Source organism: Myodes glareolus, chromosome 4, assembly GCF_982192425.1.
Source record: "Myodes glareolus chromosome 4, mMyoGla1.1, whole genome shotgun sequence".
In the NCBI taxonomy this organism is placed as follows: domain Eukaryota; kingdom Metazoa; phylum Chordata; class Mammalia; order Rodentia; family Cricetidae; genus Myodes; species Myodes glareolus.
In genome coordinates this window covers 1,600,984-1,672,890 of record NC_142029.1, presented here as the reverse complement: position 1 = coordinate 1,672,890, position 71,907 = coordinate 1,600,984, and the positions used below count along the sequence as shown (strand labels likewise).

Here is a 71,907-nt window from a genome sequence, read left to right as displayed (position 1 = left end):
TGTCTATTTATTCTACCCCCAAAAGATTTCCATTAAAGTAAACGTTAAGGGGCTGGTATAGCTGGCCCTACCAAAGTTGTTGTAACCTATTCTGGCCACTCAGTAAGTGTTCATTTTAAAGTTATTGTTTGTGGGCTAGAGAGGTGGCCAAGGGATTAACATCTTGCTGATCTTCCAAAGAACCAGTGTCTGGTTCCCAACATCCATGTGGGGCCCCCCATGACTATCAGTAACTCCAGCTCCAGGGGATCCAGCTCCCCCTTCTGGCCTCCACAGGCACTGCATGCACGTGCCTGCAAGCCCCCCACGCCACCCCCAGCATCATCCTGGCCTGTGACAGAAGCACATGGCGGATAGAGGCAAGAGGATCAGGAGTTCAAGGTTATACTTGTCACGTTGAGTCTAAGGTCATCCTGAGCTACACAAGACCGGGTCTCAGAAAAGAAATGAAAAGGACGAAAATGTCTGGGGACCTCGAAGAGTCAGGAAAATCAAGCAAAATGACATAGACCTTTGACGGAGGTGGCCCGCAGCCCGCAGCATGTTTTCTTTTCTCTTCACACTGGCACTTCAGTCTCACTTTTGACCCCTGAGTTGTTTTTATTCTGAAATGGCTGAGTTGTTTGTGGACGTCCGTGTTCCGTGAACCCGAACCTTGAGGGTGGAACCCTTGCATCCTTTCCGTTACTTCTGTCCTTTCTTCAAAGACAACCTAGTGCCGGGTTGGTGGGTTACACCAATATTCTAGTGCTTACGATGCGGAGGCAGGAGTTCCTGGTCAGTCTGGGAAAGAAAGACTCTGACAGCCCTCCCCCCCCCCCCCCCACACACAGAGATGGGGGAAGGGAAGCCTACACGACATTTGCCCAGTGGCGCTAACCTCACAGCTTCTGCTCTGTCAAAGAGAGGAGGGAAGCCAGAGTCAGCCAGGGACCCAGCCAGCTCCAGGGAGAGCACACTGGGTACACGTCTGGCATTTTTCTCCTTTGTAAGTGTGGTCTGTCCTGAGAGGTTGCTAAGTCCACTCAGTGTGGTAGCCAAGAGCCTCCAACAGAGGGCTGTGCTCTCTGGAGTATTAATGGGACGTGGGGCAGGCAGTCAGGTTTCAGGAACCCCCACGGCATTTTGTTGCTGTTGTTGGGGTTTTTTGAGACACAGTCTCACTGTGTAGTCCTGTGACGGTGGCTTGTAACCCACGGCCGTCTTCCTACCTCAGCTCCCCCAGGGGTCCTGGATCACACCCAGCGTGGGTGTATGGTCCCGAAATGGGAACAGACATTGAAGGCTGATTTCTGTAGCATTTCCCCCCCCCCCTTTTTTTGGCCAGGAATTCAGTACTATTAAAGCATTATTATATTACTCTAAACATAAAAGCCTGTAAAGTGTTGGGTACTCCCTCAAGACACACCCTATTTCCTTAATTCTCCTGGATCTCGAGAAATTAGAGCAACCCAGTAGCTGTTTCTCATCCTGCTTGAAGACTCTGGGGCCAGCCTTCCTGTCAGTGTTTGTAAGAGTCCAGGGCCTCTTGAGACAGGCTGTCAGGAGGCCTCATGTCCCTCTTGCCTTAAAAATGTCTCCTGTGTGTCCCTGTTCCCGTCTTACCCCATGCATGTCCGTGGTCAAGCTCTCATGGTCTTGTGGTTTTAGGCCAGCAGTGTTCAGTGCTGCTCTGTTGTAGGTTGCTGGCCTCTGGCAGCAAAAGTTGACCCCCATCTTCATGCTGACATGTAAAGGCCAGGGAAGAAGCTGGCTTCCCTGCTGCCCAGAAGCCCTGAGATGGTGGCAGTCCGCGCCAGTTGCCCGGTTCTGTTCGATTGCTCTCAGTCTGCGCCTCTGCTCCACCATGGAGGATCTTCCATCCTAGTCACCAGCACTGCCCTGGCTTCTCACCTGCAGACCCATTTCTTTAAACTGCCTTCCTGACTCCCTACCTCATCCTGTGACATCTGCTTCCCTCCCAGGTCTCTCCCAACACTGCCTGCTCCTTTTCATACTCTTCCTTCCCTCCGGCCCCTGTCTCTTCACCAACAGCCTACCAGGCAATTTCTCAAGCGACTGAGAAAGAGAGGAAGGGTTTATCTTGCTCACAGTTTGTGGGTACCTGATGACGGGGAAAGTGCCAGCGTTCAGCTGACTCCCCCTTTTATTCAGGCCAGGAGCCTGGCCTATAAGATGGTACCCCCCCCCACACACACACACATTTAAGATGGACCTTCCCTCTTCAGTTAAACCTCTCTGGAAATACCCTCACATCACAGAAACATCCAGAGGTGTGTTTCCATGGTGATTCCAAATCCAGTCAAGTTGACAGTTAAGATTAATCATTGTGATTACCGTATTTTTCTTTTTCCCCTGCATGTCTTCCTCACTCTGGACATTCTCAGCTTCTTAGAATAATGCTGTTCCATAAATTCCTCTGGAGTGGGACTGGGTCTTCTCCATCAGGTTAGAGCCCCACCTCCATCCAGGGTAGCTTTAGACTTCTTAGATCTTTTTTTTTTAACATGACTAGAAAATTCAGGAAATAATCTTATGTTGTCTATTTCCCTGCAAAATTTCTAGTTATCAGACCCATTGTAGGTTATTAAATAAGGAATAAAGGGAAACTAATTTTTTTAAAATCACATTTTTCTTTCACTAACACTCTTTGGCTCCCTTGCTAGTGGCTCTGATAACCCCACACTGGGTTATCAGACATTGGGTTCCAGAACCCAAAGCCCAGGGCAGCAGGTGGGCTGACATCAGCAGTGTTTGTGCTCAAGTCAACAGACCTAACCTATCTTCATGTCTGCCCCCTCCTTGCCTCCATCCTGCCCACCACACTTCTAAGGTGCCCCGTTCTTTCTTGCTTCCATGCTGGGGATGACACTCGGGGCATCTCTGCCACCGACTGTGCTTCCAGCCCTCTGCTGTCTTGGTGGGGAGGAAGTGGGAGCTCAGGTGTCACCAAAAGGCTGAGCACTCTGAGGCAAGCAGGTGTGCTGTGTTTTATTGTTTTCCGAGTGAGACAGTTGGGCTGTTCAAAGGATCTGTGTGTGCACGCTCACACCCCTGAACTTGCACATGTGTGCATGCTCACACTCCTGAACTTGCACATGTGTGCACACTCACACCCCAACCTTGCACATCTCACACCTCCCAGCTGCCTGACAAGATCATGTGTGAGGATAAAAGGCATTAAACAGTCCCTCAGAGCAAAGCCCGAGGAGTCACAGACAGAACGCGCCTGCCAGAGTGACTGTCCTCCTTAGCGTGCCAGGCAGGGGCTCGCAGGTGGGTGTGAGCAGCGTTCTTCCTTGGGCTTCCTGCCTCCTGCACACCTGGCACAGGCAAGCTGCCTGGCCCACTGCCTAATCGGCTGGGCTCACCAGGCTCCTGGGAGTGAGTTTGCTAGCCCCAGAGGAGGAGAGTGCAGTGAGGTGTTGGGTGACACCTAGTAGTATTCACCCAGTCCGCAGACCCCACTTGAGAGATCAGGTGAGTGCCTGCAAGGGCTTTCTGAGAGCAGCTCCCATGCTCACTATTTTCTCCATGCAGATCTTCTGGTCGCTGGCCCCAGACAGATGCAATGGATTAAGCATTGAGTGTCTGCACCCAGGAAAAGGAGACTGGAGGGCTGCCATGTGGAGATCTGCAGAGCCTGCTCCTGAGGTCTTTTTGGTGCTAAAAGCTGGTTTTAGAAAGCACAGCTGGGAAGTTAGAGGAAGAGGAGATTGTCCTGTTGGGGAAGTCATGGGAATGGGTGACCTTGGATTTCATTTGTGTTGCTTCTCTGCCTTTCCGCTGAGAGTAAGCGGGGAAGGCAGTTCTATGTCCAGACTTGCCTTTCTCTAGTGTCTGTTGAGAACCCATGGACCACAGCTTTGTAGACATCCATGTGGCCACCAGGACAGAAACTTCATAGCCCTCAGGGTCAACTGTGTGTCATTCTTGTGACTGAAATCATAGCTACACAGGAAGGTGACAGGACCTACCAGGGTCTTAGTTAGATACCACTTGGGGTGGGTCCTGCAAGAATGCCCTTGGGTGGGCCAGGACCAGCTTTACTCTGTGCTCTCTCTAATATTCTCAGATCGAAGTCCTTTAGGTGTCTTTTCTCTTTCTCTTTTTAAAAATTGTTATCAATTACATTTGGTTTTACTACATTTATTTTTCTCAAATTCCTTCTTTGCTAGACTAATCAAGTTTATAATTACATTTTTCCCTCTCTGGTAATTTAAAATTTTTATTCTGTGTATATTTGGTCCATAGTTAGCTTACTTTTAAAAATTATCATTTGATAACTTCATGCATGCGTAGATTGTGGTTTTATCAAGCTCACCCCCAGTTACCCACTTCTCCCACTCCCGTAACTGCTGAACCCTTTCTTCTCAAAGGTTTATCTCCGGGTGGGGGTCGTGACCCACTCAGTTTAACTAGGATTGCTTTGATTAACATGGGTGAGAGATTATTTACTGGAATATGAGCAATTGACCAGGGGCTACACCATTAAGGAAAATAACTTCCTTATCCCTGGTAGCCATTAGTAGCCAACAGAGCCTGTCAGGAGCCCCCCTATTCACAGTTTAGGCCCCGTCGTGTACAAGTAGTCACAGCTGCGACTCCGTGAGCTTACCAGCTGCGCTGTGTGCCGGAGACAGCATTTTGGGGCGCTCTTCCATCTCACGTAGGCCAGGCTGGCTTGGAATTTGTCACTGAGGGTGACCTTGAGCTTCTGACCCTCCCAAGTACTGGGATTACAGGCATGGCCACCATACCTCGCTCATTTGTGCCAATGAACCAACCCAGGGCTTTGAGTATGGTAAGCATGTACCAACTGATTTACATCTCCAGCCCAGATCAGATTCACGTGAATATGGAAATCTGGGATGTTGAGCTTGGCCCTACACACACCTCGAGATAGGTTTTGTTATTTGTGTTAAGTCAAGGTCTCCCAGAGTGCCCCAGGCTAACCCCAAGTGCACAACCCTCTTGCATCAACCTCCCAAGTACTGGGATGGCAGTTGTCCATCCCCATGCCTAGCTCAAGCATTAAAATGCATTAGATGTGGTCGGCGGGTACCTTAAGCCCTCCGAGCTACCATGCTGACTATTGGAGAGAAACATGCCAATCAAAATGCATTTTCCCTTTAGCAGAGACACTGGGAGAAGGCAAATTTCAAACCTCAAATTAATGAAAGCTAGGGGGAAAGGTGAGGATGTGACCAACTAGTTGGAATCCTGCCTCCCTCCTTTTGTTCCTAGACAAATCTGTTTTTACTAATTACTGGGCTCTGTGACAGAAGGCAGTGTGTGCAGTCAGTATGCATCATTTGTTAGACCGCGGCGGCCCCCTGGAAACTCAGAAATGAAACTTGTGATGTCAGGGAAGATGAAAGAAGGAGGTGTCAGAAAAAGGAAGAAAAGAAAGAAAAGCAAAGGAATCAGCCACAGACGTGCCTCACCAAACAGCCGGGCAGCGTGTGCCCTGCAGGCAGGGTGTGAACAGCCTTTCCTGCAGCCAGCTGGGGAGGCCTCTACCTGGCTGCTCATGTGACAGGAACCCAAGGAAAGGAATCACAGAGAGGTCACCTCAGGAACGGCTTTTACTTGTTAAGCACTTTCTCAGGTGTGTTCTCTTTTACCACCAACTTGTGGTTTATCCAAGAAGTTAACTGCTTTGATTCTTTCCCGTTGACCTTGGGAGAGATTTTTTTTTTATATCGAGAGAAGTGACATTTTAGTTTTCTAATTTAGAAGCACAAAGGGAGTTGAGAGAGCTGGTGAATGGGCCCGGCTCGCACTTTATGGAAAAGTGCTCGGGTTAAATTACATACTCTTAGACCGGGAGCAAAGATAACATTGCTAGACCTGTGCAATAAATATGACGGATAGAACAGCAGGGGTGATGTTGACGCCCCTTTGTGTGCACAGCTCTGGCTTGTATATCCTGAAAATGTGGGGAAGTAAGTCTCTGGCAGTGAGGCTGGAGTCACTTCACCTCCCTATTGCTGGGCTTTCAGGCCCATGCCACCATGGCCCAGACTATGACACGGTTGCTGGAGACTTAAACTCGGGTCCTCAGACTTGAGTAGCACACGCTTTGTCAACTGCACCATCTTTCCAGCCCCTGTGTGGGTATGATCTCTCCAGCCTCTGGACTGGCATCATCTCTCCGGTCCCTGTGCTGGCATTTTTAAAGGAGAGCTGGTTTGGTCTCAAGTGAGCAGATCGATTCTTCCCCGGTCCCCAGCTGATCTCAAGAAGCCAGCATCAGCCTCTGAGGTATATTTCAGAGATACCTGATCTCTCAGTGGGAAGAATCATAGTCCTGGTCCAGTGGACGAAGAAAGCCACATTTCAAACGCAGCTGTTTAGGGGTGATGACGTCACAGGTGATTCTCCTTCACTAGGAAGTGTGTAATGCCTTGGTTCTCTCATGAAGAATACAATAAAAGATCGGCGGTACATTTTTCGAGGGTTAGGTGTCCCTGTGTACACTACAGATGATTTAGGGGGCTCATGTACCAATCTAAAAGACAGAACACCCTTGGGTATAGTTTGTCTTCACATCAATATCAAAGTAACTTGTTTGCTTGAAATAAAAATGAGAATAGTCATTAGTCCTGCTGGAACTTCTTAATGTATCTATTTTTAAAATGCTTTTTAAAAAGACACTTGTGAAAAGCACCATAAGTTCCTATAGGTGATCTCCTAGATTTTAACTTACCTTGTGGTTATTAGAAAAGTATATCCAATATTCATTTGACTACTAACAATCAAATCCATCAGTTTAATCTCCCTAATTATTATAAGTGCTCCTCTGTCTTTGCCAGTGCCTGGTGTTCATTCACTGTGGTGGGAAGAACAAGGTTGATGGGAATTAGGTTTTCCTCTGTCTGCTGACCCTAGCAGCAGAAGCACTTGGGTCCTTCGTGTCGGTATTTGCTTTAATCCCTTCAAACCTATGCTGTCTTCACTGTAGTTCCAAGATGGCTCTTGAGGGTGTGTCCATTAGAATACACTGGCTGTATCTTAGGAAACTCAGCCAAGTATTAGAAACTGACAGAGAACTCAGCCTATGCTGGCATCAGGTCATCACTGTCCCCGTCCCCACAGGCAACATCCAGGGACACCAACGCCAGGATGAGGGTCTGTGGTAGGGGATGGTGCGTGGAAGGCAGACACCAGGGGAATCAAAAGTCCTGGAAAGGTGGCTCAGTGGATAAGAGCACCCGCTGCTCTTGTGAAGGACCCAGGTTTGGTTCCCAGCACCCACACTGGGTGACACACAGTTTCCTATAACTCCAGTTTTGGGTGATCTGATGCTGTGTTCTGGCCTCCCAGGGCACCTAGACACATGTGGTGCATATCTAGACACACGCATGCATGCACACACATGCACACGCACATGCACTCATGCACAAAGTAAGCTGTGGGGACAGTCTCTAGTGCAGAGCTGACACTTCTGGGAAACAAGAAGCCACAGCCAGATGAATGGCTGGCAGGACAGTGCTGCTTTGCAGAAATGCCCAGACTAGATGTGGGGGACAGTCTCTAGTGCAGAGCTGACACTTCTGGGAAACAAGAAGCCACAGCCAGATGAATGGCTGGCAGGACAGTGCTGCTTTGCAGAAATGCCCAGACTAGATGTGGTGTAAACAGAAGTGGGGTGCTATACACATGCTATGGCAGAGACCTGGCAGGGCTGGCAGATGCACCCACGCTGGAAAGAGAGGGACAGTTATGTGGGCTTTAGAGAGCTCCATGAGGAGAGGCTGGCAGGGTATAATGTCAGAATGAGACAGCAGCTATGCCCCTAACTGGCCATCCACGTGGTCAAACTTGCTTCTTGAGTTGACCAGTAAAAGGCCTGGCAACCAGTTCCAAGCAAGGGCCTGCTTCTCTGTAGCCCCTTTGTGACTAGGTCGCCCTACTGATTTTTCTCATCTAAGCGGATGTCCAGCAAACCCCAGTGACCCTCCTGTCTTCACAGCCACCACCCAAGGATTAAGGGCCTGTTTGGCCATGCCCTGGTGTGGTATGTGCATGCATGTGTGCGTGCATACATGTGTGTGTGTGTGTGTGTGTGTGTGTGTGTGTGTGTGTGTGTGTGTGTGTGTGTATCAGGTACTCTTACTCAATGAGCTAGCTCCCAGGCCTCTTTTAATTCAACAAGATTTGTTGAACATCTGCTCCATCCTTCCTATTCATTCTTGCTCTTAAGGATCTGTCCGCTGAAACAGGGAGGTGACTAAGCTGTATGGTGGCATGCACCTGTGACCCTAGGACTCAAGAGACAGAGCGAGGCAGGATCCAGAGCTCAGGGCATCCGAGGTTAGCCTGGGCTCCATGAGATCCTGTTTCAAAATTCAAATTTCATAATTCCCACAACTGCTTAGCAGTGCAACAGAAGAGGCAAGGGTGGGGCACAGGGGACCCGACCGGAAGTTGTCAGAGCAGGGCATAGCCCTTAAAGGACACAAACACTGCAGTCTCTGGGGGTGCCTGGCCTCCTTTGCTGGGGTCAATAGGTGAGCTATTCAGCTTGTGTTCAGTGTCTTGGAGAAGTGGAGGGGCATATTGCAGAGATGAAGTTGAGGACATAAGTGAGGGCCTCATTATAGACACTACCAAATACCCATCACATGGTGTGGCCAGACCACACATTGGATACCCCTGCCATACTTAGTGTAGGTAATGTAAGTAATGGTGTGTGTCAGTTTCTGTTTATACACACACACACATATGAGATATATATACTATATATATATATATACTATGAGATATACACATATGAGATATATATACTATAACTTGCATATATATAGTGTATATATATAAGTTATAGTAAAATACTTTGCCCTTACATGTGAAATAGAGGCTACACTACGCAAAACAACCCTTTATGTTTGTGTTTTCCGGGGTCTGGGAGGGCCCATACAAGCTTGCTCACAAAAATTACCTTTGGGGCAGAAAAAAAGAAAAGAAATAGGGTGTGGGGGAGGGAGTGTCAGTGGAGGCTGTGATCATTTTGTGGCAATCTTCTAGTTTTATTTGAACAAAAAAATGTTATCTTGACATTAAAATTAATTTTAAAATTCAAAGAATAGAGGGAGTCATTGGCTTACTTCCTGGCTTGCTCTAGAAAAGCTTTTCAGTTGGAGTCTGCACGTTCTGAGAATTGGGAAGATATTTTCTGAGCCCAAACAAAACTCAAAGATATACTAAAAAAAAAAAAACCCATCCACTTTTCTCCCGGCCTGAGCAGCCTCGTTCATCCACCTCACTGGTGACCCAGCGATAAAGCCCACTCCTGCCCCCTAGTGACTTTGCAAAATGGCTCAGTGTCCTTCCCGTGACCGGGTGGCACCCCGTGGAAGTGGCTGGCTCCAGGCAGTGGTGGTAAGTATGTTTTTCTCTTCCCTGGCACCAAGATCATTTTCTTGGAGAGTCTCTGTGGACGTTGGCAAGTAGTTTTGGCCTCCTTCCAACAGATTGGGTTTATACCAGCCTAAATGAGGCAGGCATTCAATCAGTCACCCAGGGAACAGGCTGGAGGCCCTCTGGTATCTTCTTTATAATTAATTTTTAACATTTGTTTTCAGTATAAAATTTGGGCCTTTATCCTCTTTGAAATAAAAACATAGCATGCATATTAGACGGTATTGGCAGTGAACTTCACGCGCTATTCTTTTATTCCTCTCCAACTATTAACTCCTATTAAACAAGACAGAGGGATAATCAGATCCCCCTGTGCTCCCCCGGCTGCCTGGCGTGTGCCGTGTCTCATCCTCCCTAATTGCCTTCGGTGGCCGAGCTCTTTCCTATCATTAGTGTGCCATCAGAGGCCACTTGGCAGGGACCAGGCCACCTCCCAAGCTGTTCCCTCGCCCAGCGTCCCCTTCCAGGCCCTGCCCCTTTCCCTGGCCCAAACACGGGGACACGGGGAGGTTTTGACTTACTAGGTGTTAACAAGACACAAAGGATACGGCTGGAACTTTAACCCTAGAATTTAAACATACATGGCTAGAGGTGATCTTCCCCTTTTCTGTGGACTATTTGGTTGACCTGTTGCTGGCTTCTGAGCATCTAAGCCTAGATTAAAGAGACCAGAAACATCACAGCATTTCTCAAGCCTGGTTGTGGGCGAACAGCTTCTAGCATGCTGTTGAGGATGGTCCAAGGTCCTGTGGAGCATTAATGGTGCATGCCTGGAATCCCAGCCCTTTGGGAAGCAGAGGCAGCAGGGACAGGGGCCAGCCTGGAATGTGTAGTGAGTTCAAGGCCAGCTTGAGTGAGATCTTGTCTCAAAAAACAACCAGACAAAGGAAAAGGCCGAGGAGGCAGGCGGAGGGTTGGAGAGATAACTGGACGGGTAAAGTGCTTGCCCGAAACTCTGAGCACCAGCCCAGAACCCACATGAAAGAACTTTAGAAAAGAATTAAAAAGCTAGGTGTGCCAGCCCTGGGGAAACAGAGTGAGGCAGATGCCTAGGGCTCGCTGTCCGGCTAGGCTGCTTGGCAAGTTCCATACCAGGTGTCTCAAAAACCAAGGTGAACAGTTTCTGAGAAACAATATTTAAGGCTGACCTCTGCACAAGTTGTGCATGCACAGGAACACACACAATCCCCCCCCCCTCTCTCTCTCTCACACACACACACGCTCTCACAGGCACACTCACAGAGTCTCAAAGAGACACAACATACACTCAAATACACAGAGACATACACACAGACACACACACTCAATCGCACACAGAGAGACACACATACAGACACTCACACTTGCTCACATACACACACACACACACACACGTGCACACACGTGTTCACACAGAGCAGAGACTAGGGATGTAGCTCAGTGGCAGAGCAGTTGCCGGCTATGACAAGGCTCCGACTCTGGGCCAGCCTCCTTGGGGCAGAGGAGAGTCTATTTTCCCCCTTTTCATTGCTCTTCTTTACAAGCCCCTGAGTGCAGGGATCATCTTCACTTTTGCCTGAAAGAATGTCTCAACTCAAACCTGTTCCCAGGCTAACTGCCCTGGGTGTGCTGCCACAAAGCCTTTGCATAAGTTATAAGTGGGTGACCTGGGCAGCTCCAGGCTTCAGGGGAGGCAAGGCCTAGCCCATGTAGCGATGGGTCTCAGCACTGTTTACCTCTGTGACCAGGAATCTTTATGTAGTCCACAACCCCCACTGCCTTGTACCCGGCTTACTTTGTGCCCCAAACCAAATGAGTAACGCCACTCAAGGGTCCCCATGTGTTAGAGAATTGTTTGCAGCACTGTTGGGGGTGGCAGAATCTTTAAGGGACTCTTAGAATCTTAGATCACTGAAGTAATGTCCTTCAAGGTGACAAAGGGCTCCCAGTCCATTTGTCTTTCTCTCTCTTCCCTGCCATGGGGTGAGCAGCTTTGTGCTACCACAGACGCTCACTTTAATGTATCCCCACAGACTCAAAATAACCAGATCCAACCAAATAGGGACTTAAAAACCTCTAAACCTGTGAGTCAAAGTTAACAGTTTCTCTTGTGTGGGGCATTTTGATGTAGTAACTGAAGGCTAATACAAGTCTTCTGTGTGAGCATAGGCTTGGACTTTTCCTAGATACATGCTATTTTAACCACAACAGCAACCTTTCAGCCCTTCTGTTGAGGAACTAGAGGCACAGAAAATTAGATTTTCCTAAGATAAGGCAGTCATAAAGAAGACCTCAGCCAGACTTGTGGTGAGCAACTGAGCTGGAGGGGAGACATTTAATTAGTGAGACCGTTAGGGACACTTTCCTGTCCCTCCCTCCCAGAAAACCGTTAACTGAAGAGCTTGGGAGAGATCCCACAGCGCATAAGGGAGCTGTAGGCCTCCAGATGATGGATGAGGAAGTGCTTAGGAGACACCAGGAGACCCGAGGAAAGACGTGTGGCCTAGCAAAGCATTAACGATTGCAAATCCATTATTAGTAAAAAGTGTCCCTCTCTCCAGCCAATGGGCAGAACGAAAAGTCTCATTTTTTTTTTTTTTGCATACTGTGTAGAAATATCAGCAGCGTGCTGGAACAAAAACAATTGGATAATTGATAATATTCCAGTTGTCAAAGCCCCTCCACTAAATAGCTCAGTAGTCTGCCCTCTGGGATCAAGGGCTGCCTGGAGCAGAACTCTGGCCTGGCAACCTGGGTGGAGTTGACGCCAGTTCCATCTGTTCCAGGGCCCCTGTACCAGGCATCAGTGGTCGAGGTAAGAACGACCTCAGAACTCAGTGGCTCTGCAGCCCACAGGTGTTACCACAGGCCCACAGGGCTGCTGTAGCTCAGCTTCTCTGGAGTTTGGCAGGTCCCCGTGCTTCCGGTGTCACAGCTGTGTGTCCGTGTTCCCTGCTCCCCGGGTCTGGGGTTGGTTGGGTACCTCCACTCATCTGGCTCCTCTTCTGTGGGCCAGCAGACAGTTAGGCGAGCTCCGCTTGCCTCAACAAGAGACAAATGAGCTAACACACACGCGTTTTCTCGACTTGGATTCTGGGGCAGCACACATGCACCTGCCTCATTCTATTGGCCAGTGTATGTTGCTTGGGAAACCAAAAGTCGGGGCAGACAAGGATGCTCCCCACCCTGTGAGTGGGAGGGCAAGTTCTCAAGACAGAGGAAGGGGATCGGATAAGGACGGGAGCTGGTCATGCCCCTGCTTCAGTTTTTCGTCCCTGGAACCTCACTGTGGATGGGGGAGACACAGCACCCGTCCTCCACGGCCTGTCCCCTTAGCTGTGCTGTCGACATGGCTCGGGATTCATCCAGGCAAGCTGCTCACACTTGCAGGGAAAGCTGTCCCCCATCAGATGTTCAGTTAATTGCAAATGCACTTGAAAGAGCATCTTCTAGAAACAACTCCCTCCGCTCTTGGAGAAGACAACTCAGTTTTGATCCCTTCTTCATTCTTGGTACATTCTGAAATATCTAGATTGCCTTTCCCATAACAGAGGTGGCTCTTCGTCTTCATCTTTAGTGATGCTGCTCCTTCTCAAAGAGAATCAGAGGATTGAAGAACCCAGCCACCCTCATTTTCTCCTTCCTCAACCCAGGCAATGGGCCCCTGGATTCACCTTCTGCTGTGACCACCAGAGGACATACAGGCAACACGTGTCCTTGATTGCACCACCCCAGGGTAAATGCCGGTGAAGAGGGAACCTGGTTGGGCATTAACATGAGCTGTGAGCTGATTCTGGGCCTGGACCAAGTGGTTCTTTATCCCAGAGCACTGGTTACTAAGCTGTCGATTAAGGGTTAGGACGGTGTGGTAATACGTCCAGGGTGTTTGCTCATTGCAGTTCTGTGATCCAGGCTCTGGGGTGGAGCTAAGGGTGAGCTCTTTTGGAAACTGCCAAGTCACTTAAGCTGCTGGATCATTCCCACTGGGAATGATACACTGCTCCAGAAGCTGATTCCTGCTCTCCTTTCCAACATGATTTGGATGTGAGCTGTCCCTCACAGGCTCAAGTGCTTTGGTCCCCAGCCAGTGGGACTGTTTGGGAAGGTTGTGGAACCTCTAGGAAATGGAGCCTAGTTGGAGGAAGTAGAAGTCAGGGAGGCGGGCCATGTGATTTATTGCTGGGTACCACTTCCTGCCATGTCCCTACTTTCCAGTCTGCCCAGATGTGAGCAGGTGCATTACACCGCCACTGCCAAAGCCGTGACTGTTTCTGATGCTGTGACTTCTCTGCCGTGATGAACTGTGCCCCTTAATCTCCAAACCAAACTCCCTTCGGTTGTTCGAATCGAGTCTTTTATCAAAGAAGTCAGACAAGTAACTAGCTTTCTGGGTCAGTAAGACTTGGCAGTGTTGAAGAGCGTTATGCAAATGTCTTGTTGAAGTGGGAGGTTCTCCTTCCCGCAGAAGCTGGGTCCTGTGCGTCCCAGGTAATAAGTCCCTCGCTTTCTATGATCCTGAGAGTTCTGTTTTAAGTGTCCCAGATGTTTTATTTGTTTGTCTGTCTTAGGTTCGTACGATTAAATCAAGTCCTCTTCAGGCTTTGAGTCCTCAAGACAGAGCAGTGTCTGCACGTGGCCTCCCAAACAGCTGATTGTGAGGGCAGAGGAAGCATTCACCTCGTAATCTGTGTCCATTTGAATACTTCTCTTGAAAGGGTCTGGGGACAGAAGTTACAGGCCCTGCTTTAGATTATTGCCATTTCTTACATGACCATTTTAGTCTTCCGCTTATAAAACCAGATGGTTGATTAAGGTCATCTGGAATCCTGGGACTCCAAGTGACGTCACTGGAGCTTGTTAGACCAGAGTTTGGGCTCTCCCCAGGATGCCGGATTGAACACACAGGTGATGTCTGAGCACACTGGATTGGAAGAGGCATTGTTCTATAAGGTGTCTTCTGAGAAACTCTGAGTCTATGCTTTCGTGGCCACCATGGCCCCATTCTTTTCTGTACTTTTGCCCTGCCTCGTTTAATCCATCTGCTAGTTCCTGGCCCCTCTCTGGGTCAAGTTGACACTAAAAACTAACCAGGACACATGGGTTCATGAGGCCACTCAATGGGACTGAGGAAGAGTTGAGTCAGTGGTGATCTTTTGGGCAGGAGGTCATAGCAGGGCAGCCTTGTAGCAACAGAGATGGTGGTGAGGAGAATGACCTCATTGACTCCTTGCTCAATCCTTGCTGTCACCGAGGCAGTGGATTTGACTGCGTGGCAGAAGGGAAAGGCAGCCTGTTAAAGTGACTGCTTTCTCCCAGGTCGGGCGCGGTGAGGCGTCTCACACCTTAGGGCAGAGGCAGTGTGGGTGTTGTACGGCAAAGTCTCACATGAGGGTCAAGACACAGAAGCACTTCGCTGTCTTTGGAAAAAAGAGAAAAAAGATGTGTACATCACAACCTATATTCAAGTAGAAATTATAGTGTGTGTAATCAGCTGTAATGAGGCCAGGTTTATATAGAAAGTAGGATCCAGTTGAAAGTTGGATGGCTGGGAGGACGGTGGTGCCTCCTCTGGTTTGCAGTGGCACCGTGAGACTCCCCTTGTGAATCTCTGTCTATCAATGTCATGTCCTAAAGTGGGGGGACTGTGCTCATCCTTGGTTTCTAGCCTGCCCTGTTGGATCCTGGATGCTGAGAGGTTTGGAGAAACGCTCAACTGGAGTAGCCACACTTCTGGAAAGCGGTGTGATTGGGGCTATCGGGCCAAGGCTGCTAAAGAGTTAACTGTGTGTCTTTTGAGGTTGTTCACGCCAGCCAGAAGTAGGACGTGATTAATTGTTTAGTGGTAAGTGGGACAGAAAGTAAGAGACTGTGGAAATGAGGGAGTCCTTTGGGGCTTTCCCAAGCAGTCTAGACTCTAAAGGGACAATCAGGAGTGGGACAGACCCTCCACTGGGCAGCAGCAGGGTAGAGAGGCTGCCAGGACTAAAGTGGAGAGAGGTTGCTGACTGTCCCCAAGCTAGGAAGATGGTGGCTCACCTAGATTGTATGCCAGGACACAGCATCCAGGGGACCCGAGGCAGGGTCTAAGTTGGGCTGACGCTCCAAACTGTCTTTGTCCCAGCGATGGATTGATTGAAGTGAGAGGTGGGAGTCTCAGGCCTTCAGGAAGGCAGTTTAAGGGATCAGGAACTTGAGATGGGACATGGGAGGTCTGTGTGCCCCACATTCTACACCAGCTAGGGAGCTCGGGCGAGTACTCCCCAGGCCTGAGTTAGACCAAAAAGTCTGAGGTCTCTCCCCTTCTGACTCCCGAGATGCTGTTTCAGGTAGGATGGGTGGTGATGGCAGATGAAAGCCTGGACGGAGCAAGTGATAACATTCTGGCTTCTAGGAGCAGCAGGACGACCTTTTACCACCTGAACATTTTGAATATGCTGTGTGTGAGGCTGTGAAGGGAACTGTCTGTTGGTTGTAACAGGAGGAGAACAAGGGGGGGGGAGAAATGGCCGGTGGGATCTTAAGGAATGTGGTGTGTGTAGAGCAGCTCGGTCAGGGGCCCCCCACAGAGGCAGCAGATACCACACTGGTGTTGTAGCCGGGTGGTGGTGCACACCTTTAATCCCAGCACTTGGGAGGCAGAGGCAGATGGATCTCTGTGAGTTCGAGGCCAGCCTGGTCTACAAGAGCGAGTTCCAGGACAGGCTCCAAAGCTACAGAGAAACCTTGTCTCAAAAAAAACAAAGAAAAAAGGTTTGATAAAGGGACTATGAACCAAACAGAAAGAACCTACAGAGATGAAGCCATGTCTAGTCTTGGAACCGCACTGATGTGCAGGAGCTGCAAAGACCTGAGCTGATGGGTTTAACATGGAAAGGGAGCCTGAACCCTGGCTTCCCTATGCTGCCCAGAGGGGAGGAAGCCATTGATGAAGTCCCTTCCTGTCAGCCCCCCAAGCCACAGCAGGGTGACAGAGGGAGAAGAAGGGATGCAGGCATCACAGGCAAACTGTAAAGTGGGGAACCCTGAGCAGCAGGTGACACGGTGGCAGGTGAGTCCTGGGCAACCACGGCCCATGAGGGATGGAGGCTGGGAGCCAGTGTGACTCTTGGAGTAAAAACATGGGCGAGGGCTCATGACCAGAGGACAGCCAAGACAGAAAGGGGTGGGTCAGAGTCCTGGGACCGAGCCGAGTGTGGTCAGCCCTCCTTCTGGAATAAGAGTAATCGTGGTAGAAGATGTGGCCTGCATAACTCATGCAGCAGAGGTAACGGGATGGAGGCCGGAGAATGAGGTCAGAGTCGTCCGTGGCTACAACATGAGTTCAAAGACAGCCTGGACTACATAAAACCCTGCTGTATGTAAAGGAGGAGAATGGGAGGAAAAAAAGAGGAGGGGAAAATAGGAGGGGGAGCTGAAAGAGAGGGGATTAACAAGAACCCACAGAGCCCAAACTCCACCCACCCCCTTATTCCCTGTCCCTGAAGATCTGACCCAGCTCAAGGTGTAGACTAATTTACCTAAATCATCTGATGGGAAACATCTCAGGTCTCCCAGCCCATGAGAACCTACATGGGGATAGGATTCCTGCGGCTCTGTGGGTACACATGGGGATCTTGTGAAAAAGTTTTTTTCCCACAACCAGGGCTTGTCTAACCAGCTCCCAGGGAAAGGATGCTGGTCTCTGGAGCCACCCTGAGAAATGAGAAACAAGGCCCTGGGAGATGGTTTTGCGTTTGTTGGTTGGTTGGTTGTTTTTTTTTTTTTCCTGATGATTAAAATTTAAAAAATAAAATAAAACAGTCCAACATGAGGCGAGGTGATCACAGGATGGACTCTAGATGGTGAACCTGAGGAAACAGCCCCGAGTGACCCTCTGCTGCCCTTCAGAACAAACGGCCCTGCAGCTCCAGGAGCCCAGCTCCACTGGGACACAGGGAAGTGGCTGCCTGAAGCCAAGGATGTGACAGCAGGCTCTCACGCTCTCTGTAAATTACCTGTGAAAAGCAGGGGCATCGTAAATAGCTTGGCCTGTGGGTTGCTGATTCCCTTCTTGAAATGGCGCTCTGCTTCACAGTCAGACATTTCCCGGCACCACCTTCTCCCACCGCCTGCTGCACACTCGGAAAGTGGTTTCCTCTGGCTCCTCGGGGTAATTTGAGTCAGGGGATGGAGGCAGATACTTCACAGCCTCCCTTAAACACCTCCTTACCACCACTAACCGTGAGGCAGGCGGGCCTCACCATCCGACCCACTGCCACCAGCAAATCTGAGTCCATTGTGCTCCTTAGCTGAAGAGGCTGTTGTGTTTTTGTTCTGGTTTTAAAAAGCCAAAGGGATTTGGAGGACGGTGATTTCTCAGGCCCTGGCTGTTAGCCTCCTTCCTGAGAGCAACCTGTGTGGAATAAAACAGAGATTTGCCATTTCACTGTTTCTTGTGACTGTCTGACAGTGGGCAGAAAGCTAGGGATATGGTCAGTGTTACGAAAACATGTGTTTTCCAAACTTAAGTCCACGAGAAAGAAAGCCTGCCCAGTCTTCTTCTGTCCACCTTTGCGTGGCAAATTAAAACAGCACCCACATCACCCCTGCCTCTCTGAGGTGAACCCTGGATGTGTAACTTCTCTTGTCCTGACACCTCAATAATCTTTGTTTTTGCCTTTCGGGGGCTCTGGGGGTGGGGTCTGTTTTGTTTTGGAGACAGGATCTCTGTCTGTAGCCCATGATTGTCTTGCATTCATGGCAATTCTCCTGCCTCAGCCTTCTGAGTGCTAAACTTCCCAAAAGCCAAGTGCTCCCTTTCGTCAGCCTTGCGGCGCTGCCACACCTGGACTCTGCTTTCGTTTTCTCTTTCCCAACTCACCAAGCGGAACCAGGTCACCCACCATCTCTGACTTACGCTAGACTATGGGGGCTTTATTTACTACATGAGGCCCCCACTTTATCCCCCATCTCAACCACCCAACAGGGTCGGTGGCTCCTGTACCCTTCCAACCTGAGTCCTGCTGAGCCAATGTAATTCTTGCACACAGCACATCCTCCTGCTGGGTCAGATACCCCTGGGGTTAGGGAACAATCAATGCTCACGTCACACAGACGTCCAGGGGTCATACCTGAATCCCCGACAGAAAATAGGTATCAGGTCTACAGACTCCAGCACCCAAGTGTCTGACCAGCAGCTACTTACATCTGACAAAGATGCAGCCCCAAAGCCATGTTTATTTGAGAGGTTCAAATTAAAATAGTCTCTTAATTAAAGCATTGCAGTCCAACAATATCAAGGTCTTGATGTAGAAACCGGGTCCATTTTCCTTCCAAGTGTGGCTCACTAGCAATTGCATCTAGGTGCAGTCCTTCGGTGAGCAGCACAGGCCAACTCATGATGCCCTGGACTTTTCCAGGGTGCGCAGACGCAATGAGAGTTTAGCATTTCCCCCTAACATTTCCGTGACAGCCTCAGTCACGGGTCCTCGTCTGGGTTCCATTCAGGGAGGTACACGCATGGGTCCCATCCTGTATCCTCTTACTCTGTGAAATAACCCAGCGTTTACAGATCTTTGACCTAGAGGCCTGGCACTTCCATGGGCCTAAATAGTGGGAAGAGTCTGCCACCACAGATTCTAGTGTCTTGGAGCCACATCAACTTCAGAACCCCATGAGGTGCCTGCAGGAACTCTACCAGCCAGTGGTTCTAAAAGGGTCTGCACAGAGCCCATCTATGAATGGTGCCAAGAATGTGCCACCTCCAGCCCACGTGTGCCACCCAGGACCCTGTAGCAGTGCATCAGAGAATTTTAGTCCCTTTCAAACACCCCTCGGCAGCTGGAGACGGGTGTAGCAAATTAAAACAATTGAAGTCACTCACTTGGGCCTCTCTGAAGTGAGCCGTAAATACATAAATCCTCAACCCTGCCATTCAGATCCCACTAATAGGTCTGAACCTCGGTCTGTAAGCCCTAGGAAGCAGCTGTGAGGAGCAGAGCAATAAATTGGATTGTTAAAGTGCAGGGTAGGAAAATGATTGCAGCGTTTTTACAATTTCCTGGTTTCCCTCTGTCCGTGGAGGGAAAAGTGGTTTCTCTCTCACACACTAACTCTCTCTGTGTACGGAAAAAAAAAAGTGTCCAGGTTAAGTCTTTATGGCCATTATATCATCACAGCCTAGCTAGTATTGATGACTCGGTACCTCAAGGCACGCAGCCTAGTGGTCTACCCCCTCTGCCCACAGCTCTTCTGCCCTTCCTGATTTTAACTCAGCCCAGTAGAGGCAAGGTTCAAAGCCAGGACCCAACCCTGGCAACAGACTCCAGGACCAACTCTCCAAGAATGCAAGGTTTGCTTTCTGTTCCATTCCAAGAGAAAGAAATTAGGTCGGTTTTTAGCTTTCAAATCATAATAGTCTCCAGATATCCCAAACTCGAGCCCTGTTGCCCTCCAACCAGAGCATCCCCATTTCTGAACCCAGTAGTCCATCACCTTTCTTGCCAGCCTGCTGCTGTTGTCATTTATCCCTGCCGCCCCCATCCCCATGTTATTAAAAGTCTCATAAGCGAACTTTGCTCCATTTTACCCGAGACAAGCCATTTTCTATTTTCTGCTTTTCTACTTAAAATTTCAAAGAATCTAAAATAGCACTTGCCAATTTTTAACCGCCTCCTCTTCTGAAATATTTAATTCTTCCTTGGGCGGCTTAACATTTTTGTCATCCCAGGATTAACTGCCATTTTCGAAGACAGTCTATTAACCCAGAATGGCAAGACTTTGACCAAGTTGCAGAGACAGGCGGGACTCGCAGACAAGGAGAAGCAGGGAGGCTGCCTGCCCATCAGCCAAGCTGAGACCGTGGCTGGCTGCTTTTATTAAATGCATACTGGGTTTTAAAAAGCAAAATTCCCTAGCAAAGACCAATTTTAAGGGGATTAATGCTGGATGAATAGGAAGCGGGAAGGTTGATAACGGAAACACTTAATTGGCAGAGGGAACGTCACCTGTGGCCTGTGCAGAGGGCTGTGTGGATCTGAAGCGGGTCGAAGCCCTCAGAGTGACCTGACCAGGACTGGCCAAGATCTCAACTGTTCTGACTACTGTTTGTCTTGATTATCTGTTTCTAAAGACCTGTGGGAGACGACAGGAAGGTAAAAGCATTTGAGACATGAAGGCTTTGGTAATTTCTGCCTTTTTATTTGATGGTCTTAATCAAAAGCCTTAGTTTTTCATCTTAAGTAATTAGGTCAGCTGATGTTGCTCCCCAGCGATCCCTGAGGCCCTTGCTTGCGCATCCCAGCCTCACAACTCCTGCTCCCCCACCCCCCCACCCCCGTCGGCCCCCAGGGTCAGCCTTCCCGATCTGCCTTTTGTGCTCAGCTCAGGGGCCTTCACTCATTTGTAGCTCTTCCTTCCTTGTGTCTTTCTTTCTTTCTTTCTTTCTTTCTTTCTTTCTTTCTTTCTTTTTTTCACACTTACTTTAGCAAACTGATCTCTTGTTCTGTGAGATCTTTGCTTCCTTGGCCAGTGTATCAGAACTCAGTCGCTGTAGCTGTAGGAGGAAGAGCTGGTTTCTTCTTTGATCACAACTTCACCTTGTTTTTCAAGGTTTCTAGTGGCCTGGGGAGACCAGTAAAGCATTTACTACCCAGATGTGGAGTCCTGAGTTCAGTCTCCACCACCCATGTGACGGCTGGTGAGGTGGGGACAAATAGAACCCTGTGTCAGGAGAGGAAACAGTCCTTCAGGCTGGTGTAGAAAAATGGGACTTGTCAGGTGAACTCCAAGGTTGATTTTTCTGGCACAGATGGGGCAGAGATAAATGGCTTAGCCTATCCACCAGCTTAAAATGAAAGTGTCTGGAAATTCTGAGAGACTATTTGGAGGCCACTTTTAGCAACTTCCCCCTGAGGCTGGGCACTGCATGAGGCAGAGAACACCAATCCTCATTCCTACCTCATCTCAACATCCTTAGGTGAAGGTTTCCCAAGGTGCTGCACTGGCTTTGCCTGGGAAGATGAACACTCCTGGGGTGGCGGTCCCTCTGCCTGTGCCATCCCCCGCCCCCCAGGTTGGATCCCAGTTGGCGGTTATCTAGGTCTCATCAGTGACTTATCTAGTTATTTAGGACTGCTCCAACCTCATTGCCTCAGGGGATTAAGTATCTGGGTGAGGGGTAGCCCTCTCTTGTAGAAATTTCCTCTAGTCGAGTGTGGTGGTCACTGGGGTCCCAGCTACTGGGGAAGTTGACGCAGGAGGATTGCTTAGACCTCAGTTCAGGGCCAACAGGTGTAGCTCAGTTAGTAGTGTCCTTGCCTATCTTGCATGCGTGAGGTAGATTAATCCTGGGTTAAATCCCTAGCACTCTTGGGATAAAGAGGCACACAGCTATAATCGCAGCATCTGGAAGATAGGAGGATCAGGAGTTCAAGGCCAGCCTGGACTACATAGTGAGTTGGAGGCTAGCCTAGGGTACATGAGACCCTGTCTGACAAAAAAAAAAAAAGAAGAAGAAAAAAGAAAAGAAAAAGTTGACATGAAATAAAAAGGAAACAGAAAAGAAGCACCCTTCAAGGCTTGCCCTAAACTGAGTAGACAGATCTGGAGAAAGGACACGGTAACATCACTTGGTCAAGTGAAAGCCACTGCTCTCAAAGCAAACAGTCTTAGACATGTGGATCTTTCAGTCAAGACCTGTTCCAGGCTTCTTTTCCTGCAGTGAATATGGGCTTAAGGAGCACTAAGGATTGTATGTTTCTCAAACACGGGCTGAGGCCTGATGTATGATTCATCATAAACGATGTTCTCTCAATGGTTGCTAAAAGAAGTCTCCCTCCCTCCGAACCAGCTCCTTCCCCCGTCTCTCACCCACACAGCCTTCCTGCTGTACCCCACTCCCTCTGATCCGGCAGGCTCCCCATCACTGTTTTCAATATTGTCCCCGGTTTTTTTTTTACTGGATTGTGTTTGTGGCACGTGACATTCGTCAGCTGTGTTCTCCCTCCAAAGGTGGCCCAGCAGCTTCTCTCCAGCTTGTTCTCCCCAAGAAGGTGTTTAAAGCTTAGGCAGTGGGTGAGAATACACTCTTTGTCCCACTTGGTAAGTCTGCCTCCTTTTACAAGGGCAACAAAGACTCCGCAGGCCCATGGGAGTTGCTTTGTTGTGCTTAACAGATTTTTCTAAAAGCAAGAATATATTTTAAGGGCTGGAGAGATGGCTCAGCAGTTAAGAGCACTTACTGCTTTTGTGGACTGGAGTTCAGTTCCCAGGATCTACATTGGGCAGCCCACAGCCAACCACCTGTAACTCCAGCTCCCAGGGATCCGGTGCCTAGAACCTTCATGGGCACACAGGCACGTGCGCGTGCGCACACACACACACACACACACACACACACACACACACACACGTGTGCACATGCATATATTCTTTCAAGACAAAGTCTTACTGGATGATGGCCTCAGACTTCTGGCCCTCCTGCCTCAGCCTCCTGAATGATAGAATCACAGGCAATTATGTATGTCATTATTGTGACAAATATGTATGCCACTATACATACATACAGAGAGACAGACAGACATGTGTGTGTGCCTAGTCTCATATATGTGTGAATTACTGAATTGAATTACTAAACCTAACATTTCTCTAGCTAAGTATGGAGATGTGTGTATGTGTGTGTGAGTGTGTGTACATATAATTTTTAAGTTAAGGACCCCCCTTATTCTAGGGTACTTTTTCCACTAAGGGTTGTTTTAGGAATTAAGTTAAGCCCTTCCATAGTGGAAATGTTGGGTCTCTACATCATTAATTATAGTGAATCATTAATAAATATCTACCAATTTTGAAACTTTTCATGTTTGAGCAGAACAATTATAATGTTGAAAACAGTCTGTCAGTAGCATAAAGCAGGGCCACTGTGGCTGCCACTGGCAACTCCTATCTTGTAGACGGCAATAAGAGAGATATTTATCTCCCCACCATGCTTCCCAGAAAAAGAAGCGTGGTACGACAGAAAGCAGGAGCATCTCATTTAGTTTCTGACTCACCCGCTGACTGGGAAAATGTTCGGTTCAGTAATTCAATTCTTGATATCACTGGCTCCCTCCCAGGGTTATTACATGCCTCCAAAGGGTTTGTGGGTGAAGGCTCTCAGAAGAGAACCAGGGGGGTGTGCTCTTAGGTAAACTTAAGATGTCCACAATGAAGGTATTACTTTCTTGTCCACTTTGTGCATAGATGGACATGGGTTACCCTAAGGTGGACACATTTGAGAAGCAAGCTAGCAGGAGCAAAGAGATTGAGAAGAAAATAATTAATTTGTCAGCGACATTACCCAGGTGCCAAAGGGAATTTACATCCTGGCCCACGGAGAGCACCTCATTGGCTGACACTGCACCATCACCGAAGATGGCTTTAAAAACGTGCTTGCCATGTTTCAGAACACTCAGGCAAGGCGTGTGTGCAAGAAGGGTCTTCTGCTTCTAGTTAGGTCAATCCTGCTGGTGTCACAGGTCGTTGTGATTTTTAGTTACTGAAGTCCCTGGGCTTGTTTTGGACGTCACCTCTTCCCTTCATTACAGAGTAAATCACTGCTTTGTCAGAGGTGGCCTGGAAATCAGGGAGAAACTGCAGCTACACGTGTGGGAGTGCACCCAGCCCTGGTTTATCCCTCAGGCATCCTCTTCCTCTCTGCCTCTTAGGTCAGTGGAATGTGGATGCAAGACAACTACCTCAGATATGTGGAGATATTTTGTTTGTGCTTTAACAAATAAAGCTGGCCTGAAGATCAGAGTGCAGAGCAAGCCACACTAATTAGCCATGGAACCCATTGCGGTGGCAAATGGAGGGACCAGAAAGATGGTTCAGAGGTTAAGACTGCTCTTCCAGAGGACCTGAGTTCAGTTCTCAGCAACGACAGGGTGGCTCACAACCATTTTTAGTGAGATCTGGTGCCCTCTTCTGGTGTGCAGGCATGTGCCACCACAGCTGGCTCTAGGGCTAACCAGTGTAGCTAACTCCGCTTGCTGATTTTCAGGCAAGCTTTATTTGTTAACGCACAAATAAAATATCACCACACAAATATGTATCTATCAAGCTAGCTGTGGGAGAATCCAGGTTCCTCCAGCTTCGTGCAGCAAACAGAAAAGCTTTTGATAACCTCGTGTCTCGACAGAAGCGAATGTGTACTTTCCAGACTGTTACAGGAAAAAGAAAGCACCAAGTCCCCAAACCATCTGTACGTGGAACCCTCTGCCTCCAGTTCTGCTTCCTTGTTCTCTCTGCCCCTTGTTGGTTCATTTTAGTAACTTATATGTTTTAGAATCATTTTACTTTCATTTCCTTGCTTATATTTTCAGACGTATCATTAGTACTTGCACACACGCGCATGTGGTAATTTTGAAATCGAATCCATGCCTGTAATTGTCATGCCCTGTTTATTCTTAATTTTGCATTGCTCAACCGGTTTTAAGTTTTAGTTTTCTGTTTATTTGGCTTTGTTTTTTTTTAATCTTGTCTTTTTATTAATTGTGACATCTTTAGGTCTAACGATCAAACCAACTTGTTTCCCTTTCATCATCTTTTTCTTTATTGATTCCCTTCAACTTTAATTTTTTTTTTCTTGAGCTAACAGCGATTTTCAGGCTTCTCTGCTTGCTGGGAGCCTTGGAAGTTGGAGTCTCTTTGATGCCTCCTGCAGACTCTGAGCTGAGTGCTCCAGGACCATTCATCACAGTGCTGTCTCTAATTTCACCTTTGATTTTCTTCCATAAATTACTCTTGAGTTAGAGCTCCAGGAGGCCTGGAATATTTCCCTTTCCAAGGAAGTTTTATTGAGATGTTACTTGTGACCTAGTGCTGGTGAGATTTCCGAAGTGTTCTGTACAAATTTAACCACGAATGCTTTGTGCTGTTCTTTGAGAACTGAATTTGAATGTGAAAACCATCTAGTTCCGGCCTGTGTGTTCAAATCACCTGTCTTTCCGGTGCTTGATTCATCAGTGTCTAAGTGAGAAGCCGGGAAGCTCCCTGCCCTGAGCTTGGGCTTCCCAGGTGCCCCCGCTTGGGATGTTCTGTAATCTAACCCACATCACAATGCTCGCTTGTCCTGAGATTCTGTTTTGGTCTAATCATATCAATGCCTTTTTTCTATTTTTCTTATTGATAGTATACTATGGTTATTTCCAAGTATTCCGTGCCATAGCATTTAAGTCCCTTCCTAGGTACCATATGGGTGGTTATACTATTTCCCATCTAAAAGCCTGCCTTTTAATAGGGGAGTTTTAAGTCCTTTGTGTTATGCCTATTGGCATATTTGGGGTCATCCCTGTCATTTATTTTTGTTTCCTACTTAACATACTTTCCAATGATCATCTCCTAGGCCACCTTTTCTGTCACACTGTATTCAGTGGGGTTGATTTGTCTGAGTTTGTGTGTGGGGGGTGAGTGTGCGAGTGTGTAGGTGTGAGTGTGTAGGTGTGAATGTGTGAGTATGTGTGTTTGTGTGTGGTGTGAATGTGTGTGTGTGAGTGTGTCGTGTGAATGTGTGTGTGTGAGTGTATGTATATGTGTGTGCGTGCATGTGTGTGTGTGTCTGTGTGTTTGGTAGGAGAAGGTGATTTAGAATTTCTATATCCTACTACTTTTGTAACCTAAAGCAAGATATTTAATCCTTGCCGCTAATAGGAAAATGTGATTTTATTCAGAATTTGTAGTTTTTCCTCCATTCAAGATAAAACCCTGAGCACATTTGTACATGTTTTTTATTTCTAAGGACTCCTCTTGTTCTCAGATTGCTCTTTTTACACTGACCTGTTTGTTTTTCCTCTGCGGTATATTTCTAAAGATTTTATTTCCTTTCTCTAGGAAGGGAAGAAAACATATGTGCTTGGTCTGCCATCTTGAACCAGAAGTCTGAAAGAGGGTTCTGAACGCTGCTCACAAGGATCTCTTAGAGGGAGGATAACAGACCACCAAGGCATCTGTACCATAAACATTTGCACAAGACGTGTGAGTTTCCCCACAAGCACCAGTCAGAGAGACAGACCGGAAGGATGGTTTGTGTTGGGGTACAGTGAGGGCTGAGCAGAGGCTGGGTGGGGGCTGTTTGTACTGACGTCCACAGTCCCACATGCTTAGCTGCCACTATGCACATGGAACTATTAGCAAATGAAATTAAATACTTCAGTTGCCTGGTAACTAATCCAGTCTAAGAAAGAAGCAAAAATAGAATACATAAATTTAGAACTTTTAGGCCGCGTGCCAACAAAATATTCTCGCTTGTATCCTTTTGATTATCTGCAACTTGAATGGAAGACAGTATATTTTATTGTCCAGGAGTGTGCGTGGGCGTGCGGGTATGTGTGTGCGCATGTGTGCGTATGTGCGTGTGTGTGTGTGTGTGTGTGTGTGTGTGTGTGTGTGTGGTGATATTCCTTGCTAGAAGTGGATTCTCCTCAGTGGTTGAACATGCATGAGACATGGTCTGGCTTCCAGGGGCAGATGCCACACTGGCCCTCAGAAGCTCAAACAGAAGATATTGATGACTCTGGGATGTGTTAGTCTGACGTAATTAATAAGCCAAAGGCTTTACATGATTATTGTCCCTTCCCCTGTTATACTATGGGAAGAAAAGCAGAAATTGTCTGTTTTACTTAATTTCATATAAAATAAAAATATCATTTTTCTTCCCAGTTTTCCAACAAGACACCAAAAGGTAGGAAACAGTTTAAGTTTTTATGTGACACCGAAAGCTGTCCCTGGGGTCACACGACGTTGGTGTTTACAGAAACATCACAATAAATAAGTAGGTATGGTAGTACTATTGGTTACTTCCCGTGTGGCTCTTGTCTTCTTGGAGAGCAGCGTGTGGTTATGGCTGGCGTGTTTCAGAACAGAAGGAAAGGGGTGTCGGGAAGATGGCTGGGTGGCCGCGAGCACTGGCTGCTCTCCCAGAGGCCCAGGCTCAGTTTTCAGCACCCACACGGCGTCTCACAATCCTCTGTAACTCCAATCCCAGGGGATCCAGGTCCCTCGCACAGACATGCATGCAGGCGAAACTCCAATTGGGAACTGTCTGGAAGCTCATATATCTTTGAGGATTTCGGCATGTATTTACGGAGAACACAACAACAGCGTCTGTACAGTTGGGAAAGCGTGACAATGGTGGGTGGTGTCTTGGCTCGGCAGTCTGTTGTATTGCGTTGGTGAGTTGGTGCAGTGTTAGAGTCTCCTTATCCTATGATGTCCTTTACAGAAATCCCCCCTCAGCCTTTCTCTCCCTCCCCCACTCCTATTTCTCCCCTCCCCCTTCTCTCTCTTGGCTTTTCGAGACAGGGTTTCTCTATGTAGCTATGGCTGTCCTGGAACTCACTCTGTAGACCAGGCTGGTCTTGAACTCATGTAGATCCACCTGCCTCTGCCTCTAGAGTGCTAGGACTAAAGGCGTGTGCCGCCATCACTTGGCCATCTCCTTTACTGTGAACCCAGGCAGTGGCACAGGCTGCGCTTGCTCAGGAGGTCTCTGACTTTGTGTGACCTGAAGCCTTTTTTCTCTTTCACACCTTCCTTCTGGTGCTGAGAAGGGAGCCCCAGGCCTCCAGCTCAATAGCCCAGGCTCTGCTGCTGAGGCCCAAGCCACTACCTTGGCATTTTTGTTGTAAGAACTGAGCTGGTGCCTCTATTTGGATTCTTCTGCTCTTTCCCCATGGTTAAATAGAAGACAAATTTTTCTTTTCTATATTTTTTAAAGATTTATTTATTTTCATTTGTGTGTGTATGTATCTGCATGTATGTATATACACCATGTGTGTGCCAAGTACCCAAGGAGGCCAGAACAGAGCTTCATGTCCCCTGGAGGTGGAACTTACCAGAAGCTGTGAGCCACTGTGTGGTTCTGGAAATGAACCTGTACCCTCTGGAAGAGGTGCTCTTAATCTCTGAGCAATGGTTAATTCCTAGATGTAAGGAGAAATTCCACCAACCCAAATCATCATGGATCATCATTATCCATGTACACAGGCTGTCTCTCCTTAAAGGTGGGGTTTAAGAGATTAACACCGGATGTGCGAAAGATAAGAGTTTTTTTAATAGTTTAGGAGTAGAGGATTCTCCAGATGAGATTGGGTGCATTCAGGGTGGTGTGGCTTAGACAAGTAGGGAATTTCTAATGGGGAATTTGGCAGGCACATAGGTGGAGTTATAGAAGCGCAATGTAAGAATAGTAAGCTGGTCATAACAACCCCTGAAACACAGACATGGTTGCAAGGTGATCAACTCTTTGAAACAAAGACGTGATTACATTCCTGGAAACAGGCAGTACAGAACCATCTGTAGTTGAGGTTACAGGTGGGACACAGCCCCATCCTTGAGAAACAGAGACTTCATCATAAACAGGAATGAACTAGTTTGCCTTTACTGTAAGATGGTTTGCCCTAAGGTGGAGGCAGGGTGGTTTATCGCCATCTCTCCAGCCCCGGAAGGCACATCTTAAATCACGTTTCACAGTGATCCTATGTGTAACGTAAGCCCTCTATGTGGGTCAACATGCTCAAAGTAGCTGGTGAGATGAGCCCTGTCACTATGAAGTATATCTGGGCTGGGCATGGCTCTTGGTTTTGAGTGTCCAACCCCGTACTAGCCTAGGATCCTGAGCTCATGTTCTGACCTCAGCTTTCTCATGTGTTACCACTCCGTCAGCAGTAGACACTCCCTAACACGCATGCAGGGCCTTGTTCCCACATAGAAAAGCAGTCAGTTGGCCGAGCATAAAGTCAGTTTTTCTCACTCCTTTGTGGAGCTGTAAGCTCAAAAAAGAAGCAGACGCTTCTGTTTGCAAATGAATCCAACCATTTCAATTTTCTTCTGTCCATAAGTTTTGTTTTTATAAGAGTCTTTGTTTTTTGTTTGTTTGTTTTTTGTTTTTCGAGACAGGGTTTCTCTGTGCAGCTTTTTGGTGCCTGTCCTGGAACTAACTCTTATAGTCCAGGCTGGCCTCAAACTCACAGAGATCCACCTGCTTCTGCCTCCCGAGTGCTGGGATTAAAGGTGCGCGCCACCACCACCCAGCTATAAATCTTAACCATTTACAGAAAGGCTGACTGGTAAAATGAAGATCTAAGAATTGGAAGTAAAGGCCACTGCTAAGTCCAAAAAAATCAGTAAATAACAGTTGTAAGAGAAGTCCATGGGTACTGGGTCCAGCTCAGTGGTGGAAAGCTTACCTAGCCTGCGTGAAACACTGAAGGAGGGGGATGGAGATTTACATTTAAGCCAGCAAGATAAATATATAATCTGCCAGTCTTTAATCAAGGTTCCACTGTACGCCCAGATTTTCAGACATAGGTTAGAAAAGGGTTTTGTGTATGCTGTGTGTGTATGTGCACACAAAATAACTATGGTTACACACAGTTGGATTTGAAAGAAGTTGCCTTTAGGACTGAAATTTCTCACATATGAGTCTCCTAAGCCACGAGTCGTTCTCACCTGGCCCTGGGTCATTCTCATGCACAGACACATGCATGTGTATGCGGTACGGTCCAGGCGGTATTAAGAGATCCTTCCGTCCTCTGGGTCCAAGCGTGCTTCACGTAGTGAAATCTAGTTTCACTCTTTTCTCCCGCTGTTCTCTGACAACTGTATTTCTGCAGTAACTTCCAGTCTTAGAAATGCTGGCTGTGACACCCGTTCGTAGTGCAGCAGAGATTAGCAACAATAATAGACTTCTCACTTTTGACTTAATTCTAGAGTAGATTCTTTCCTGCTCCGTATCAGCTTCCATGAGCTCTCTTTGAACAATGAGGTACCTTCCTTCCCGTTCTCATTCATTCCTTCGTCCACTAAGCAAGCTGATTCAGCATCCGCTCCATGCTAGACACTGTACTTGAAATTCGCACTCCAGAGCTGAGCAAGTCAAAGAAGCTTCCACCCTTGAGGATCTTCTTTTCCTTTAGGGAGATATATGATCTACCTAGTGCAGAAATACAAGAGATGAGTAGCTGGGCAGTGGTGGTGCGCGCCCTTTAATATCAGCACTCGGAAGGCAGAGGCAGGCGGATCTTTGTGAGTTCGAGGCCAGCCTGGTCTACAAGAGCTAGTTCCAGGACAGTTCCCAAAGCTACAGAGAAACCCTGTCTTGGACCCCCCCCCCCAAAAAAAAAGAGATGGGCATAAATACTATGGTAAGAATCATGCGCTGGCATAGACACCCACAGGCGACAGTGGAATCTTCTGCAGGCTCCGGTCTCTGGTCTCTGCTGGGCAGTCTGCCTGGGGTTGGGGCCAGCACATCTCTGTTCAGGCCTCCTGTCTGCTCCCTCTTTTCCATTGGACTGGAGGTGAGGTTAGTTTGCAGACAGCAGTCCACACGGTCCAGGAGCTCTTTGCGGACAGTTTGTGGAAGCATCAAGCTGTCTGATAGCCAGCTTTCAGAGGCAAGGCAGAGTGGCCGTTTTGGATTAGACCTGGGTGAGGGGTCTCAATGTATCCATTTAATAATCTGTGCAAAAAGTTATTATTGCATATTTATTTAACCTAATTCTTACATCAGAGCTTTGGTCAGCTTGATACAAATCTAGATATATCTGGGAAGAGAGAATTACAATTGGGAAAATGCCTTCCTTAAGAGTGGTCTGTAGGTGAATATGGGGGGATTGTCTTGATTAACGATTGACGTGGAAGGGTCCGGCTCTCTGGCAGTGGGGCCACTCCTAGGTGAGTGAACAAGCCCTGGGAGCAAGGCAGTAAGCAGAGCCTCAGTTCCTGCCTCCAGGGTCCTCCCTTGAGTTCCTGCCCTGACTTTCCTCAGGGTAGAGTGAGACCTGAGATCATCCTCCCCCAAGTTGCTTTTGTTCCTGGTGTTCTATTGCAGCAACAGAAACCTAACTAAGACCACAGGAATTAGACTTGGAATAGATGTCACCTTGTTCCTGCTGTGTAGATACTGTGTGGCCGACTGGTCGGTGTTAGTCGGGCACCACTGTCTTATCCGTCTGCCCCAAATCCAAGCCACGCAGGACTCTCTTCTGTTTATCCTCCCGATCCAGACATCAGGGGCTGCAGCTATTTCTTCAAACAGCAAAGTTGTTACTTTTCCACATTTTGATAGTGAATCCTTCATTGTCAGTTTGACTGGATTTCGAATAGCCTAGGATATACACTTCCAGGAGGGTCTGTCTGTCAGAATGTTTCCAGATTTAATTGAGGATGGAAGAACTACCTGAAAGTGAGGAGTGTCATCCCCCAGGCTGGAGCCCCAGACTGGATAAAAAGGGAGAAAGAGAAACCTCATTGAGCTGTGTCTGGACACACAAGGCTGCCGTGCCTTCCCAGACTGAATGAACCATCAAATCACAAACCACGACGAGCCTTTTCTTCCTCAAAGTGGTTTGTCAGACATTTTGTCACAGCAATAAAAAGTAATAACTAGTTATGTATTCTTAAAATCACTGGGTAGCATGGATTGGGGTACCAACGGAGTTGGGGTACCAACGGAGGGGACAGCTGAACCCATCAAGGTTTAATTAGAAACAATCTTCTAAGTCATTGAAACTGACGATTTTATCACCGACCTGGGATGCTTGACTATGAATTTAGCTGTGAGCCATTGTGTATCCAGTGTCTCCAAAGGAGACATGCTTTCACCACCACTTGATCTAAGGCGCTCACCTGGCAGTCAGAGAGCAATGCAATCCAGGGCTCCGGACAGAAACACTGTATCCAGCCATGTTCCCGGGCTCTCCGAGGCTGACTTTGGCACAATCCCCCACAGTCTGAAATAGACCCCACCCGTGCAAAGCTCTTGATTCCTGTAACTTTTTCCCTGTCACGAGAACTAGGGTTACCCATGACACATGACCCACCTGAAAGAAAAGCGAAGTGGGTTCCTTTGGGACCCCGCCAAGGTCTGCCACTGAGCAAACATGCCACGCACAATGGAATTAGTGCAAGAGGTTTATTGGGTGAGGGGAGAGTGAAAACTCATGTCAGAGTGAGGACATTAGAGAGGCCGGCGGACAGACAGACAGGCAGAACAGGAAAGAGACAAGGAAGAGAGGCAAGAGAAGCAAGAGGCGAGAGAGCAAGCTGTGACTGGCAGGCACTTTTAAGGGGAGCGCATAGCACACAGCCGAGGGTGGAAAGGCACCTGGCGACAGGTCATGACGTAACTGACTTAGTAAGTGGGGGGGGGGGCAGGCTGCTGCTGAGGCAGGAACTAACACCGCCCACTCCAGGAAAGCCCTAACTGAGGCATTGATGCTCACACCTCCCAGGAAGCCCCTCACCTACCTTCTCCTCTGTACTCATCTCCTGATTCAAAACTCCCAGAACCGGCAAGGCTGCATGCCAGAGTTGTACTGAACAATTCCTGTCCCCAGCCAAGGTGGACCTGAGGACAGAAGTCCTCCCTGGAGAGACTGTGACCCACAGAACTTCAGTAAGGTCAACAAAAAAAGCAAGGCTAGAAGATCCAACTTCCCACACCTTCATGGCCTTGTGAAGCTTCAAAGCGTGGAAAAAGAAAGTTTAAGGAGTTGGGCTCCTGAATGACATTTGTATTTCAATACAGTAAAACACAAGGCATAGCCAGGAATTCCTCAGCAGACACCCAGTCTGTGTTTGTTTGTGGCCTCATGAACTTCCCAAGCCAAAGGAAGGAGGAAAGGAAGGACAGGAACCATTAAAGTGTAGGCATCCCTATTCTCAGTGACCTTTACAGCTTCCTCTGCCATCCGCAACCACTTCTCCTGACTGCCTACTGCAACCCTGGCCAGAAAATGAGGGCCCTTCACAGGATGCCTTGCCCTTAGGGAAGCGTTCTCATCCAGAGAGAGGCAGACCGAAGGAACATAAAAGATCTTCCTGATGAGAGAGGAGCCCTTTTTGTTTTTACAACACTTGAAAAGTCAAAGTGAAAGTCTTGGGCTCTGAAGGAGAGCCTGTGGGGCAGGTGTCACATGAACAGAGCAGTCTTGGATCCTCTGTGGGAGGTACCCGGGGCCACCTCCCCAGCACACATCTCTTGTAGCTGCGAGTAGATGGCCACAGCGTGGCCCCCTGGGAGATGCTGCTCATCACACCATATTAAAAGCAGTGATGTCGGGCCTCATTGTTCCGTGTTTTTAATCTCAGACACCAGTTCAGGAGCCCGAGATGTTTATTATAATTTTGCAGACATCACCAACAAAAGCTTTATTCGTGAAGGAAAAATTAAATGTTAAGGCTGTGTGGATGATAGGGGAGGGTGAGCCGTGGAAGGCTGGGGAGGATAGAGAGGGGACGTGTCATTTCCTCGAGGGAAGGAAAACAGGGGCGAGCCATAAACATAGCTTCATTTTCAGGCTGACAATTCTTACCGTAATGTGTTTTGTCAGGCAAGTCCTCAATACAGATTAACACGAGATGCCGAGTGAGTGAGTTCCACCTCTCGGTCTGGGAACAATGCAGAGTGTTTTGATGAATGTCAGTTAATGATACTCACACTCTTGAATTCAGCCCTGGCAGCCAGGACTGAGGGCTGGGGGAGGGGCGCGCAGTGCAGAGACCAGAGACAACATCGAGATGCCCAGATGGGTGGCCTTCCAGGGTAATCAGACCCAAAGCATGAAACACAATTTTCAACAGGCTGGGTCCCGGCAGGAGGGACGGATGGATCTAATCTCACCAGGAGGGCACCAGGTATCTCCGAACCTTAGCAACTCGATAGTTACACTTTTGACTCCATCCAGGCACAAAACAGACCTGGAAGCCTCCGCCTGCCCCAGCTCATGCCACGCGCTGCCTTTGTGGGGTTTGAATTCAGAATTTCCAGACCCTGATAATCCTGGGAATTCAATAAAGCCTGAAGCTGCCGCAGAGCTTGGTCTCTCCTTCCCAGTGACTGGCAGGTCACTTACCCCTCAGGTCCCCTCTTCAGCTTGACTGCAGGGACTTAGTGTTTGATTATTCTCTTACTGTTTGGAAGAAGAGCTGTCACTGGGAATTGCTGACTAATTTTCTCATTGCGTGGCTGACAGTTAATGCCTGGATCCGTTAATCCTCAGGAGCAGAGCCTGACAGGCTACCTGGGTGTCCTCACAGTAGCAGTGTCTTGTCCTCCTGGCTTTGGTGCTTACGTGCGTTTTTGCTGCTGTGTTCTCTGAATAACATGTTCTGTAGTATCGAGCCCAGCTTCTTACATTGAATCAGAAAGGGAATTCTCACAGGAAATCATGGATCAGGTGGAGAAAAATTCCCTTTTTGTGACCAGAACAGAGGTCCCAAAGGTAAGAAGATTAAAACTAAGACACTCTGGGTTCCCCTGTTCTCATTGGTGCTCTATGATGGTTCCTGCTCCCCCACATCATCTGGAGTGGTCTTCCCAGCAGCCCTCGAAGGGACACACTGTCCTCATTCTACCCGAGAGGACACTGAGATGCATACAGCGGGGAGCTACTGAGCCAGGAAGTTCGCTTAAGCATCAGCCTTAGTCCCGTGCTCTTTCTAAAGCTTGCTTTTCACAAGGAGTCTGTCAGACACATGTACCTGTAGCCACAGCACATGGGATGCAGAGGCAGCAGAGGCAGCAGATGCGGCAAAGGTGGGAGGGTCATGAGTTTGAGACCAGTCTTGGCTGTATAGTAAGTCACTTTGTCAAAAGGTGGGGAGTTGGATGCGGAGCTGGGGAGATAGCTCAGATGGTAAAATGTTTCTCCCACAGTATAAAGACCTAAGTTCAATTCCCAGAAGCCGCAGGGAAAATGGGGTACGGTGGTATATTAACGAATCAATCCCACACCAGTTATGTTTTAAGGGGTTATTTATTTGGCGGGGGGGTAAAACTTACATACACCATAAACCGTCAGGAAGGGAGCCTAGTCGCTGGAGCAGGAGCCGGGAGCAGCAGCTGAGACCGAGCACCGGAACCAAGAGCCGGAACCAAGAGGGCCTTATCCGGAACTGCTTCTCTTTTTAAGAGAGAAATATACCACGCCCCAGTGGGCTGGTATTTCAGCAGCTATTGGCTGACGGAGCGGAAGTCGCTCCCCGCTGCACTGTGGGCTCCTGCTTCAGTGATTATTGGTTGAGGCAGCGGAAGTTACTCCCACAACAGTGGTACTTACTTGTAATGCCAGCACTGGGGAGGCAAGGTCCCTAGGGTTGACTGACTAGCCAATTAATGTAGTGAGCAAGCCCTAGGTCCTATTGAGAGACCCTCAAAAAACAAGGATAGTTCCTGAGGAATGGAACCCAAAGGTGTCCTCTCATCTCCACAGACATAGACACAGGCAGGCATGTGCATACACACACACACACACACACGCACACACACATATACACACAAAGTTTGTAAATATAATTTAGAAACTTATTTGTCCCTGTTGCCGAAAACTGAAAATAAAAATAAGGTAACTACCAACTGGGAAAGAAGTGCCCCTTGTACTTGCACCAATACTGAGTTTTTAGGTGTTTTAGTCTTGTGTGCTCTGGTCAATAACTATCCTTAAAGTCTAAGATGACTTCCAAGAGCGGAGTCCACCGCAGATGGCCGCTTTGTACATTTGGAACTGGTGTTCTGCAGGGGAGGGGCTGCTAGGAAGGAACCTTCTGCAGCCGTGTCTGAGCCAGAGCCTACCCACTCTCCCTACTGTGCTGGGGTCCGCTGCTGCAGGCTCACCATCGGGGGTCTCGAAGCCAGGCACCCCGGCTGGCTCTCCTACCGCTGGAAGCACATGCAGGGGCTGGGGTATCTCTGTTTTCTCACTCTCAAACTAGGGCGATGATTCTGTCTTACCCCATGCCTTAGTTAGGGTTTTGTTTTCTGGTTTTGGAGACAGAGAAACCCTGTAACAGTCCTGGCTGTTCTGGAACTTGATCTGTAGACCAGGCTGGCCTCGGACTCACAGAGATCCATCTACCTCTGCCTCCTGAGTGCTGGGATTAAAGGTGTAGGCCACCATGCCCAGCCTTAGGGTTTCTGTTGGGGAGGAAAAGGTTTATTCAGTTTACACTTCTGTATTGCTGTTCATCATGAAAGAGGTCAGGACAGGAACTTAAACAGGGCAGGGACCTGAAGGCTGGAACTGATACAGAGACCATGGAGGGGTGAGCTTACCGGCTTGCTCAACCCGCTTTCTTATAGAACCCAGGACCACCAGCCTGGGGATGGCATGACCCACAATGGGCTGGGACCTCCCCCACCAATCACTAATTAAGAAAATGGCTCACTGCTGGATCTCAGGAGGCATTTTCTCTGTGGAGGTTCCCTCCTCTCAGATAACTCTAGCTTGTGTCAGGTTGACATAAAACCAGCCAGCACACCAGATGACTACAGGGTTAGGAGTGAAGCTGTGTATGAACAGTGGGGCTTGGTGGTGTTTTCTAGACCCTCCAGCCTCTAGAACCTCCAAGGCCTAGTGCTTCTGTCCCTCCTCAGCAGCCCTGAACCATGTTACTGCTGATTTCTCGAGGCTGTGTCTCCAGTGTTTGGGGCAGGAAGGTTGTGTGAACATTATATCTTAGGTCCCAGCCCATAAAGACTAATCCAGAGAGCAGGAGGAAATGGCCTTGGACTTCTGGGTTCAGTCAGCACACTGGGTTCAGTCAGCACACTGATGAACTAACTCAGGCTCCTAGGTCTGGTAAAAGAACTCCCGAGCCCTGCTTCAGGCTCCTTCCTCCCTAGTCTGCGGGTCAAATTCTTCAGTTTTGAAATCAAGATTACACCTCCAGCAAGACACTAAAATAGAAAGCTATCTGTCAGAGACTTTCAGTTCCTGGGAACTGTTACCGCGGGCAGAAATGCCAGGGGTCCCTGGAAAGGCAGAAGAATTAGGGTCTGAGAGCCTTAACTCAGCCTTAAGGGGAGAAGGTATCTGCCCCCAGGGCACAGGGGTGCTGAGTGGCTGAAGTGGGACTCCAGGCTCTGCTTCCAAACTTTCTTGGCACAGCGTATATGGAATGTCCTGAGAATACATTTGTGCGGTGGATTTGTCATAAGCACCCGACAAGTCCACTTCTTTAGTCTGTCTCCACAGCAGGCCTGTGGGTGTCTCTTACAACCATTCCGGGTGATGTGTGGCTGAGGAGAACAGCCTCAAAGCAGAGTGTCAGGTGGCTGGGCACCAGGTGAGGGGTCTGCCATTGATGGTGTCTTAGCGTTTCTATTGCTGCAATGAAACACCATGACCAAAGAGCAGGTTGGGGAGGAAAGGGTTTATTGGGCTTACACTTCAGCATTGCTGTTCATCACTGAAGGAAGTCAGGACAGGAACTCAAACAGGGAAGGATCACAGAGGCAGGAGCTTATGCAGAGGCTGTGGAGGGAAGCTGTTTCCCCTGTCTTGCTCAGCCCACCTTCTTATAGAACCCAGGACCACCAGCCCAGGGATGGCACCACTCGCCATGGGCTGGGCTCTCTCCCATTGGTAACTAAATGAGAAAATGTCTTACAGCTGGATCTCAAGGAGACATTTCCCCAAGTGAGGCTCCTTTCTCTCTGATGATCTTAGCTTGTGTCAAGTTGACACACAAAGCCACCCAGTACAGAGGGGCTCTTTGATTTTAAAAGGGATGATAGGTCACAGGGAGGCAGAGGTGAGAGGCAAGCTCTCAGCTGCTGGCTACTGGGCTCCAAAATGTGTTCTGTGTTAGTAGCATTGATTGTATAGCACGGCCCATTGCTTTTACCCTGAGAGCCTTAATCTGTGCACCCCTAAACTTGAGGCCATCTATCTGATGCTGCCTCCCGAGCACTGGGATTCACAGATGTTTCCCCGCCACACCCAGCTGTCTTCCCAAGTTTTGATATGGGGGGGGGGGAAGGGAAGCATTTCCAAGAATGTCATGGATCCCATGAAATAAGGGACCCTGTGCCCAGAGGCATTACTTATGAGTGGTTGTTGGAGTGTGAACCACCCCGCAGGGCTTGTCCAACACAGTTGTCTTAGGAACAACTCACTGTGTTGTTAGGGCTTATTTCTGTGGGGACAGGGACACCGGTGTGAGCTCGCAGCCATGCATTTTGACTGTGGTAAATGAAAGTGGCTATAAACCTTTACTTACCTATTTCTCCTACATTCAAGGAGGGAGACTCGGTTAATTGCAAAGTCTGTCTTGCTACCCTTTCCCTCCACCCCAAGTATTCAGGTCTCTTCGGGTGCCCCCTGAGGACCCTCGAAGTACAGCATGTCCACCCAAAGCCCCTGTTGACTTAGTCTAGTTAAACTCTGGGAAGGAGTTGCTTTGCTCTCTTTTCCTGTTGTGACTCCACTGTAGCAGTAAAGAAATCGTGTCAGCCCTAAGTCAAAGGATGCTTTGAGGGAATGGGGAAGATGCTTGCAGTATAGGGACCGCCCCTTCCAGCTTGTGATTGTCATAAGGACCGACAGAATGCCCCCGGGAAAGCTTGCTTCAAGCTCTTCCGCTTCAGTCCCCCTGTCTGCAAAATGGAAACAAAACTGTGACCAGAGTTACTAGGTGTGCTGTCTCTTGGCTCAGAAGACACCATTGTGGGATTTCTTTCCTTTCTCCCAGCTTTTCTGTAAGTTTCTCTTTATGAGCCCTCAGTTCTGTAGTCTGTGGAGCCTCTAGGAGGGAGGAGGTGACGGAATGCCATTGATTAGGTTGTCCTTTTGGTGCCTTGTCTACGGAGCTGCGCCATTTTCTTTTCTGTCTAGCGATGTGTAAGGTGTTAGGGGGTGGGGGGGCTGGAAAAGTCCATGTCAGAGACAAACACGGACCCTGTGCCCCAGCCCGACAGCAGGAACTCCACATGCTCTCTCTGCCTGTGCTCAAAGGCCCAGGAAAGCATGCTACTTGAAGCCCTGAGTCAAACAGGAACTGAGAGGTACTCCAGAGGACGCTGATAGTGTTAGCTGTGCCCTGTCTCTTTGTCAAAGAACTCGCTCACACCGGGAAGAGCCCTGCGTGAAGTCCTCTGGCTGGCAGAGCTCCCGTGTCCCCCATCTAGCCCTCAGTTTTGCGGCCCAGCATCAGATCAGGCCAGTAGTAATTCAGGGACCCTCTCCATTGGCCATGAACTCACCTGCGTTCCAAGGTTACTTTGGCTGAGTCGATAGGGTGACGGCGTGGATGATTAATTTCTGGAAATTTCTTGCAGAATGAAGAATGCGACGGTTTCGGGAAGACACTGGAGAGCTCTGCTGTGCCCACAGGTCAGTGGGTCAATTCTGTGCCGGCTGGTGGGGTCTGAATTGGTGACATCTATAGCCTTAGACCAGTCACATAATGTTTGATTTTGGGACTCAGAGGTGTGGCTGACCCCTTTTTTATCAAATGGGGGAACTGAGGCACAGGTGGAGCCCAGGCCAGCATAGGCTGTAGCATTTCTAGGTAATACATCATCTCTGGAGAGTGGAGATGCGTTTTGATGTCCTTGCTGCCCTTTCTGACAGAAAGACTTTACTTTGAGTAAAGTCTCGGGGATTGTTGTCTAAGTATTTCTTATTTAATGATATCAACGTTTATACAGAGATTCGTCTTTAATAGTGTTACCAGGGAAGTCATGTGACTCCCTTAATAGTCTCTCACTTGTGCGTCTCACCTTCCTGTTCCTCCCATGACTCTATTCAGGCCTAAGAACGCCTCTATGTGCAGTGAGCTGCCTTCTGTTCTCAGAACTCAGGTGTGTGTGTGTGTGTGTGTGTGTGTGTGTGTTCCTGTGTGCATGCACACATGTGCACATGTGTGTTGAAGAAGAAAGATCAGTATCAGGTGTGGTTTCTCAGGAGTGTTCCTGTGTGCATGCACACGTGTGCACATGTGTGTTGGAGAAGAAGGATCAATATCAGGTGTGGTTTCTCAGGAGTGTTCCTGTGTGCATGCACATGTGTGCACAAATGTGTTGGAGAATAAAGATCAACATCAGGTGTGGTTTCTCAAGAGTGTTCCTGTGTGCATGCACACGTGTGCACATGTGAGTTGGAGAAGAAGGATCAATATCAGGTGTTATTTCTCAGGAGTCATTGTCTTATTTTTTGGAAACAGGATCTCACTGACTGAGCTAGAGCTGCTGTTGAGAAAGCCCCAGAAGCCTCTCATCTTCCACCCCTCAACACCTGTAATACAGGTGAGCCAGCCCTGCAGATCTGAGGTCTGAGGGCTTGAACTCAAGTCCTGTGGCCTTGCATGAAGCACTTTCCTGACTGCGCCATTTCCCCAGCTCCTTAAACACACTGTTGAGGTGTGGATAGTCAGGGACTCCAAGGGACCTCAGTCGTGCTGGCTGCAGTGGGTCCTCAGCTACTGCCGCTGCAGCAATATTCCAGTGAAGTCCAGTCATGGTCTGCAAGGCCAGCAGTCCCTGTGCCCAGGAGATGGCTGAGCCACCTGAAGCAGCGTGGACTTGAGACTTAACCTTTGCCCTTGCTGGTCTTGTTCCTCAGCAGTGGCCGGGCAGTGTGCCAGCGGGTCTGAAAGTGATATGAGTGACACTGTGGGAGTGAGCCCGTGGTCCGTTGTTGTCCCAGCTCAGGGCTGAGGATGAGAGGTGGGGGCTGCCTCATCCGTTCTCAGAAGCTGTCCCTGAGCACTGGTTGTGGCTGCTGGCAGCTTATTCTGTACTAGAGCGGGATATCCCTTGTGAATCTGTGAGTGCTCCATCGTTAAAGATTTGTCTTCCTCTGTGACTACTTTTTCAGAGAAACACTGGACAGATTGCAAACCTGCCATGACAGAAGTCATGGGACCTTTTAAGAGAAGCATCTCAGGCTCCACAGCTGAACTCTAGGAAGGAAGTGGGGCTTTGGAGGGGAGAGAGGGTCTGCTAAAGAGATGCGGTCAGCCAGGCAGGCAGCTCAGGGCTTGCTGCTGGTTCAGAACCCCTTACCCCAACTGCAGCTTCTTTTCTGCCATGAGAAAATCTACTCCTTCCAGCTTCTTCTTGGTGTATTTTATCTGAAAAGGGAGCATTTGGTGCTGTGGAAATGGCATTGCCTAGAACCACCACAGGAAGGGACAAAGACTTACGTTCTCTGTCTGGGCTTGGAGTCTTCCAGAAGGTCTGGGACGCCCTTGGAAGTTCTGATGGGACAGGGAACCTGTAGGTGATGACCTGTGGTCAGCATGGTTAAGAGGAATTATCTTAGTTGTGAACGGTTTGTATTTGTGGTATATGTCGGTCTGCCCCTTACGATATGTTTCCCTGGGCTGGTGAAGGGGTATGGATTTCCAGAGATGTGTACAGACAGCAACTCTCTTTACCCAGGGGGCATGTCACTAAAATAGTGTGTCTCCCAGGAATTTCAGGGTGGCATGGAGGTAGCTTTCAGCAGAACCCTGAGCTCCAAGGGAATTAGCTTCTTATGTGTGTGGATGGAGGCTCTCAGGGACTGGTTTTCTAGGAAGCAAGTTTCCCCTGTGTGCTGCTTAGTCCTTAAAATAGCAACAAACATGATTCAGGGGAGACAAGGAGCCCACAACCCTTTAGAGAACCCTTCATCCCACAATTCCTCGGGGTTGATAGATTCCTATGGGGTTTTCCCTTCCTGTTGTCATCCCGCCCTTAACAAGCCCAGGACAGAGATGAGGACAGTGATGGGGAGAGAGGGCAGGGGGCAGGGAGCAGGGGCAGAGTCAGAAAAGCAAGATTTCAACAGCAAAGTCAGGACATCTTGAAATGGCCATATTTAAATTATTTGAGTAGGGAACACTAAGCACTCTGTCCCCTACTCAGCCCCTAGGACGCCAAAGACATGAAGCACAGCCAACACTGGTTTGGCTGAAAAGAGAAAGGGATACAAACATGCACACGTGCACACACATGCACACACACATACATGCACACACGCACACACACATACATGCACACATACACATATACATGCACACACATAAGACACCAAATCTGAGGTGTGGAAAATAAAGCATCGTAAGCTCAAAAGTAGCATGCATGCAAAAAGCAAATTTGTTGACAGTGAATTAACCACATGACACAAAGCAGTGTTCTCTCAAAGCCCTACTTATTATTCTGCTCCTAAACCTAATTTTCCTCTGCTCCCCTTCCCAAAGCTGCACCCGGTTCCTAGATCCATCACAGAACGGCTATGCCTCCTACCTCCCAAGATGAATTATGCGCCAGGGCCATGTGTCTGGCTTGGAGTGTGATTGATCTTTCTGGAGGAAACGTGCAGAGAGGCTAATGGGAAGTTAATGTCGCCTCTTATCCGGTGAACAAAGTTCAGAGATGTTTGCGGTCTGCTAGGTAGGCAAGGCTTGCTCCAGACCACGATGGAGAAACCGTCTTCACAGCACTGATTCATGATAAGACAATACAGAAGCAGGCTTTAGTGGGCCTCCCCTGGGTCACTGAGGCCAGACAATCAGAACTGCTAATTTTGCAAATAGTCTGATTCCATCATGTTTTAATTAGCATGGTATTGCTGACTGATTTTACTCAACAGATTGGCAAGTGAAAAATAGGTTAAGATGTGTGCATGTGTGCGTGTGCATGTGCATGTGCGTGTGTGTGTGTGTGTGTGTGTGTGTATTCCTGCTCTAATCATTATGGTGTGCTAGGTATTGGGGTTGTCTAATTTTACCCTCCCTTTTTATATAGATACCATCATTTTATCCCCCCCCAAAAAACTAAGTACAATACTCATCAAAACAGTTGGTAGAGTCCTTGTCTAGAATGCACAAAGTCATGGGTTCAATCCCCAGTGTTGTATAAACATGGCATGATGATGAACACTTATAATCCCAGCATTTGGGAGTTGCAGGCAGAAGGATCAGAAGTTCAAGACCATCCTCAGCTATGTATGTAGTAAGTTGGAGGCAAGCCTGAGATACGTGAGACACTGTCTTACAAATATACAGTAAAGGGAACACGACTACAACTTAGAATAAAGAAATGCCAGATGAAACTCGTGCCCCGTAGAAGCCATGACGTCGCACCAGAGATGCACGTTACAGCCTAGTGGCCTAGAGCCAGCAGTCCGGGGCACACACCTCTCTCTGTAGCTGTAGCATCTGCTAGCTGCAGCTGTGGCTAAGCTGATTACCACACCCGTGTCTCTGTTTCCTTGGGTGGGAAACTGATAAAACAGTAGTGTCTCACTCTAGGTGAAACTAAATAAGAAAATTAATTGGGGGGGGGTGGCATGATGGCTCAGCAGCTAAAGGCACTTTCTCCAGAACCATATGGTGGAAGGAGAGAACCAAGTCCCACAAGCTCCTTCCTCACCCCCCACACAATAAACAAATAAATGGTCTTTTTGTTGTTTTGAAGAAGAGGTAATGAATGTGGTGTGAAGTCTGATGGTAAGGATATACTATGGGTTCAACTTATTATGGGACTTTGTTTCTTAGGAGTTCCCTCAGGATCCAGGAGAGGAAGGAGAAAGGTGTGGGAGTGGCTGGGCCACGCAGGGCAGCATACAGCACCTCCTTGTAGCAAAGTAATTCTGTCTTCATGGCAAGAAAGAAAACCCTGCCCCGACACATGTCCTGCACTTAATGTCATCAGAAAGATGTTGGGCATTCATACCCAGTACATAACCAGCTATGTCACCCTTGGGGCAGTTTCAAATCTATACGTGAATACCATAATGTAAGAGCACCCCTTCACGTGCTCGAATCACATAGACAGGCTATGTGGGGCTTAGGATGTTCAGACACAAGCCACCTGTCCACAGTGAGACAATAATCAGGCCCTTTACCTCCTTAGCCGGAGTCGGAAGCCAGGCGCTATATGGTGGATTTCCTTCCACATTCCATGTAATGCGATGGAGCGTCTAGAAGGCTGGTGAACGGGGGTTTAAAAACCAGCCTTGGTGCCTTGCAGAGGAGTCCATAGCTACAGAGTCCTAATAGCCATTACTTGAGGGCATTTACTTACTGTGCCGGTAGAAGTGTGCCACTCACCTATTTTTTATTTATTTATTTATTTATTCATTTATTTATTTGAGGCAAGATCTTGCCATGTATCCCAGGCTAACCTGGAATTGGAACTCAAGATCCTCCTGCTTTGGGTTGACTAATTTGCCCAGGGTCACAGTAGCTGATGAAGTACCCGGGGGCTGGGATAGAATCACAGGTTCTGTGCATATTTCCCTTGCAGTGCCTCCCCCCACCCCCCGTGCCCATCAAAGTCTGCCAGGGTAATGCAGAAGACCACACCATGGTAAGAAGGATGTAGACAGGTCTCCTCATTGCTGTTTCTGTAATGAACAGACAGGAGAGTAGGGTTCCCCTCTGAAGACCCTCAAAGACATGCCTGTGTGGAGTTTCATCATGTACTCCGTGTAGGTACCACAGGAAGCTACAAATGGTTACTTTCCAGATCCACCTGATGTTTGCTGAGTGCATGCCAGTGTCAGTCTGTATGATTAACATGTCTCAGCAACTAAATCCCTACAGCTGTCATATGCAGGGGGTCTATGGTGTGACCATTTTACAAACGAGCCACATGAAGGCTAGAGAGGAAACAGCTTGCTCGAAGCCAGAGGCAGGAGGCAGCTTCCCTGGGGTTTGCTTTGATGTTTGTTTCTTTATGAACAAGCAGGGTCTCATGCAGCCCAAACTGGCCTCAGACTCAACTGTCTGGCTGAAGAGAGCCTTGAACTTACACCCTAGGTCCTCTACCTACTGGTACCAGGATTATAAGCATGCACCACCACACCCGGGGCTTCCTGAATTCTGGGAAAATTCTGGACTATCCTCTGGGGATAAACCCAGGTTCAAATCCCCTTAACAGCCCTGGACCATGGACTGGAGGAACAGCATCCTACGGGACCTGGGCATGCTCCTCCCTGTCTGCTGATGGCAGAAGCCATATTTCTACGCCCCGTATTAATGATTCTGCCATCAGCCTAGAAAGACCTAAGATAGCTAAGCCTTCCTTCGCATGTTTAGCTGATGGCTGTGTGGGGCTGCTAGAAAAAGTTTGGAGATCACCAAGAGCTTTGACATCACAAAGCATTGACCTTGGCAGATGTCCAAAGCTATGGTTCACTCTAGGTCCATCCGATGAAAAGCATATTAATTTAAAAAGAAAGAAAGAGACAAGGAAGGGCGGACACCAGAGCAGGTGAGAGATCCAGACAAAAATCTTAGGTACCCCTCTCCCACCTTCACCTTACAGGACAGGGCCACAGAGCTGATACGGCAGGATTAGCACAATTGCTTTGTTGCAGGCACAGTGTGCTGTGAACTCCAGAAAAGGCATCTGGCAGGATTAACCGGCTGAGAGTGAAGATGTAGCAGACAGGGCCTGAATGAACGGACTGGTATGACCAAAGTGGGGAGATCTACTTGCATGCGACATTAACTGTACTGATACACTTTAGGTGGGCTCAGACGACCTGGTAGCCTCTGAACCAGGACTTCATCCTTGCACACCCCATCTTGGTGGCTTCTGTCAAGATGGATGAGTGCAGGCTGGCTGCCTTCAGTTTACTTCTGTTACTGTCTCCAAGTAACCGCTCTGTCCTCAGTGCCTGCTACAGCGCTTGTCCTTTACTGACTCTTAATGCCTCAAAGCTCAGCTGCCAAGGTCCCATGGACAGAATTATTTACCTATGAGAAAGCAATGAAGAAATGCATTTAACACATGTAGAAAATATTACCTGGGGCTGGAGGGGTAACTCGGGGGCTAAGAGCCCTGGTTGTTCTTCTAGAGGATCCCGGTTCAATTTCCAGCACCACATAACAGTTAACAATCATCTAGCTCCAGTTCTAGGGACTCTGAAGCTCTCTTCTGGCCTCTACAGGCTCTGCACACACATGGTGCATAGACACACGTGCAGGAAAAATGCATAAAATAAAAACTATTGAATTTAAAAAAGAAAATGCCTACTTGACCCTGGCTGTTGACCTGACTTGTATATTCTGATTCTGTGAAGGTCTGTGTGAGACTAGGGAGAACAAGCAAGACTCCTATGAAGTCACATTTCAGGAGGTAGCGTAGTCTGACTCATTCTCAGAACAAGGTAAGCACATGAGGGCTCATACATTGCTCCTCAAACTTTGCTACTGCAGGTTACCATAGGAACAATGCAACTATACCCATTCAAAATCAATACACATCCAACAGACTGCTGAGTATTGGCTATAGTCCCAGAAATGCAGCACTAGAGGAGAGGAATGTAGGCAGGTGGGGGCCTCTGAGGGGCCCTGTAAAACACATCTCGGATCATTCCACCCAAAGAGTAAGAGAGTCTGGTAGTTATCTACCAGTTCCCTACTGTCCCTGGCTGGTAGTTGTCCATGGAGGGTAATTTCCCAGTGCACATTCTAGACATAACTCATCCGAAGAAGTCACCAGACCTACAGTGACAGCCAAGAATGCTGAAGCCATTGGTATGTGAAAGTTCAGGTTCTTCTGTACTGCAATAAAGAATCGGAACTGGAACATTGAATAAGGATAGAAACAGAAGGAAGAGAAAGATGGCCCCAAGAACAGACATGAGCTACAGAGCTGGGACCTGTCTGAGACTCAAGCCCCAAGCCCCCAGGGTCATGACCCTTTATGGGTCATTTACATGTACCTGCCTTCCCCTGCATTTGGAAATGAGCTTTTCTGTTGTGTTCTGTTTTGTTGCAGGTAGCCATGGTGAAAAGAGATTCTCTCTGCCAGCTAGTGTGCATACATGTGCGGGAGTGTGCGCGCACGTGTGTGTGTGTGTGTGTGTGTGTGTGCGCGCGCGTGTGTGTATGCATATGTGTGTGTGCGTGCATGTGTGTACATGTGTGCATTGTGTGTGCGTGTGTGTGTGTGTGTGTGTGTAGACCCAGGGTTGATGTAAGAAGTCTTATAAATTGTTTTCTATCTCTTTCCTTGAGGCAGGGCCTCTCAATTGAACCCAGAGCTCACCAATATGGACTAGTCTAGTTAGCTGGTTTGCTCGGAAGACTCGCTGCACTGGTCTTCAGAATGCAGAAATTGCAATCAGGCTGTCATGTCCACCTGCCATTTATATGAGTTCTAGGAAGCCAAACTCAGGTTGTTAGGCTTGCCTCAAGATAGAGACAGATTTTTAAAGGTCAGAGGGTTAGGAAGATGGCTTGGTGTGTGAAGTGCTTGCTACACACGCATGAAAACCTGAGAGCACTGGTACATGCCTGTAGTTCCAGCACTGGGGAGCTGGAGACAGGACAATTCCTGGGAGCTCCTGGCCAACCAGCGTAGCCTATCTGGCCAGTCTTTGGTCAGCAATTAACCTTGTCTTAAAAAACAAAGTTGATCGCTTCTAAAGAAACAAACCTTAGACTGGCCTGGCATATGGGCGCACACAACAAAAAGGAGACCAGGCCAGAGAAGCTATGGGGTAAAGCCAGCCAGGGCTTATCTTTGCTAAGGTTACAGGTTAATACACGCTAGTCACTTGGTATGTTGAGATGATCATTTTCTTCCTCTTTGACACGTTGGGCTTCAGTATTCTAGACAAAATTAAGGAGTAGAGTTGTCTACAGATGGGTCTGCTTGTATCCCCAGCCACTCCCTTGTTTCTGAACGACCTTCCCCTTGGTGCAAGGTCGGAATGGTGCCAACACAAAGGATTGGATTCTACTTTCTTGGGGTGTGCTACATGATCTTCCGTGTGAATCTTGACCAAAGGTGTGTGTTATTTGTGCTGGTAACTAACTACTCCCCAGGGTACTCCGCTGGCTTCTCACTCTGTTTCACATGGAGCTGGTTTTACGATCTGCCACTGGCTTCTTCTCAGTGCAAGTGATAATGATCACCAAGACAGTGCACAGGAAAGCACAACCAAGTCATTGATTAGCTAGTACTTAGAGAGCCAGCTGCATTAACTTAGCACCAAAAACCATCATTAAATGTGCCCAACTATCAAGAGTTCGCTGGTGCCAGGCTTTCTGATCTCAGCACATTGGTGGGCAGATACCGAAACTACAGTTCAGAAAGGTTCATAAATTGTCCCAGGAACTCAGGAAGGACAGGACAGACTTGGAAAGCTGCCCAGACACTCTTGTCTTCAGAGTCATGCTGCTGTACTGGGGCTGTGCAGCCAGTCACTTGCTCATCTTGGGTGTACAAAGAGTAGTCTTCCTGGCAGAACTAGGGTGGAAAGATTGAAGACCACATGTTCCATAACCTCCCTCAACAGATGAGCAAACCATGCAGGGTGGTGCACACCTTCAATCCCAGCACTTGGGAGGCAGAAGCAGGGAGATCTCTGTGAGTTCAAGGCCAGCCTGGGCTACAAAATGACTTCTAGAACATCCAGGGCTGTTATGCAGAGAAACCCTGTCTCCAAAAACAAAGCACACAAAGATAAGCGATCTCAATGGGGTAAGGCACCAGACTGCGGCTACCTCTACCCTCTCCACACAAGACCCTTTATGACTCTGGCCTTCCCAATTTCTAATTCCCCACCTCCTCAGCAGGGCACAGAGTTTGACAAGGTCTGAAGTGCCCAGCACTACTCCTGGTCCAATGCAGCATCCTTCTATCCCTGTTCACTGTGAGCTTCACATTTACTTTTGAGCCCTTACCGGAAATCTGGCATGCACAACCATATTGGGTAGAAATCCTGCAGCTGACAGCAGCCTACGCTGAACAGCCCACAGTGCCCCAGCAGGAAATCAGGGTTCTTCTGTACTCCAAGGCTAAGGTGGGCTACAATGGATGACTTATTCAAAGTGTCTGCCTCCAGACTCTGGCAGGAATGTCGGGGGAACCTCTGTGATAGTGCTAGGAACTTACTAAGTTTGTGTCCTTAAAACAGGTTACAAGGATAGATGGCAGAAAACGGACAACGTGGTTTTTCTAGACCGAATGACTAAGAACCGAGAAGCAGGCAGGAGCCACTGGGGCCAAAGAGCCGTTCATCTAAAGCATTGACTGGCATCTGGAAATGGGAATTAAACCTCTAATGCTATTTCCCTGTCAGTTGGTGCCTAGTAATTTCATAAAGGTAATAAAGATTCAGGCAGATAATGAAGGAAAAACTTCCCAAGGTCACCTGCTGACAGAAAGGCCAGGTGCTATGATAGCTTACTCTGTGTGTGTGTATGTGTATGTGTGTGTGTGTGTGTGTGTGTGTGTGTAAGAAGCAATGTGAAAGTGGTGTATATGTGTGTAAGAGAGAGTATATATGTGTGTGAGTGTGTGTGTGTATATATATGCACAAGGAGGTCAGTGTGTGTGTTTTGTGTATGTGAGTGTGTGTATACACACACACATACATACACAAGGAGGTTAGTGTGGTGTGTGTGTGTGTGTGTGTGTGTGTGTGGTTCAGAAGTCAACCCCAGGTGCTGGTTCTCAGGATACCATTCTCTGTGTTTTCTGAGGGAGGAAGGGTCTCTGACTGGCCTGGAACTGAACAGACTAGGCTGACTGGCCCACGAGGCTTAGGGGTTCATCTATCCCTGCCTCCCCCGTGTTGCTATACACCAGTCTGGCTTTTATGTGGGTTCTGGGAACCTAACTCATTTCCTTACAGAAAACACTTTGTCTGCAGACATCTCCCCAACCCTGGTTTTCATGAGGGCTACTTGATGGCTATGTCAGTTTTTGTTGGTTGTCTAACAGGTGCTTTTGGCATGTATGGATAGCTCCCGAGGAATGACATAAAAGGTTGACTGTACACACATGCGCACGCGTGCACACACACTCTCTCTCTCTCACACACACACACCACACTAACCTCCTTGTGTGTGTGTGTATGTATGTGTATATATATGTGTGTGTGTGTGTGTGTATGTATGTATATAAACCACCCAGATGGACAGACAGATGAATCTCTGCAAAAGGAGTCAGGGTCCTGGTCCTGCCGTACTCGTCACTGTCACCTTGTCTGCTCTTCTCCTCAACAGCAGCTCTGCGGAACACCCCTGGTTCATCAGGACCTCTCAGCAGCAACCCAGCTACCGCGGAGCCGACCCCTCCTCCATCGGCCGCTCCAGAGACCTCTGGCATGGTGTAGTGGGACAGCTGGTGTTGTGAATCAGGCCGTTGCCAATAAGAGAACGGCTACTTCACAACACCAGGGTCACACTGCACTACAGGCAGCGAGCATCCGGACACCTGAGCGCCTGGACACCAGCCTGTGCAACAGCCTTCCCCACCCCCGGGTCCTTTCAGGACTCCTCATCTCCTGCCCTGATGGGGCAGCTGGAGTTGCTGTTTATTGCTGCACACACAGCTCAGCTTCAGAAGAGCGCACCACTCCAGGCATGTCAGCTCTCTGCGAAGGACAGCGTAAACAGGTCTCCCAGGGTGAGGGAAGATGTTCTCAGGCCCTTAGAGAGGCTGAGCACCCTCAACTGAATGTCTCCTTAGAGAGCCTGGAAACACATGGAGGCTAGAGAACCAGTCCTCTTTGTGCCTTTTTTTTGTTTCCTTTCTTTTTTATTTTTCTGTTACTCCTTTTTAAAAATTGTGTATGTGTAGGCATGAATGTATGTGTGTGTGTAAGCCAGTGGTATCTTCCTCAATTGCTTTCTTTTAAAAAAAAACTTTTAAATTTTATTTATTATTCATTTATGTGCATTTGCCTATGTGAGTTTATGTGTGCTACAGGTATGCAAGTGACCAAGGGGTCTAGAAAGAGATGTCGAATCTCCTGAATCTAGAGTTATAGGGGGTTAAAGCAGTCATGTGAGTTCTGGGAACTGAACCACAGTTCTGTGCAAGAGCAGCAAGCATTCTTAAACCTCAGGGCCATCTCCACAGCCCCATCCTGTTTATTTTATTATGTTTGTTTCTTTGTTTGCTGTGTGCTCACACGCGTGCACATTGCTGCTGTAACATGCATGCAAAGCCTCTGAGTCTAGACTCCTTTTCACAGGAGTCGCCTAAGACCGTTGAGGAGACACAGATATTTGCATTATGATTCCCTAACAGTGGCAAAATTACAGTTATCGACGTAGTTACAAAAATAGTTTTATAGTTGGGGGAATCATCACAAGATGAGAAACTGTAATAAAGGTTCACAGCATTAGGAAGGTCGAGAATTACTGATGTGGAGGTCAGAGAACGACTTGAAAGAGTTGGTTCTTCTCCTCTATCGTGTGGGTCCCAGGTTTGGCAGCAAGAACCTTCCCCTGCTGAGCCATCTCACCAATCCACTTTATTTTCCTGACAGAGCCTCTTACTGAGCCTGGAGTGCATGCATTCAGCTAGATTGACTGATCAGCAAGCCCTGGGAACCCTCTTGACTCTACCTCCCCAGAAGTGGCATTACTGAGCATGTCACCGTGCCTGGCTTTTATGTGGGTGCTGGGGATCTAGTTCACGTCCTCGTGCCAGCAAGCACTTTACCGACTGGGCCTTCGCCCCAGCCCTTTGTTTTGGTATTGGCAATGGTATCTTTGATTTGGAAGTAGAGGGAGGGGGAACCTGATTAAAGGGTGATGACCTTAAAGGGTGACTCCCCTACAGGGGCAGCCTATGTCTCATGCCAAATGGTCCCAAACTCTCTTACCAGCTGACTTCATCTTTTGAGAGCAAGTTTTCCACAGCTCTCCCTTGCACACAGGCACACTTGCTAGTGACACAAAGACTTACAAGAGCCAAGCACGAATGTCACAGGTGTCACTAGTATCACGGGACACAGAGATGTCTGAGGCTCCTGTTACTTGTTTTGGAAATGGTTTCCTAGCCCAAGGTCATAGCCAGGGACCCTTTAGACCTGAAAACCTAAGGTCTCCCAAACTTGAGTATTTTTGTGCCTAACAAATCTTACTTGTGACACTATTTTTCAGAGTCCAGGCAGACTCTCAAGAGCTGTATATCATCCTTTCTGAAGCACCAAGGAAAAAATAAGGATCTCTCTCTGCCTTTGTGTAAGATAAAGAGTCAAGACGCTCTCATGAACCCTGTACTGTAAGCTGTTTGCACAGGGCTTTTGCTGAGGTTCTGTGCAAACACTGCCCAGCATGAAAACCACCCAGACAGATCCTGGGCCACTGTGTCTCTGTTGCCTTAGAGTCTCTAAGAAGAGCCTTTTGCTGCCTGTGTCTCCTGTTTCTCACCCACTCCTCGGCCCCTAAGGGCAGATGTGGCATTGGTACCAAATTATGTTTGCCTTCCAAGTGAAAATGTCCCAGTTCTCAGCAAGACTTCCTCACCATCTCCTTAGAATATATAAACCATAAATCTAACATCTCTGAGAACTATTCCTGATTTCCTGGCACCACAAAGGCTGAGACCAGCACCATTTATGGCTTGGTCTCTGGGCACAGCTTCAGAATGGGGCACATATGAGATCCTTGGCCCCGTGCCCGCTTCTGCATCAGACTCTAGCAGGGACAGTGAGCCAGGTGGTGACCATGGTAGCAATCGGTCCAGAATTCCTTCACTACTTGTCCCTGCATCCTCTCCAGCATTCCTTGCAAACACATATTTTCTGTATGGTCATAATCATTTTCTCAAGATACACCTTTAAACCTGCAATCCCTCTACAGGCTTAGAGCTATCTGCAAAAGACGTGGCATCATCCTCCCCGTAGACGGACTGATAAAGAGGTACAGATCCTTACTTCCTCCTCCAGTTCCCTCCCTTCCTGCCCATCTCCAAAATCCCCCCTGCCCCCCTCTTCACCTTTGTTAGGATACTCCTAGCCCATCCTCCCAGGACTGATGCCTGATCGATGGTTTACGTATATTTCTAACTCCCCAGTGGAGAGGGATAGATAGCAGCCAGTCCATGGACACGGCAAGATACAGTTCCTGTGCTCTGGAGCATTCATCACCCACACCCACTGCCCATCTGCATTCCATTGCAGGATGTGTCTTTGCCCAGAGGGCAGGGCTTCTGCTCATTGACTATGAGCTGGGTCCCCAGTTCACTGGCACTGAGCACTGAGACCTGTAATGCCAGCTAAATGCATGGGTGGTGTGTCCAAGCCGGGAACTCTTGGCTTTTTGTTTTCCTTTTGGCAATGTTGCATCCACAGCTACTTGTCAAGTGGATCTGCTGCCAGGCGCTGCCCTGAGCATTTTACCAATTCTGCCTCAGTTTTTCCTACCAGCTGGGTTGTGGAACCACCCTGACAAAAAGTGCCAAGGAGATGTCACCCATACCACTGGTCAGCAGTGACCCTGCCTTCTAAACCTAGGCCCTGAAGTCTGTCCCCTGAGCCACTGCACCATGATGCTGAGGAGGAGCTGGTCACTCCCAGTGACTTGGGATCTTTAACCAGGTGCCCCCCACCACTAACACACAGTCATTTGTAAGAGGTCTTAACCTTTTTTTGAAGGGAGTCATAATGAAACCTGATTTAAAACCTTATAAAATATAAATGGGGTCACATCCAGAAAAAATAGAGGAATTACATAAGACCTAGAAGAAAGTAGACTTGAATTTGGCATGATACCAATAAGTTCTTCTAAGTTTTATGTGTGACCTTCAACCTCTAAGGCTGCAAATTCAGGTGAGGGGCTTCCTCAGAACTCAGTGTTTGGGAGAGCACAGCTCTGTACTCTCTCCTCATTCTAAACCCCACCAGAGCACAACTCCAAGCCACACACAGCTGCTCACAGTGTGGCTTTTGTTCTAAAGTGAATTCTGTCTCAGTGAGACCATCAACCACAGCCCCAGGACATTCCAGACCCTCCACTTAGGGAGACTTGACAGTACCTATCAGAGAGAAGCAAGAGCGTACAGTCAGCCCATTTTCTGTAACCTTCTCTTGGCAGCCATGCCATTGGTAAGTTTGGAATCTCTGCATTAAGTTCTGTGAGGCTTACATTGCAGCAAGTCACATTCCAGACAGCAGGTTCTCTAATGTGACCCCGTGCAGACCACAAAAATCTGTGGACACAGTAGGCCTGTCTCTCTCTCTCTACACACACACACACACACACACACACACACACACACACACACACACACTTTGACACCCAGCTACCAGACTGGCTACCATGGCCAGTACTTTTGGGAAAAGTTGGATTCAGAAAGGAGGTTTCCTTGTAACATTGAATGCCAAATAAAATAGTGTTTTTCAAATTGTGTTTCTGGGACCAGCAATCTCATCAGCTCCCATGGGAACTTACTGGGTGTGCAACTGAGCAGCCCTGCCCTGACTGCTGAATGTTAGCCAGTACCCCAAGGAATTCCAAATCATACTGATGGAAAGAAAGAGAAAAATCTAGGCATGGTAGTGCACACCTTTAACACATCTACACACAATCACCAGACCAAGCCACTGGAGACCCTGTCGGAAAGGAGGGAGGGAAGGAAACAACTTCAGCACTGTGCGACGGTGAAGCTTCCCAGGCCATCACCGCAGCAGTGTGAGATGCTACGACTTTCACTGAATACTGAATATTAAACCCATTTTTCCAAATCTGAGGAGTAAATCTCCGGGTGCCCTTGGCTGCCCCAGGGAGGCCTTAGGTACCAAGGCAAAGCCCTAGTTTCTCTTCACACACAGCGCCTTGCAAAGGCTTCACGTTCTCCACTCTGGGCTCGCAGCAACCTCATTCTAAGAAGAGGATCTTGAGACTTGAGAGATTGGATAACCTCCCCTCAGGCGTGGAAGTGGCTGCTTATTCTTGCAATCATGAATCTGCTGTCTCTGGTGTTTCACTTGGCCCTGCCTTTGATTTGACCCCTCTTTCATGAATAGATATGAAACAGAAAAGCCAGAGTATCCAGCATAGAGTGCACACATAGACACAGCCACCTGTGTCCATGGGATCAGAGAAAATCACTTCTGATTGACCCCTAACAGAAAACCCTGACCTGAAGACTAAATACTAGGTGGTGGCTACAATTAAATGGGAGCATCTGTGCCTCTTTGACCTCAGAATGAGTTTCTGCTATCATCCTTGTTATCTTGGTGGTAGTTATTGATAGCCTTTATGCTCAACTTGGGGATGATCTCATGCATTCAGTGATAAACTGGAGGCAAAGCTCTTTCCAGCCCTAAGCCACAGCCTCTCGGTAGGTACTGCCCAGGCAGGGGTTCCCCCAGCCTACTTTTTTCCCTAAGGAAAACACAGTCATTTAGACCTAGAGTTCTGACCTTTTCCGTCGTGTGCACTGTGGCGAGACCAGGAGGAGCTGTGTCCCACTCCCCATCACAGCCCAGGAACTGCACACACTGTTAATGAGGGAAGAACATGTGGGCCTGGAGGACAGAACTGAAGTCCAGGGTCTTCACTACAATTCCGATTTTCAGAGGGAAAATAATTTGACCTGTGGTTCCCTCTGTCCCCTAAACAAGAACTCCTGAAGGATGTCACATGGTTTGAAATGCTATTTTTAGGGGCATCTGCATGAAAAGGGCTGGGGAGAGCACTGAGGTCCCAGCATCCATGGAGCACCACGTAATTATGGTCCCAGCAGTTGAGAGGCAGAGACAGAGCCCCTGGAGCTTGCTAGACAGCCAGTTGAGTAGCAAGATCTTATAACCAAGGAAGTGGATCAGGAAGACTAAGGAACCTGCCCTGGGCCACACAGCCTGGCCCTTTGTTTTCATGATTCAGGACAAAGACAGTGGCCCCAGTACCCTGGTAATATGTACCATGTGCTAAACATGTGTACTGTCCCAGAGCCCAGAGCACCCTGGGAAGGGAAGCAGTGTTCTTTCACTGTTTGTGTGAGGTCCAGGCTCAGAACAATGAAAACACTTGCCCAGGGTCCCACAGCTTGGCAGTAGGTTGTCATGCCCTGGGGAGGTGTGCCGTTTGCCTGCCCAAAGGGTGTTCTGTGCACACCGTGTGATCAGTTACTGCCACCCACCCCAGCTGTGCAGAAGTGACTGACTTCAGAGGCTCCTAACTGTCTCCAACTTGAAACCTGGGGCTTGGGGACATCATGCTGAAAGTGAGAGAAAATAAAAACGAAAGCCACCATCACTCATGCCTTGTTGTAACACAGGCTGTGTGGGCCCACAGTGGTCTCCTCGGTCTCACTTCCTCCCACCGGACCCTGAGACCCCAAGGGGAGTCAGTGTCTACTTCATTGCATGGTGTACCCAGAGCCAACACTGCAGGGCTTGTACACAGTTGGTGTTCGGTGCAAGGCTGTTCTATGAACAATCATGGGTTCCTCTGCTGTCCATACTAGGATGCTGAAAGCCCTCCCCAGTGACCCAGCCTGCTGAATCTGGACAACTCTCATGGGAGATTCATAAACTGCCTTCATACGTTAGCTCAGCTCAGCAGAACAGGAAGGTCTCTGGGTCCAGAACTCCCATTTCACTAATCTGGCCACTGAACCTTTTAGCAGAGGCCTCTAGCAGTGACCCTGTGGCTGTTACAGACAGGTTTTGTAATTGGTTGCATCTTGCTGAACTTATTAAAGACAGAAAACCGCTCCTCTGCTGCCTTTTATGAGTCTGAAAGCCAGTCAGGCTCCTGTTACCCTCACATGGTACCACGCCCTTCAGCAGGGTGCACAGCCATCATGGTATGAAATTAGCCTTGGGAACCAGAGTGTGGGGCTCTTCTGGGCCTCTCTCCATCACCTGGCACTGTACCTGCCATGTAACGCTTGCAGGACATACAACTTTCTGTCTCCTACAGTGTCCTGCTGGGCTTAGCGTGTAGGATACTCGTGTTCCTCAGTACATAAAACATGGGCAGCTGGATGGCACGGCCAGCTTGGAGAAAGTACCTCTCTCTATGTAGGCATTGTGGAAGTGAGATGGTGTGATCTAGGTCCTAGAGGGGAGATCTCAACATTGTCACTTGCAGCCAGAATCTTAAGTAGCAGTTGACCCAACTACTCCATCTGAATTGTTAACTGGATCAAGAAGTCAGGAAGCAAGGAGTTGATGCAAAAATTCGGGGGATATTAACAAAAGCTTTGACCCTGTCCTCTGTGCTGCCACCTTCTGTGTTCACAGAAAGGATGCTGGTCTTCTAGCCAACACCTCCATGTTGCAAGAGGAGGAAAGGGGAGCTGGGGGAGCCAGTAACATCCCCTCCTTTCATCAGAGGATGCCACCTTCCCAGAACATTCCAACCCAGCAGATTTGGAAATCCCAGGCAGAACACCATCCCTGGACCCCAGAACTAGGGACATCGATAGGGATAAAAAGCTAAACAAGAGAGGATGGTCCCTGACACTCTCACTGCTGCCAACCAGCAGCATCTGAGAGAATGCACAACTAGTTTATAACACAGCATCTGTTTTGTGGGGCTTCTTACAACAGCAACAGGAGTGTATTTAAAAACCATGTAAGTGGCTGGAGAGACAGCTCAGCAGTAAAGTGCACTTTCTGTCCTTCCAAGGGACCCAGGTTTGATTCTCCTCACCCAGGTGGCATCTTAGAACCATTTTAACTCTGGTTCTAGGGGATATGGCACCCTCTTCTGGCTCTCACGGGTGCTACATGCATGTGGTTCCACTATATACATGCACACAAACACTCATACATTCAAAATAAAAAATGAATAAATTTTTAACTGCCAGGCTGACATGCCTGGGAGGGGAAGACCTAAAATCTCCACACTCCTTCACGTCTAAGCACTGATTTCTCCTGGCTTACTCATCTGACTCTTCATCCTTAGCAGGGATAGGGCCACATGGAAGGGTGCTCTGAAATTCTGGTAGTGTGAAAAAAAAATCCATCTCATGAAACATTCTTTGCAGAATTTGCCTTGTGGCTGCACACTCCCTTGAATAAGGTGTTGTTTGCCCGGTCCCTTGGTATTAATCGTTTTGGTGTTAATAAAGATAAAATAGGAGAAGTCGACCCAGGGTTTCTCCTCACAGCTAAATCTTGGGTCCAGGAGTTCCTTTCTGAAACTATGGCAAAGAAACTTCTGAGAACTTCTGGATATGAGCCAAGTTGCTTTCCTTGTAGAGAGCTCGGTATACCTGGCCCACTAACAGATACAGGTGCCCGTACTCCCAAACCTTTTACCAACCCAAGAAATAGGTCGCAGGGGAGCAGGTCCTTCTGTTCTAACCTAGCTGATTGCCCAGCTGGGGTCAGAAGGAGGCTCTTTCACCAGGCCTGCGGCAAGGCTGGCATTGGAGCGTAGGCCTCAGAACCAAAGGCTATCCCTACTTCTTAGACTTGGAGGCATGGTGGACATGGGCTAGGCCATGGGTCTGGAAGGTCCCTGGTGTGTTAGGCACCCTGGGCACACAGCTTTGATTCCAATTCAACATATGTTGCCACTTTAGCTGTGTGGCCTTTGGCTTCTCACCAAGCTGTTTCCTAGTACCAACAGACAGAGGCAGAGCCTATGGATGTCTCCTCTTTCCAACTGTCCACTGAATTGTGTCCCCCTGAGCACTTGAGTGGGACCTTTAAAGTAGTAATTAATACTAAATTAGGTCATGAAGGTAGGCCTTAATCCAATACAACCAGTATTCTCATAAATAGAGACTCATGTGAAAGCCTTGTGAGGACACAGCAGGTGTGTCAGTCTGCAAGCTGGGGTGGCGGGGGAGGGGGGAGCAGACTGGGAGCAAGCAGTCTTGCAGGGAGGAGCAAGCTGAGGTGGCAGGGGGGAGCAAGCTGGGGTGGCAGGGGGAGCGAAGGGAGCAAGCACCCTAATCCGGAACCTCTGAGTTGCAAACAAAGAAGCACCTAAGAAATACCTGCTGCTTTAGCCAACCTATCAGTGGGTTGTGTTGTGAAAGCCCTGGGCCATCAGGTGCCCATGGCTGCCACTTCTCCCCAAACCTGAGTCATAACGCACACCCTGAAACTGAAGTCAGACTCTTCCCATAAATCTCAAATACACACATGGCAGGTGCAATGGACACCCTGCTGTCATACCGGCCACCTCTGAGTTCCTAAGACACTGCCTCAGCACCACCACAACCTTCCTAAGCCCCATGCCTGTACCCAAGAGCCAGAGCAGCTGGGGTGCAAGCCCTTTCAGCCGGGAAGTGCCTGGGAGCTAATGCCTCCCTCTGCCACCCCTCCTCCTATAACCCCAGCTGCCTTCCGCCAAGGGGAGGGTGTAGCAGTCACCCCACACACAGCACAGCTCCTGGGCCTTCTGCAGATGCAGTCCCATTGCCAATGATTCAAGGCTCCTCCCCTGCTTCTCTTACCCTAGACTTGTGATTCCTGGAAAGTTCTCTCAAACCGCGGTCTCAGTGTCTGCTTTGAGGGATCCAAACAGGAGACAGCTGTGGAGTTTCCTGGTCTGGTTTGTTGCTTTTTCCTGTTGTCTTTATTTATTTAACTGTGGGGTGAGCACAGGTCAGGCACATTTGTGGAGGTCAGAGGACAACCCCTAGAAGTCGGTCCTCTCCTTCCACCATGTGGGGCTCAGGATCGACCTCAAGTTGCCAGGCCTGGTGGCAAACTCCTTTCCCAGCCGGCCCTCTCACGGGCCCTCCCACCTGTTTTGTTTTGCGGTGTTGTTGTTTTTAATAGATTTGGGGTTGCTTTTTTTTTTTTTTTTTTGAGAAGTTTGATGCCGACAGCAAGACTGAGTGAAAGATGAAGAGATTTATCACGCTCCTTGCCTTCACTAATATGGAGATCCCCGACCAGGGTGACACATTCACTATAGCTGAAGAGCCTTCACAGACACATCATTATCACCCGAAATGATAGCTCACGTCAGGATTCACTCAATGCTGGCGCTCTTCCGTGTGTCAGGATCAGTAGTGGCAGTGCCCCTGGAGACTTCCACCTTTGCACACCACACACGCTCACACACACACACACACTCACTCCGCTCATGCACACACAAACACACACTGCTCACGCACACACAAACACACACTCTTCTCACACACACACTCTGCTCACGCACACACAAACACACACATATTCACTCTGCTCACACACACATAAACACACCTACCACCCAATCCTTCACTGTCTTGTCCTTTCCCAGAGTTGCTGTATAGTTGGAACTGTGCATAACGGTGCCATTTTAGATTGGTCTTTTGTTCATTTTATAAACTGAACTCATGATTCACCTGCCTCCACCTCCTAAGTGACAGCATTAGGAGCATCCCAAACCAAGCTTTAAACGCCTATGCCTACAGAAAACACCTGTTTGGTTGCCCTCCCCGACACAGTCCTTCCCCAGTTGCTGTGACTTGAGGACACCAATCGGCCCTCACAAGACTGGGGCCGACTGTCACCTGTGAAGGTTGCTTCAGGGACCTCTAGACTTTCGGGTCAGGCTCCTCTTCCCAGCACAGTGGTCTCATCTGTGTGGAACCCACTGTGTTGCAGCTTAGCAGGGAGGCCCCTGGCAGGTGCCATGGTCCGGGGCCCACACCCTCTTAGATAGTTACTCACCTCTAAAGCCATGGGCTCACCCCTTGGCTCTCTGCCTGGGGATTTTGTGGGTTTTCAGGAGTTTTTGTTTTGATTGTTCAAAAAGTCAGGCTGGCAGTGCAGCATGAATGCCTCAGAAAGGAGCTGCACCTAATGACAGTCAGGGACAGCTACTCTCTTGCCCCAGGGACACCTAAACAGCCCGGTCATGGGCAAGACTGTCCTCTGCTTGTCCACACAGCTGCTCTTACAAAATGACCTTTACTAACTGAATAAAAAGGTAAATAAAGAGAGAAAGGGACATGAGTGCTCCCGGGTTTCAGCACCAGATGAACGAAAAACAGAAATAAAAAAAGGAAGGCTATGGCTGCCCCTTGGTATGGTACAAGAGAAAGTTTATTGTAGACAAAAGGGAGAGCATAGCCAGAAGCAGAGATCTGGGGGAGTCCAGAGTGGACGTGTAGGAGAGGTGGGAGGGGAAAGAGAGAGCCAGACCAAGAGGCCAGGAGAATAAAGGGTAGACAAAATAATAATAATAATACAAAAAGACAGGTAACCAAAACAGCTGGATTATATAAGGAATGGCAGCTGGGGGGAAGGGCAGCCCAGCCCCTGGGTTGGAGAAGTTTAGGGTAGGGTAGGGTGGATGTGCCAGCCAGACCCTGTAACAGGTAGGAACCAAAAGATGCTGGGAGAACCTGGCAGCCTGCTTTGATCTGCTAAGTAGGTAACTCAGCCTTTGTCCCAGGTTTCAGACCTAACACCTGCACCCCCATCGGGTCTGTGCTCCTCCTAGAAAGAGTCTTCCATCAGTTTCCCTCCAGAAAGCAGAATACAACACCCTCCTACAACGGTAGGGGCCCCTGGATGGCTTAGGAGGGCCTGTAGGTGCCCGGCACCCACTTTCTTCCTGGGGGGGCCCAGCCATCACAGCAGCCCATCTTGCCCTCGAGGCCTGAAGTAGTCCAGGAGATGGATGCTGGGAGCTGAAGAAATAAGATGTCCCGGCCCTTCATGCCGATAGGCACATTGCACACTGACAGGCTACCGGGGGTGTAGCACTATTTTTATTTAAAACACCAGTTGCCATGGTAACATCTACATAGTCCAATCTTTATTCTAAGTCACACAGAAAATACCCTCAGGAAGAGAGAATGAGAAACCCTCGTGAGCAAAGGCCACTCTGGGACTCAGACAGCAAACAGGCGATTCCTGGACGAGCGATGCCACGAAGACCTTTCTGAACTGCCCTTCAGTACTTGTACACATCTCTCCGTGTCTCATTTTTCAGTCAGTACCAAGGTTCCGAGAGGCCTGGGGGAGTCTGTGTTCTGTCCAGGCAACTTGCAAACCATAGGTAGTCCCTGGGTGTTTCTTCTGCTGTGAATTCAGCCATTTGTCAAGACTCTAGTGGACGAAGGGTAGAGGCGTGGCCAGGAGGTACTGCTCACAGTCCCGCCCAGCCTCCCACAGCCTGTGGCCAGTCAGCATCCCCAATGCCCTGCAGTGGAGGAACCAGGAAGGCACTTAAGGCTGTCAGCACAGTGGACTCTTCAATAATATATTCTACCACTTGTTTAAGATGATTCCTGGCGATGGGTTTTAGTGATGGGTACATCTGGTACGTTTCTAAGCTTGTTAGGCATCCCCGCTCACTGAAGGGCCTCTGCCATGGGACTCTATTGGGCTACAGATGCTCCTGTGACAAATTCTCTCCACTCAAGGATGGCAGCAAAGGGAATCCTGAACTTGGAAGACAGGCAGGTGGGTGTGAATTCCAGGCCAGTCAGGGCTATATAGTGAGACCCTGTCTCAAAAGAGGAAGAAAGAAAGGAAGGAAGAAAGGAAGGAAGGAAGGAAGGAAGGAAGGAAGGAAGGAAGGAAGGAAGGAAGGGATTCCAAATAAAACAGTTTCCCAAATAAAAAGTCCAGTTACACAAAGCAGAGGTTGTGGGAGCCAGGTAAGTCCTCAGGCAAGGGTGCTCAGCTTCCTCTTCCCTTCACACCTCAGGCTCTCTCCAGACGTTCTGTTGATCTACCCTCTTTACCTCAGTTATAAAAACCAGAGGTAAGCCCTGAACAAATCTGTACTACGGTGTAGCTGATTGTCCTGAACTGTGGAGGAAAAGGAGCCTGTGTCGTGGATGTTCTGGGGACAGCTAGTGGCTGGTCATGCCAAGCCATCCTTTCTCAGAAGTCCCCACCTTGTTTTTAAAGACAGGATCTCTCACTGAACTGAGTTCACCAACGGGGCAAGAATAGTGAGCCCCAGGGACCCTCCTGTCCCTGTCTTCCCAGAGCTGTGTCGAAAGCGAGCATTGCCCCACCCCAGCTCACGGGAGCTTCTGGGTCTCGAGGGTCAAACCTAGGTTCTCCAGTGCACTGGGCACTGGCTGAGTCTTCTCCCCAGCTGCTAGCGTGGATTCTACTCCAGTCTACCCATATTGTAGAAAAATAGAATTGGGGTCACAAACCTGCAAACACGTTGAATAGAAGCCACATTTCCTGACCTCTGGTATGAGCCTCCTTGATTCTGTTTACTGTCAGCCTTTGTGTCTGTGATTCTACTGGGCGCTTTGTGTGTTTGCAGCGAAGAAAACAGAGGAGATCAGGCACCTGCAGCAGAGTATTTGAATCAGAAATCTGCAGTGAGGTCTGCCTGCTTCACCTGCTACACCCGTCCCCATTTAGAGCAAGGCATCTTCAGATTTTAGTACAGGTGAGAGAGGGAAGGGGGAGACTTTTTAAGGCAATTTCTCTGCCCCACCCCAGGTGGCTTTGAGATTCTTTACCACCTGGAATGCTGTCCTTTCAGCAAGGTCACCTTTAGATTCTGGCTGTGTTCCACTCAGCACCCACGGGTATTTGAATAGATCACAGGACACCGCGGCCTGTGTATCAAAAGCAAACATGACAGTTTGGAAATCTGATCCCCGACAAAGCATGTGTACCTTGGGGTTAAAAACCCCGCAAATGAGCCAGTTTGTTCATTCCTGTTCTAGCGAATGAACATGACTTTTAAATCTGCAGTTATTTATAGATTGCAGGAGTTTGAGCTTGCCATGGTGTGGCGCCTCTGAAGAGAACACACATCACCCAACAGAGATACACAGGTCACCCTTGAAGGTGTTTACCAGAGACATGGCAGGTGGACACTGCAGACAGTCCTGGGTCTCCTGACATCAGAAGAGGAAAACTTCATCCCTCCTCTTGGTACTTAGTGCCTAGGAATAGTCCATCCATACACACCGTAGGTTCCTGTTTGTTTGGCACATAATAACCTCCGTTTGAATCAAAATCCAGGGGAACAGAAAATATCTGCACTGGAGCAGGAGGATTACAAGTTGAAGGCCAGCCTGGACTACATAGCCAGAACCTACCTAGAAACTAAAGAGAGAGACGGAAGGGAGGGGAGAACAAGCTGCGGAGTAGGGAGGAGAAAAGAAGGTTGAGGGTTAAATTTCCTGATGGTTCATAAACTGTAGAGACCTTCTTGCCATAACCTGGACACCAGCCTCACCAACAGCCTCACCACCTGGATGATAAAATAAATCTTTCTGTCCTCTGAGTCCATTCTTCCCTGTGCTGGGTTGTATTGTGTTCTGCTGTGTTTTGTCTCTAGACAGTGCTTCATTGTATAGCCCTGGCTGACCTCTGACTCAAGGAAACCCAACTGCCTCTGATCCCAAGCACCGGGAATTAAAAGTGTGCACCACCATATCTAGCAGCTAGTGATATAATAAAGGAGCATTTTTTTAAAAAGTTTTGAAGGAATATTTTTAAAAGTATTGCTAGACAGACACATGATGATCCCCTGAACAGTTGTCAGTGCAGCTGGCCCAGCAGCCCTCCAAGAGGACAATCCCTCAGCTCCAGTGGCCTCCTAAACAAAAGCTTCCTCTTTTACAGCAGTAAAAGGGATAGAACAAAGGAGCCTTCAGGAATGGACACATATTTCAAACTAGATTGGTAGGAGGGAAATCCCCATAACTTCAGGTAAAGAACTCCAATAAGTTCCATTCCTCACCAACCAGTACACGGAGTGCTTTCGATGCCTCCATGAACATGGAAGACAACATCTGTTCTAGGTTCTTCTCTGTTGGTGTTGGCTTGTATTTATAGCCCCAGCACTGGAGAGGTGAAAACAGGCCCAGGCCAATGGGAGACCCTGTTTCCAAAATCTTCAGTGGACAGCCCCTAAAGACCAACTCTCAAGGTTGTCCTCTGGTCTCCATGTGAACCTGCTTTTACAAACATACACACACACACACACACACACACACACACACGTATAGATAGATAGATAGATAGATAGATAGATAGATAGATAGATAGATAGATGGATAGATGGATAGATAGATAGACAGACACATGAAATAACACAATTCTATTATCATTCAAAGCCTACCCTGGTGAGAACCTCAGCTCTTCCCAGGCGTGTCGTCCCCATTTCCCCAGCCTTAGGGTTCCCTTACCCTGAACACTGCCACTGGGCTCCCCTAGGATGCTCAACCCTCAGTCAGGCTCTTCGCATCTCCCTTCGAGTTCAGATCTAAAATGGGGGCTCATGTGCAAGCAGGTCATCTAAAGAGTGACCTCAAAAAGCAAGAGTCAGAACATGGGTAGTGGAGGAATTGTGTATGGATAAGCAGGTCTTTGGGGAGACAGTGATCTCAGTCCTACCAGGGTCCTGCCACAGATGGGGGGCTGTGCACTCATCCACAGGTCCCCATTCCCAGAATCCATGATCTCTCCTGTGCTTTGGGAGAGTGTATGTGCAGGCGCAGTCGGTTCTTCAGTTTCAGAAAGCTTGGAAGCTATGGGCTTCCTTGGAGCACCTACAGAAGTCTACCACTGTGCTTCTGTGAAATCTGCTCAGGGAGATAAGCCACCTGCTGAATGTGCACACACACACACACACACACACACACACACACACACACGGAGGAGGGTGGGTAACCACTCAGAGGTTATGCTCACGTTTCCATCTAAGACTCTCTCTCCTGCTTCTTTCTTCCCCTTTATCCTTTACAGTTTCCTGGAATAAATCCCTTTCTCCTCTAGTTCTAGCATCTGCTTCTAAGCACTGAACTGCTAAGCTGCGGACTTGGAGCTGTCCACCACCGTGGTGCTGAAATCGGAAACGGGGCAATGACACACTGCAGGGACAATATACCTGTGTTTCCCCCTCCGTGATTCGGTGGCCATTGTGTGGATCTGTGTATTCTGTTGACTACCCTTGTAGGGGGGGGCACATAAATTGTGTTTTCAAAGGGCTTATACAAGGCAGAGGGTAGAGCATACAGAGATCGTGGGAATCGTAAAAGGTAGTTTTCTTGTATGCCTCTCTGGAAAACCCAAGTGCTGTTGAAATCTGCAAAGTCACCCTCAGTCAATCACATCTCCAGAAACAGGATGGAGCTGGCTTCTCCCTCTCTACTTTTCACCCTCCATAGTAAAGTACCATCCAAAACTGTAGTTCTGTGCAAAGGAGGACCAGGAAGAGGGAAAATAACAAGACTCTCAAGATGGACAGTTGGTGTGGGAAGTTCTTCGGTATATATGTTGCTTTTATTGGTTAATAAAGAAGCCACTTTCAGCCAACAACTTAACAGAATTTAGCCAGGCTGGAAGAGATAAAGAGAGAGAGTAGACAGAGTCAGGGAGATGCCATGGAGTCGCCAGGGGAGAAAGAAGCAAGCTGTCAGTTGGAACCCTGCCGGGAGGCCATATTTTAAGAACCTAAACTTTTTATGACAATGAGACACATCTGCTCCTGGCAGCACCAATCTACTTCAAGAGGATGATGGGCATCAAAGAGGCTCCTTATGGAGTTGGTTAGCCATTTGGGCAAGAAATTGCTCTTGTCTGAACTGCTTGATATTATGCTGTATGAACTAAACATGCTAATGACATAAAATGACTGCTAAACTTGCCTAAAAGTGAGACTATTCTACAGGGTTCCTGCTTCACAAAAGAGTCTGCAAGGCACTCTACAGAACACAGAAAAAAGAGACTGACAAACTGCCAATATAGGTGGAACTGTCTTTAAAATTTCCTGCTCCATGGGAAAGTCTGCCTGATACTCTGGGCCTGTAGACTGAAGATGGATGACCCAACAATACAGACGAACTGTGGGTGGCTGTCCAGGCAGCAAGATGTCTCTGTCAATTCTAGAGTTTTGGAAGTTGCTTACAATGCATTTCCTGTTTACTTAGGTAATATTATACCCTTCTGTAGTCTTTGATAGAGTTGAAGAATAGCTAGTTATAATTATAGTTTTCCTAAGTTGTGATAAAAGATAAAGTAGATATAAATGTTGTAACTGTAATTCTTACTTAATACCTGTCTTATTATATGTAATTTTACTATGTTAAAGTTAAAACCTTCTGTTTTATTTAAACATAAAAGAGGAAATGGTGTGGGAAGTCCTTCTGTGTATGTGTTGCTTTTATTGGTTAATGAATAAAGAACCTGCTTTTGACCAATATAGCCAGGCTGAAAGAGGTATATATAGAGAGAGTAGGCGGAGTCAGGAGAAGTCATGTAGCCCCGCCAGAGACAGATGCTGGATACCTTGCTGGTAAGCCATAGCCACATGGCGATACACAGATTAATAGAAATGGGTTAAATGAATATGTAAGAGTTAGCCAATAAGAAGCTAGAGCTAATGGGCCAAGCAGTGATTTAATTAATCCAGTTTCTGTGTGGTCATTTCAAGTCCGAGCAGCTGGGAACAAACAAGCAGCCTCCTACAACAGCAGATGTCACTGACTGTGTGAGGTCAGGTGTCTTAGTCCCAAAGAGATGGTGAAGTAATCACAAGAGCTCCTGTTGTCAGTGAGGCTTGAGGATCCCCTGCCCAGGCCAGCTGTCTGACACTGGACAAGCAAAATCATCTCTACGATAGCTTCTTTCAGTGTGTGTTCATGTGTCCACATCTCTGTGTAGGTATTTGTTGTGCAAGGAGACACTTGCCTTTTATCCCAGCACTGGGAAGGCAGAGACAGGCTGATCTCTGAGTTCAATGCCAGTCTGGTCTACAGAGCAAATTCCAAGACATTCAGGGATATATGAAGAAACCCTGTCTCAAACAAAAACAAAAAAGGGGGTTATTACTATGTAACCTTGACTGACTCAGAACTTGATATGTAGTCCATGCTGGGCTCAAACTCATATAGATCTACCTGATTCCACTCCAAAATGCTAGAGTCAAAGGTGTGTGCCCCCACACTAAGTGTGTGCATGTGTGCACACACGCATGTTTTATACATAAAGAATGAAATCCTGCCATTTGCAGCAGTAAGGATGACTGGGCTGTCATGCTATATGAGATCAGACAGACACAGGAGGAGAAGTACCACATGTTTTCCCTCATACATGGAATGCTGCATAGGAAGAAGAGTCAGCCTGAAAGTAGAAGAGGGATTGATTAGGAGTTTAGTGAGAGAAGAGAGTGCAAAGTGGGAATTGGAATCGATCAGTGTGTGCATGTAACAAAAATCACACTGAACTCCATTAATATTTATGCTTTATGTGTTACATTTTAAGGTAAATAATAAATAAGACCCACAAAGGCACCTGGCCCTAACTGATTTGTGTAAGGATTTCTTGAGCTTGTAAATGTAGAAGCTAACAATACCCCCTGCATACAGTAACTGATTAATAAATGCAAGGTAAGTAAAATACAGCGGAAGAAGACAACACCTCTCAAAAGTCGTCTAGGTCAGTGATTCACTGTCACTAGGACAAGGTCTTATTCCAGCGCAAATTTTCACAAGAAATATTCAGGGGAATGTGTGGTGTAGGTGGAATTGTGTGGGGCTCATCATGCTATAAACTGCCATAAACACTGTGTATCCTGTATTTGGAGTTGTCGAAACAAACAGAAATAAAACATGGTCATAGAGTCAAGCGTAGCTAGCCAGGGCTTGCAGACTATGTGCAGAGCAGAGAGGAACCATGGGAGTTGGGGAATTTACCACAGGCTCCCAGCCACTGGCAGTGCTGTCTTTGGCCGTGTACTTTAACTTGATCTTTCAGAAATGTCACCTGGAAAATTAGAGGTTTCTATAATTCCACATATTGATTTTAAGGTCCATCAACTCTTTATATGCTGGGGTTTGGTTGATTTTGTATGCTTTATTGCTTTCATATTTTTCAAGACTGGATCGCTCTCTGTAGTCCATACTAGCCTAGAAATCCCTGTGTTCCTCCTGCCCCTGTGATCCTCCTGCCCCTGTGGTCCTCCTGCCCCTGTGTTCCTCCTGCCCTGTGTTCCTCCTGCCCCTGTGTTTCTCCTGCCCCTGTAGTCCTCCTGCTCCCGTGGTCCTCTTGCCCCCGTGTTCCTCTTGCCTCTGTGTTCCTCCTGCCCCTGTGTTCCTCCTGCCCTGTGATCCTCCTGCCCCTGTGGTCCTCCTGCTCCCGTGGTCCCCCTGCTCAGACCTTCTGAGTACTGGAACTGCAGGCAGCGTGGTCTCATCTCTAGTGTCTCTTCTTTATGTTTCCAAAGAGTAGAGTTTATGAGAATCAGACCCCTGCATGCACAGTATCTAAAGTGTCAGAGAAGGCTCCGGGACAGGACAGCCTAGCCGGGGCAGGAGCAGTGACACAGTCAGTGCAGTTCTGTGTCCTCCATGTCATGCCCCCCTTGTGGTCCTCTGATCTTCCAGCCTGCTGAGAAAGGGATAGATAGACACAGAAGCCATCTCTTGACAGGGTCACAGCCTCCAATCTCCAACCCCAGCTCCAAAGGCTCTGAAAGGCTTATTTGTAACTCAGTTACAAACCTTGCCCTCCCCTGACGGGAGGTTATTTTTAGTCTTGATGCCATGTTACATGAATATTCATGAATTTGGCTGTAGAAATATTAATATGTTGATGATATCACGCCTCTCCAGGCTCCGCTGGGGGTGCTAGGAGTATGATATACATGCTGGATTACCTTCTTACAACACCTAAAATTCTGAACTCTGCATATATTAAGGTTTTGAGACAAAGGATTACAGATTTATATTTCATACATCCCAGTAATATTAATTTCTCTTAAAGACAGTAGACTAAATTCAGAGATGTTAAATAACAACACTCAAGAGCACACAGTCAACAGTAAACCGCAAAGACTGACAGAATGAAGTATGTGGACTATGACTCACAGTAGAGCAGATGTAGTCGCATTGATGGGGGTTGATAACACCTTAGGGAAGGGCTGGGATTTGGGGTGAACATGAACATACATATGGAAACCAGAGGTCAGCTCGCCTGGCTGGATATCAAGACCTAGGACCTTCCTGTCTCTACCTCACAACCACCAGGACTGCAAACCCATGCTAGCATGCCCAGCTTATTTTTTTTTTAAATTGTTTGGGTTCTGGGATTGAATTTATGTTTGCACAGCAAACACTTTAGTGACTGAGCTATCTCTAAAGCTCAGGGCTAGTACTTTTTAATAGACTGAAAACTATCTAAAAAAAAAAAAAAGTCTTGCCATTGGCTAGGCCATGCTGTTAGAATCTCACACGAGCTCCATCCGAGGGGCCTTTCCATCTGCACTCTCAAAGAAACTGCACCCTCTGTATTCAAGGAGAGCTGTTTCTTCTTGTCTTTTAAAAGCAAAGGAACTTGGTAAAGGAGTTGCCTTTTAAAAAAAAAAGGAAGAAGAAAAGAAAAAAGCCTACTAGACAAATCAAAACAAATCATTTTTGCATATTAATCAGGTGCCTGATTGAAACTGCACTAGCTGCTTCGAGAGAAGAATATTAAAAGCAGATTGCTGCTAATTTAAGCATAACTAATTTAAAAGACATACCTAGAAACAGACCCATGGAGAGTCTCTTACACTGTTTACCACCCACTTTGATGGGATGAGCCTGGGTTGGGAGCCCTAGTGTCAATGTCTTTTATCCCTGTGGGAAAACGGTCAAGTCAGCCATCCCTGTGGACAAAGGACTCCAGATCTCACCGATCCATCCGATTTATTCCTGCCTCTGGAATGAGTAAAAAGGAATCCAGAGGCAGAACCGGAAGTTACTCCTTCCTTCCAAGAAGGGAATCCCATAAGAAGAACGGCTGGCTCATTGTAGCTCCCCTGCAGCTGGCCTCATTGGGCTCTGTAGCTGATGCATGGCTGCTTGCATGCCTCTGTTCCATCAAGATTCATGCTCCAGGGTTTCTGGGTTAAGTCAAGACAAAATGCAGCTTCACCTGAACTCTTTCCCATTTTTTTTCTTTTAAAATTTTTAAACTTTTAGCTGGGCAGTGGTGGAGCACGTCTTTAACCCCAGCACTCAGGAGGCAGAAGCAGGTGGATCTCTGTGAGTCTGAGGCCAACCCCAGTCTACAAGAGCTAGTTCTAGGTGAAATGATCTGACGCAAGTGAGAAGAAAACACGAGACGTGAACAACCCACTTAGGAGTTTATTAGAGGAAAGAGTGCACACAGGCCTGGAAATGGTGGTCAGAGAGGGAGCAAAGATGGCGCATCCAGCTTTTAAATGCCACCTAGGCACATGCGCACGGGGGAAGACATGACTATGTCACACGCTGATGACACAGATGGCAGGCGACCCGCGTATGCACACAAGGGTTTTAGTTGAGTTGCACGTGGAGGTACCACACATGTGCGCACGTGGGTCACGCGGAACATGACCAAGGGTCCGCCCACATGAACCCAAAGAGCAGCCTTATCTGTGGCTGAATAATTACACTAGGACATATTCCAACACTACAGAGAAACCCCGTCTTGAAAAACAAAAAAAACAAAAATCCTAAACTGTTATTATATTTCACTTACTCAGTGTGTATGTGTATTTGCATGTGCAAAGCATGCATGTTGAGGTCAACTTGCAAGAGTTGATTCTCTCCTACTATGTTGGTCCCTGAGATCAAACTTAGGTCTTCAGGCTTGGCAGCAATTGCCTTTATCCACTGAGCCATCTCACTGACCCAAATCTCCCCTTCTGAGTTTCCCTCTCTCTTTCCTGTTTCCCCACTCTTCACTGTTTTCTCATCCTGCAAGAATTAAAAGGCAAAACAAAACAAAACAAAACAAAACAAAACAAAACAAACCCTCTACTTCATGCCACTCTGCCTAAGATGTTTGCAGCCAGGTTCCAGCTTCTCAGTACAGAAATGGCATACTTCGAGGTGAATGGCCAACTTAGAAGAGCAACTCTTCCCTGGAGAACTCGTACCTCAGTGTTTGGGCCTACGTGGGGACGAAGTGAAAGGGAACAGAAACAAGAGCGTGTAGATGCTGAGCCAGGGAGTCTCCAGAGGTGAGGAGCACACAAGCAGGAGTGTGCTTCAAGGGACTTCCAGCTCTCCATGTCTCCAGTAATGGCAGAATCCAAGGTGGTGAACTGGATGTGTCCACTCAGTTAGCATCCATTTCTGTGAGACAC

At 48.1% G+C, this 71,907-nt stretch overlaps 1 long non-coding RNA gene across 1 annotated transcript; it reads left to right on the top strand.

Annotated features, from left to right (window-relative positions):
* The first annotated feature begins 26,256 nt into the window (after positions 1–26,256).
* LOC125393538 (uncharacterized) lies at positions 26,257–40,452 on the top strand. Its single transcript, XR_015001522.2, has 3 exons — positions 26,257–26,394; positions 39,482–39,536; positions 40,369–40,452. It is a non-coding gene; the product is annotated as an uncharacterized LOC125393538 (long non-coding RNA).
* Positions 40,453–71,907: the final 31,455 nt, after the last annotated feature.